The sequence below is a fragment of the Medicago truncatula genome, chromosome 5 (genome assembly GCF_003473485.1).
Source record: "Medicago truncatula cultivar Jemalong A17 chromosome 5, MtrunA17r5.0-ANR, whole genome shotgun sequence".
Taxonomy (NCBI): domain Eukaryota; kingdom Viridiplantae; phylum Streptophyta; class Magnoliopsida; order Fabales; family Fabaceae; genus Medicago; species Medicago truncatula.
In genome coordinates this window covers 17,370,663-17,442,751 of record NC_053046.1, presented here as the reverse complement: position 1 = coordinate 17,442,751, position 72,089 = coordinate 17,370,663, and the positions used below count along the sequence as shown (strand labels likewise).

Genomic DNA, 72,089 nt, shown 5'->3' with positions numbered 1-72,089 from the left:
AAATGTGAATTTCTTTTCCCACTTTCCACAGGCCCAAACTTCTAAGAGATCTCTCGTTTGTTCAAATTTTAAAATTCAAACGTGTAAAAAATGTTCTAAAAACAACCCCTTTTTACACGTTCAGATTTTAAAATTCAGACAAATTAGGGTACTTTGAGAAGTGTGGGGGTGAGAAAAAAAATTCACATAGCCGATATACATGTCAAGCCCAACTAACTTAATTTACATAGGTCTTTTAGGTTTAATTTAGATTTAATTTGTGGGTGATGTAATAAATATATTTAAGTTTTATAGGGATAAAAATATATTTAAGTCTATATTTAATCATGGACAATCTTTTTTTTGTGCGAAGCAGATATCATATAAACCAATCCCTTGAATCGTGTATGACCCTATGGGTGGAAAAACTCTTCCTCACAATCATGACCAATATTGATTAAGACTATTATAGTCCTCAATTATTAGATGCCAATCGTAATGCCTTTAATCTTGGTGAAGGTCTACTATCATAAGCCTCAATTATTTTTATTTTTTTCAACAAAGAAAAGCATAAGATGTCTATTATTTTTCATAAACCATTGAAACATTGATGCTCAAGCCCCCAAAAAATAGGCAACATGATTTTAGAAAAGCACATGGTTTCACTACCTTAACAAAGCATGGTGCATTTATTTACAACAATTTTTTTTTCATTAGAAGCTCAACTGTTCTTGGGAAAAAATGTTACAACATAGGCTTACATACTATTTTGATATTGTGATCTACAAAACTCACATTCTCTTAACATTAATCTCTTAGGCATATAGTAAAACCTATATCAACACAATTAAATTGAAAACATCTATGTGCATGTTTGGAAAACTAGCATCACTCTTTCTAATGCTTTTATAATTAAGTTTAGTGTATGTTAGTATTAATGAGTGATTTTGGTATAATCATGGTTTTCATTATGATATTGATAAAACCATACTTGCAGTTTAATAAAATCTCGGTGTCACCATGATTTCACCAAAATCACTCTTCAACTAAACATCTCACACAAGTTTCCATCATTGTCTTCAATGATTGATCCAAGCACGCGTTACGAATCGATGGATCTATAATGCTCCTCCTAGCTTCATCATCTTCTGTTATGCTTGATTGCAACTACATCAAGATCATATTTACGAAAGCGAAGTCATAAATTAGCAACAAATTTATATTGAAATAGTCTTGATTACAACAAAGTTCACTCTAATTAGAGAGTAAAATTGGAAAATATTGAATAAAAATAACCCTTTGTATTTCCAGATCCTTCAAAGTGTCCACATTTCTTGACTTTGTTGGTATGAATATGAGTGTGAAAAAGAATACTGATAAAATAAAAAATCTGATAAGAAACATACTATAAAAAAAATGGGCCAATGATTGATCCTCTATGGTAATAAAGTGAGAAAATCAAGGATGATCAGTAAATAAAATGTAAAGTAAGAAAATTAAAAGTTGTTAGTATAACAAACTCATGATTTATCATGATGTACTTACAATATCTACATCTAGTTTGTTAATTAGGAGTTGATATATTATAACAAAATCATGATTTGTTATGATATACCTACAATATACTTGAAAAGAAACTTGTAAGAATTTGCTTAGAACCCATTCGGTATAACCTTTTTTTAGAAAAGTTCTTTTTTTAAATAAAATATGTATGTCAAAAGTTATTTTGGACACAAATTTTAATAATTAAAAGTTTTTTGCACACAAATTCAAAAAAAAAAAGAATTGAAAAAAATTATAAATATAGTTTCAAACTTATTGGCAAGTACAATAACACATTTTTTATGCATCCATATTGGCAAGTACATCAACACATTTGTTAGCCTCCTGGTAGATATGAAAAAATAGAATTTCCCAGCTAGCTTCAAAAGATCTTTGATCTTCCTCAAAATATTCCAACATATGACCTTTTCCACCTTATCATTCAAAACACCCTTAACAAGGTTGGAGGAATCCACCTGCACCTCCAAGAAGGTAATGCCAAGCCGTCAAGCCAAACAAATACCTTTAAAAGAGGTCAAGATCCTCTCCATGTATTAGTCTCTCTATTTTTTTCATCGAGACAGCACCGTCTAGATTGAGGCCAAGCCAACCTTGAGGAGGAGGCAACCATCTAATTTCCACAACCTTTTATTTTTAGGAAACCTATTCGAGGAGTGTGGAACAATAAATGTGGATACTTCTCCTAGTAAAAACTCGAAATTTAGTTTGCCAAGTCGTAGAAGTCTAATTTATTACTCCGGATCCAAGTTAGGTTGTCAATGAGTTAAGATCATCGATTTAGAGCTTTTCGCAAAAATTCACGACACACTTTAGAGCTTTCGTACCACGATTCCGAGGAGCGCCAAAATGATGATTCACTACCAGAATTCCCCAATTTACTAACCAATTCAAAATTGCATTACTGAGGGATTTCTCAGTAATTACTGGTGGAATAAACTTTCAATAATATCCAAAAAAACCCTCAATAAAGTTACTGACGGAAAAATCCCTCAATAATTCAGTGAGTTACATTACTGACAGATAAATTCGTCAGTAATATCAATAAAGAACCTACGAATTATTACTGGCGGAAATATTCCGCCAATAACGTAATCGTACAAGGCATTGCATTACTGAGGGATATAAATCCGTCAGTAATAGTATAACGGATTAAATAATTCGCCGGTAATGCGAATAATCCGTCAATAATGCTGTTACTTGAGAATCCGTCAGTAAACCATATAATCCGCCAGTAATTAAAGCAAACAATCTGTCAGTAATGCGCCTTATCCGTCAGTAATGGTCGGTTGCCATTAATAATAAAATCCGTCAGTATTGAAATCAAATCCGCCAGTAATGTAATGCAATTTGATTTTTTTTCACCGATACTCCTTCTCAGTAGCTCTCATTCACAACAAACATCATCTCTCTAAAACAATTCTCTACCATCTTACTAAATTTCTTCAACATTTTCCCACACAAATTTTTTTCTCATCAAGGTAAAGACTTATATTTTTTAAATGTTAGATGTATTGAATTGATTTTCTTAATTATTTTAATATTGATAGATTTTAAATTTTTTTATAGTTGATATTCTATACATTTAGCTGTTTATTGGTGGTTTTGATGGGAGCAATTCTTAAAGTGAGATTGTAATTGACACAAAGTTAGTAGTCAAATTAAAATTGTACAATTCATTTTGTTTAATAATTGTAATTTTTTAGTATATATATTTGATTTAGGAAAAAATATTTACTGTTAATATTGTGATTTTTTAAAGAAGTGTTATCACATAACTTGACTCTAAAAATGACATTTTGTAAAATTTTATTTTATAATTTATTGACTCCTTCAATTTGTATGTGTGTGAATTTATTTTAAAAATTAAAACAATTTCGAAAATAAATTAATAAAAGTAGAAATTTAAATTTTTTTAATAATTGTAATTTTTTAGTATATATATTTAATTTAGGAAAAAATATTTTAGTGTTATTATTATGATTTTTTTAAGAAGTGTTATCACTGTAACTTGACTCTAAAAATTACATTATGTAAAATTTTATTTTATAATTTATTGACTCCTTGAATTTGTATGTGTGTGAATTTATTTTAAAAATTAAAACTTTTCAGGGGGGGTCTGTAAATGCTGGCACATCTACCTTCAGATATGAAGCACAACATGGACGACTTCCAACCTTATTGGAGACTTTTGATTATTTTCATTTTAAAGATGGATTGCCTCGTGATGATAGATCGAAAAGCATACATGTATGTATAATATTAATATTTTTTATAAAATATATCAATTAATGGCTTCATTGTTGGTGTTTTTATGGCTTCACTGTTGGCTTTTACTCAATAATTCTATTTTTGTTGTTGGTGTTTTCACTGTTGCGTTTTTATGGCTTTTGTTTTAGAGCAGTTCAGATGTTTGATTTATTTTAGACAGGATAACTTATATTTAATTTTGAGTAAATAGTCAATTTCCCCCCTGAAATTGTAAGTTTCATCAATTACCCCCCTGAAATTAACAAAACTTCAATTACCCCCCTGAAATTTCACAATGTTAGTCAATTTACCCCCTCCGTCAAATTTTTCTGTTAGTGAACATGACATTTTGCAAATACCCTCCTGAAGTTTTGCACTTATGTGCAAAATGCTCCCCAAACTTAAAAATTTATATTATTTTTTTCTTAAAAACAAACAATTAATAGTTAAATATTAAAGCTAAATATTCATTTTGGAGTTTGGAAAAACTACATACATATATACATCAAAATAGGGGAAAATGTGTATTTTTAAAGTGACAAAAATGATTATTTCTAATAGACAAATTATTATTTTTAGAGGTTTATAAACAAATTAATAATCAGATTTAAATTTATATTTTCTCCTTCACCATCTTAGTCTTTTAACTCCTCCAACTCCTTCAACAATTTGCTCAAACCATTTAAACTACACAATCCCCAATATTAATCCACAAATCATCCCATTATTGTCACTTTAAAAAATACATATTTTTCCCCATTTTGGAGCCTATTTTGATGTATATATGCATGTAGTTTTCCCAAATTCCAAAATTAATAGTTAGTTTTAATATTTAACTATTAATTGTTTGTTTTTAAGAAAAAAATAATATAAATTTTTAAGTTTGGGGGGCATTTTGCACATAAGTGCAGAACTTCAGGGGGGTATTTGCAAAACGTCATGTTCACTAACAGAAAAATTTGACGGAGGGGGTAAATTGACTAACGTTGTGAAATTTCAGGGGGGTAATTGAAGTTTTGTTAATTTCAGAGGGGTAATTGATGAAACTTACAATTTCAGGGGGAAATTGACTATTTACTCATTTAATTTTGAATATATGTGCAGAAGACCATGACAGAATTTACTGAAGCTTTTCAAAGTCAGCAGGATAGTCTTCACCCTTCTGATCGATATGATTCTATCACTGCTAGTGGAATTATAATGAACAAATTTATAGAGACTATGGGTGGGAAGAACAAGGGCCGTATTGTTGGTGCTGGTAGTAACTCTAAGTTATATCAGAAGGATTCATCTGACAAATTCATAGATACTTGCCTTAACTCTTTTGAACGCACAGGTCGGTCAACTCGTAGACATGACGATCCCATTTATACTGAGGTTGAACAATTGAGGGCTGAGAATGCAATATTGAACACACAACAAGAAGAACTTGTAAAATCACAACAAGAAATGAAAAGCCAAGTAGTTTAATTGGTGCAATTGCAAAGAACCATGCCAGAGCAACAACGGCGATCTCGTGGGGATACATCACAACTTGATCCATATGATCACGCGATAACACCGCAATATGATGATTTGGGGGTATGATCTTATATCTGATTCATTTTTTTTTTAAAGTTTATTACTTTTTTTTTGTTTTGTTTTATTACCAATTTAGTACTAAGATTTCTATGAGGCGTGCTTGCAAATTTGGACCCAATATATTTTTTTGTTGACAAAATTATAGTACAATTTAAGATTAGCCGCATTACATGTTTAAGTATATAATTATTTCTTCATTGATGATTGGTGGTATAACACAAATACTAGTGTATAGAGACTCAAGTATGTTGGTGTTGCAAATTCTAAAATAATGAGTTCAATTTCTATGAGGCATTGTCCTGGTTATATAAATATGAATTCAATATTTCATTGGAATTCTTTTATTTCCAAAATAATCATTTTCTCATTTTCTTTTCCTATTATCACAACAAACGTCGCCCATTAGGCGCATAATGCCGCAGTCAAACAAACGCCCTCGCATACAACCCCAATCTGTGCGTAGTGATCATGAAGAGTATCATATACCTCATGTTCCTGTAGGTGATCGCCAGACGTCTTCTTCGACGAGATCCGCTTTCAATGCCGCTGATTTCAACATACCAGATGGTGATTTTTTTTTAAGAAACTATAGTATTTTTAATGCTTCACAAGAAAATCTCCAAAACATGGGTAGAGGAGGAAGTGGATCATCAGGTGGGAGATCGGGATCAAATTTGCCCCAATACTATGATGATTAGTTTGGACTATTCTCTGTGATGTGGTGGTCTTGGGAAATAGGCGGTCTTGGAAAATAAGCATTGGTTTTTCTTGTTTTGTAGACTGGTTGGTTGGTTTTTATTTTACTGTTGTTAGAACTTTTAGCTTTAGCTTCCTATGTTATTCAGTTTTTTGTCTCAGCAGTGCAGAAACACGGAGTACCCAAGGACTGTTTGTGTGTGCTTCCCTTGTTATTTTGCTTTAGTTTTTTGGTGTTGTAGCTGCTGTTAAAACTTTGTATTTATTTACTTTGCTAGAGTTGGTAGTTCTTATACCTTCCTATGCTAATGAAGATTTGTTGATCCAACAAAAAAAATAATTATTTCTTTAATTTATTTGTCTAATTAATTCTATTTCATTAGGAAGTGCTCTAAAAAAACAGTGGAAATTTAATTTATCTTTTTAATTAATTTTTGAAATAAAAAAAAAAGAGTATTACTGGCGGATTTATCATTTAATATTAATTGGAAGCAATATTATTGGCGGAATAAAACGGCCAGTATCATTTATTTACATTTCCTATATTATGTTATTGGCGGATTTTTTCGGCAGTACTTACCGGCAGATTATTCCGCCAGTAAGTACTGAGGGAAAAATCCCTCAGTATTGCTTCCTCAAATCCTCCTCAACACTACTGAGGGAATATTCCGCCGGTAACATTACTGACGCCAGTATTACTGAGGGACACCAATCCCTCAGTAATATCCATTACTGACAGATTTTGTGCATTATTGAGGGTTTTTTTCCGCCAGTAATAAGCTATTTTCTTGTAGTGATTTGAAATCTAAAGACAATCGAGACACAAATTTAGTTCATGGTGGTGCGATTTTGCATTAAAGATGATGGACACATAGGAGAAGTGAATGATCATGCCATGATCAATGAGCATCATGGCGCGATTTGTGCGAACCAGATATGGTCTATAAAATCCTAATTGCAATTATGAGTAAGAGTTCAATTTTTGAAGGTATTGAAGGCACTTTGCAGCTCCAGGTATTGAAAACTGTTTGCAGCTCCAAGCAACTGGAATTCGTGGTTAAGACATCATGATTTTGAAGAGGATATTATAATGTGTAGTTTATTATTATGTTGCACTTTTAGTATTATACCTTCCTGGCCTTGTATTGTTAGGACTTTGCTTCTATTCTATTTGATATGTCCGGTTAGGAACTTATGGAGGTAATAGTAGCGGAATGTGACCCAAAATTACCCATTCGAATTGTTTTTCTTTCTCTTTTAGTTAAATAAATGATTTTTCACATATTTACAGCTTTCTTTCGTTGGTTTTGTGATTTCGTCGTCTAGTACAACTTTATTTATTTTAATTTCCTGTCTTTGTGAGGTGTGTATTTTTATTTCCCGTCTTATTGCGGTGTTTATTTGATTCAGGTCGAAAGATTAGTTTTGATCAAGTGCAAATTCAATTAATGACTTTTGCATTGTCAACGTTGCAGATCCGAAAACATGAGTATTTCGGTGGCTTGAATATAATTATATTCTTAAGCATATGTACTCTTCCGTTTGTTGCTATTATCTTGGATGTTGTGAGTTTGTTCACATATTCATCATTTTTATTTTTAGCAATTTTCTATTCGTTACTAGAAGAAATTTGAAATTTAACATACAAGTCTTTAAATAGTAGAAAACCATTCAATTAATGAATAGTCCTCCGTCGTAAATTATAAATCGCTCTGAATTTTTTTGTCTCAGATTATAAATCGTCTTACAATATCAATGGACAATCAATATTATTTTTCTTATTATACATTTACCTAATTATTACTATATTATCTTTCAATTCATTAATTTATTTTCCCATACCATTTAGGACTTATAATATCTCTCTTTCACATACAAAATTAATTATATAATGTATCAAAACGATTTATAATTTAGGACGGATGAAGTAATTAAATAAGTGATTTTTCACATATTTCCAACTTTCTTTCGTTCGTTTTGTGATTTCGTCGTCTAATACAACTTCGTTTATTTTGATTTCTCGTCTTTGTGTGGTGAATGCATTAGAAATTTTTCTCACGTCGAAACCAACAAAACATAAAATATCCACAAAGAAGGAAACCTCGTGCACTGAAAACCACTAAAGCAAGAACAAATCAATCTATTTGGTCTAGAGAAAAAGAAATCCCAAACAAAGAAAAACTAGTTAAAGAACCAAATGGGTTAGATTAATTTTGAATTAGACTTCCTTGAACATTTTCACTTTACTCCCTACTAAATAAGAGTAACCTTATTTAATTTCTTTATGCTAGATACCTATACAAATTATTGTCAATATTGTCCCTCTCCAAGTAATCTCTTTCAATAAGAGACTCAATCCTTTTCTTTATTTCTGTTGGATTAAGAAGGAACAATGACTTTAACTCCTTTGTCACCTCTGCTATAATATTCTTATGATCAAGCTGCTTCTTGAATTTCATAATCCTCACTATTGCTGCTTCAATTTGAGGTCTTCTATCCTCTTCTACATTCTTTCGAGTTTGTAATTTCTCGTGTTCAGATTCCCTTTGCGTAGCCACGGTCTCTAGCTTAATTTTATAGAACTTGCTTTTGAACATGTCATTGATAAAGAATACATCACCCTCACTAATGTTTCCATTCATTGGCACTTTCTTGATTATATTTTTTCCATTCACGAAAACCATGGAATACAAGCACTTTATCAAATTCAAAGAATTAATTTTGGTTGCAGTCTCAATGTCCTTGTAGCTTAGTTGATCAATAGCATTAAACAACATCAGGACACACATTTGATAAGTAGAGACATGTAACTCGTGCTTACGACCATTTCCAAATGTTGCTATTATCTCTGCATTTCCCATGTTTGGTTGCAATGATAGCTTCTTACCGGCATTGATTCCTAGATAATAGGACTTGTACTTCTCATGAAGTGCTGAAACTTCAACTGGAAGGTTGCATGATGAATCTGTAGTTCTCGACAATGGCCACGAACCTGTGGTCAGAACCTGAAAACTTAGTTTTGGATCATCACCTCGCTCAGCGTGGCTTCTATAAAAGCCTTGTAACATTTCTTTTGAGGTTTTTATATCCATAACCATTATCTCTAATAGTGCAAATTTGTAACCACATACTCTTTTGAGTTTAACAGCGAGATTTCTCTCTATATCTTCAGATATTGTTTTGCCAAACAAAAGCCTCTTTGCAAGGTGCTTTTTATAGTACTTATGGAACAAATCTTTATCATGCAACAATTTGATAAACATCACCACCTTGTCAAGAATAATTTCCTCACTATTTCCTTCGAAACCTTTCCTTAATTTGACATCCAAGAACGACGAAAGAAACTCTGGCAAATTGTGATTCAAGTTAATAATGTACTCAAATGATGAGTCCAGCACTCCATGGAATTCTTCATCATGATTAAATGCCAAGTTTAATATACTATCATATTTATCTTTCATGTCCAAAAGTTCTTGAACAAAAATCATAGGATCCTTTAACCTTTTTGGATCTTTTACAAACTTTTCACCTGTGTTTCTAACAGAGATTCGCTACTTTCTGTATTGTAAAGAGTCCATTAGGATATGTAGAGAAAATCTGGTACAAGTTTCTCAAATCTTCATATCTATTATTAAGAAAGAGAGTTACTAACCAAGAATTTTCTATCCGGATTAATCTAAGCATGTGGTTTTCAATAATCTCCTTGTACATTGCATTATAAATCTTCTTTTGACTTATGGAATCCAAGTAGTGGTTCACTCTAATCAATCCTTTAATCAAATGATTCTCAGCTTTCCATAGATAATCGCCACAATCACAATATTCACTTAACTTTTGGAACTCACCTCTATAAAACTCAGCCGAAACTTCGATGAAAGGAATCTCAAATAATGTCTCATAAACTGAATCACCTAAATCCTTTAGCATCATAAGTATGTTGTCTGTCAAGTCTCTATTAATAACTTCACCGATGCATTCTCGATGAACTAATTTAACGAGAGTCTTCTTCAGTTGAGATTGAACTATCTGGGTGGAGTTAACAACATTATCTCTCCACAAGTTCATTCCAAGATCATGAATTCTAGTCTTATTGTTATGTATAACATAAACCCTATCCATATACAATAGTACTTTTCGAACATCTAGTATTGCATCTTTGTAATCATTCCATTTCCTATTCAGTTCTTCCAAAAAGAAGTCTCCTTGTGTTGCATCTTCAATGGATTTCGATATTTCTTTCACATGTGATGTCATGATGGCAACCAATCCCATATACAACTTCTCGCCTTCTTTTAAAATCACCATATCATGTGTTAGACTGATCAGAGAAGAGAAACAAAACACAAATTATTGGAAATACTATCTATTAATAACATATATTCCACGGTTTTAATTCGTGGATGCGCGCGGAAGTATTGTAATTGTAGGCATTGTAGGTGTTACAATGCATAGTGTGGTGTTGCAAAGGAAATTTATATTTTCTTAGCATCAAATGTCATAATTTATTCCGTATTATTTACGCATCTATTTTCTATATCAAATCTCATATTTATTTTTAGAACAGCAACTAGTAACAGAAGATTAAAGAAATAATAAATCGCAAGACAATGAACACAATAATTTGTTTACGCACTTCGGTTAAGTGTGTCTACCTATACGCCTATATAGCAACTATAGTTTCATATATTATTTGAATATATTAGGCTTCACGGTGTTACAAGCTATATGCATAATATTTGAATATCAAGGAGAAGGAGTAACAATAAATTTTCTTTTAAAGAAAGACCAAATAGATAATTACAAAAGAGAACCTGTAAAGTCTTTCAAATTGGATGGCGTGCTCATTTTGATTGTTCAAGATTTCACTGATTCCATGCTCCAGAAACTTCCATGTAGCCTTCAATCATTTTTCTAGTTCGATGGATTCCTCCTCTGGATTTCTGCTCTGGCAAATTATGGTTAATTTCCGGTTGACACCATTGTTGATCATATTCTTCTTCTTACTTTGATAAATATTAAAATTTGCAAACCTAGGTTGCTTTGCGGCAAATAGTTGAGACCAACGGTGTGCTCTCTTTAAGACTTAGGGTTGAATATCTAGACTAGATGACAGGGATTCACGTTCGATTCCGACTTCTGAAGTCAATTGGGTTTCGCTAGTGGACGGTGTTAATGTTGATATATCTAGACTAGATGATTGGGTTTTACGTTGATATATCTTTAAATATGGGTGATTTAGGGTTAATTTTGACTTAGGGATGTATTGGATTAAGATTTTAAAAGACTATTTTAGTAAAAGAAATTTTTGATATTTTAAAAGACTTTGTAAGATTTTATTGATTCTGTGAGATTTTAAAAGATTTTTTTTAAAGATTTATTACACAGATTTTAATCGATTTATAAGAAAGATTTCAATGGATTTATAATACTACTGATTTTTTTTTTAATTTGAATAAAGAAAAAAAAGTGTTTTTCCGTAATTAAAAAAGTGATTATTGCGTAAAATTTCGCTCTACATTTTGTTTGCTAACGACTTATTGGCATCACACAATCCCCTATTTATAGCATCCACAAGGAGGTGCAACAAGCTAATAGTTTCATCCATGGTCCAAGCTGCATAACTATCTTTGTCTTTACCCTTCTCTCGATTGTTTTCTTATTCATTTGATCACTAATATGTATAAAGAACGAACTAGTTATTTTACTAAATCAATTGTTGTTTCCTAATTGTCAAAAGTATGATGTCTATATACTAAATAATATATATTCAATAAAAATAAAGAGAAAACCTACCTAATAATAAAAATAACACTCACTTATTATTTAATAATAATAATAATAATAACAACAACAACACAATATCAATAAAAAGAAAATGATTAATTAATATAACCAAATAATATCAGTGAAACAATTGTGGAAAGAAAAAGTAACAACAAATCATAAAATAATAACAATGAATTGTTGTAAAAATAAAACAAATTGGACGAAAAAAATAAAACGAGAAATTGGAATGTAAAAAACATGGTATAGAAAAAATCGGACTAAAACATAACAACAAATCAGACCAAAAAAAAAGTGTATATGTATCTTCTAAAAAAATCTTAAGGGGAGACAGAAAAGTCTTGAGGCTGGGTGTGAGATTGTTAGTAGGTACATTTTACACTAAAAAGTCTCACAAAATCCATTACTCGCAACATTCCATTAAAATCCGTAGAATTTTGAATCCCAATAAACAATTTTTAAGTTGTGCAAAATCTTAATTGAATACCACCGGGATTTTATTGGACTCTTTAAAAAATCTTGAAAATCCTAATTGAATAGCACAAGAATGTTTTACATTCCTTAAAAATCTTGATTGAATACCACAAGACTTTTTTAAAACGAAAAAGTCTTTTAAAATCCATTGAAATCTCAATCTAATACATCCCCCTTAATATCATCCATCTGGATTGTTTTTCTTTCTTTTTAAGTTGAAAAGTGATGTTCGCTTTTTTTTTTCATTCTTATTTCATTTGTTTTTATGATTTCGACGTGTTTGCACAATTTTATTTAATTTGATTTTCTGTATTTGTGCGTTGTTTTTAATTTCATGTCTTAATACGGTGTTGATTTAATTCAGATGGAAAGATTAGTTTTGAAGAAGTGCATATTTAATATGTAACTTTGACATCGTCAACGTTGCAAATATAGAAACATGAGTATTCTGAAGACTTGAATACAATCATATTTGTAGGCATAGGGTAACACCCCGTTTTCCCAACATAAAAATTCCATTTAATTAATCAGAGTAATTCATATAAACGGAATGTTACACTTCTTTTCTTAAAATTATAAACGGAATAATTAACTAATTATCCTTCAAAATGCAATAACATAATATTTAATACTTTGCAGCCTCTTCATAATTGTCTCATAAAAATTCAATCTAAAACATAGTCATAAATCTTCAAAAACAATACGTAAGGAATAGAAAAGCAATAACAAAGTTCTCATCCCGTTACGTATCAGAGCACCTAAGACACACGAGAGAGAAAGCTCACACGACATCAACTATTCTTGGTTACCTGCAAGTTACTCATACGTAGAGCAACATTTCCAAACAGAAGGGGTGAGATTTCACAAAACAATAATATTAAGCATATAATTCAACAATTATATTTAATCAACATCAAAAACATCTTAACATTCTTTATAGATAATAATATATCATTTAACACTTCAATCATAGTTTGTATAAACAATTACAACTTCACAACTTATCAACATAAACATCCTTGACTCGACAAATGCGACTCCAACTCGATTATGCAACTTAGACCTCTTATATGCATGTGGTACCAATACGGGGCATCAAGTCTCAATCGTTATTTGAGTATTATTATACTTCCGGAGCATCAAGCCTCAATCGTTATTTGAGTATTATTATACATCCGGAGCATCAAGCCCAATCGCTGAATGCTAATGCATGGACTCGACCTCTTAAACATCTTAATTCGACGACCTCTTAAATAGTCCAATAATTTGAAACATCATTATCAACATCTTAATCAACTTAGACTGACTCATGCAACTTAGTTTAATAACAATAGCAGCATAGGCAGATTACATCAACAGCAAGACATAAAAATATCAATCGCAATTCAACAACATCTTAAATATTCAATAATATCTCAAGTAATGCACATAAACAATGTATCACATCTTATTCAATCATCAACATCTTAAAACATCATACATACATATAACACTTCATCAATCATGGACAATATCGTATTCACAAACATATACATACATATACTAATTCATCAATCATATTCAATTATTCACTGTGACCTACGTGCAGTAATTTGACGATAACTCAAGTTCTATAAATCCTTTTGAAGTCAAACCAACGGCATTAGAAAGCTAACATCCATACCTACAACTTTCGTGTTTACACCTAAGACCAATTCTGTACCAATCAATACCAGTTTTCATTTCAAATTCAGACAAAGTTGTGCTGAAATTCATAAAAATTCACTGTGACCTATGTGCAGTAATTCGACGATAACTCAAGTTCTATAAATCTTTTTGACGTCAGACCAACGACATTAGAAAGCTAACATCCATACCTACAACTTTCGTGTTTACACCTAGGACCAATTCTGTGCCAATCAATACCATTTTTCATTTAAAAATCGGACAAAGTTGTGCTGAAATTCATAAAAATTCACTGTGACCTACGTGAAGTAATTTGACCATAACTCAAGTTCTATAAATCGTTTTGACATCAGACCAACGGCATTAGAAAGCTAACATCCATACCTACAACTTTCGTGTTTACACCTAAGACCAATTTTGTACCAATCAATACCGGTTTTCATTTCAAATTCGGGGCAGAGATGAAAAGAAAAATCAGGAAAAAGCAACCTATATTATTCAACTTCACTTTCATTCAAAATCATCACAATCATCACTCTTAACCCTAATTCTCAAATTCTCAAAAAATAAACCTACAACATGTTAAATACAATTTTCAGAATCATAGACTCAAGATTATTGAATGTTAGTCCCACCCTTACCTTAAGAAATCGATTGCAAGGTTCTCTTCTCGTTCCTCCTCTTCTCTAGGTTTTCTCCCTTTTTCTCCAAAAACTGGTTGTACGTGCGTAATGTTTTCTAAACCTAGGTCTCTCCTATTTATATATCTCCATCTATCTTATCTTATTTCTCTTTCTCCCCCCAAACTCTCTAAAATCTCATAACAACCCCTAAACTCAATATTATATATATATATATATATATATATATATATATATATATAATATTTCTATAACAAATAACAAATATATCTCTATAACATATATATATATATATATATATATATATATATTTCTACAACAAATAACATATATATTTCACTAATAAATATCAACATATAACTTAACAAAATAATCCACTTAATAAATCATATAATCATATAAATATATCCTAAACTTATTAAAACAATCAAATAAATCAAATAATTCAAAGAGTTACACATAGACACTATGTTTTATGCTATTAACATAAACGATGTGAATTCGTTTGCATGTTCTTCCTTTTTGTTTTTAATAACGACTTTGAATTTGTAATGTATCTATCAATTTGAAATGAATGAACATCGTTTAGTTTTGTCAACAAAAAAAAATCAAACCAATTCGATCTATTTACATAGTCGAAAAATATTCTTTTCCCATTTTTTGAAGGATTGCACTTCCGTAACATTGTGGCGGGCTATGTCACATGACATAGCAAGTAAAATTGTGCCACATGTTGCTTCTTTTAAAAAAAAAATCAAATGAAATAAAAGAAAAGAAACAAAGCAGAACACGTTCCCTTGGTAGCACACTCCTCGTTCTTCTCAAAAACAAAACCCACCACCGTCAATCATTTGTTTTTCCTCCACCACCGGTTGTCACCGACAATCGCCACCGCCGTCGTCGACCTGCCATGAACCTGCCATCATAAGGTTTTTTTCTTTATCTATATTTTTTTAATGATTGAAATGCTCATATGAATGAGAACAAACCATAATAGAAATCAAAATTTCAATGAAAGCAAAGAATAGGAACACTTGATTAGGAACTAAACAAACCTTTTTGAACTAGTTTCAATTCATTGGGATTTGATTTTAGAAAATTTAGGGTTTTTATTTTAGGATGATACAGAACCCATTACAATGTTACATAAACTCTGTTTTTTTTTTTTTAATGGCTTGACTAACGTTGTTGTTGTGAAATAGAAAAAAGGATTGATTGATCCTTGAGAATCTGTCCTTATCATTCATTCTTTATTAATGTTTTGTATGCACTGTTTGATGATCACCATGTCAAGCTAGACCCTTAGTTCAATTCATACTTCAAAATACCATGTCATGATAATTTTAGTGTTTCTTTTTCTTATTGTTACATAAACTCTAATTCTTCTTTTTTTAATAGCTTGACTAATGTTGTTGTTTTTGTTGTTCCTTGGTAGTTTGATCAAACATGGTATCTACAAATGTTGATTGGAAGTCAGAGGTTGGAATGGGATTTGATAATATGGAAGAGGCTAAACAATTTTGGCTTGCTTATGGTTTACGTGTGGACTTCGGAATTAGAGTACGTTTTACAAACAAGAAGAAAGATGGTAGTGTAACATCATGTAGGTTGTTTTGTTGTAAGGAAGGGCTAAAGAATAAAGGGAACAAAAATGCATATGAAGGAAAATATGAGAGAACCGATATTAGAACAAATTTCCTTGCAAGAATTACACTTTCACGCTGTAAGAATGGAAAGTTGGTCATACATGAGTTTAAATATGAACATTACCATGACCTACAAAATCCAGAGACTACACACATGCTTCGATCACATAGAAAGATAACTGAAGTATAAGCATATGAAATTGATATGGCCAATGACTCTGGATTAAGACAGAAGTCCACATTTCAACTTATGAACACACATGCAGGGCATAGAGCTAATGTAGGATTTACAAAGAAGGATGTAAGAAACTACATCCTTGCAAAAAGAAAAAGAAGTATGGCGTATGGTGAGATTGGATGTCTTTCACAATATTTTCAACGACAATTGTTGGAGAATCCATCCTTCTTTCACATCTTTTTCATTATGAACTATCCTTACATATAAAAGTATCATGATACTGATTATCTCTTTGTTATTATCTCTTTGTTATTAGCTATGGGCCTAAAAAAAAATTAAATCTAATACCCACCCCCACTTAAATAAAAAATATATATAAAAAAAAAAATGTTACTTCTTTACACGTTTGAGGTTTTTCTAGACTTTAGTTCTCCTATCTGGATATAAATCTGGTACTAACAAACCACCCCCAATTTGTATAATCACTTAATCAGTCAATTTGAAAAGTTATTTCACTGAAAGAATCACAACAATCATTTCTTTTTCACATAAACCATTCGTTTTTCCCTTTCCCACAACGGATAAGTGACAAATCCAAACGAGGTCGTTGGTAAATTCTACCTCTCTTTCACTTAATTTTTTTGTATTTCGTTTCATGTTTAGAAGCTCTTCTGATTCTATTTTTTTAATAAAGCTTAACTACACAAAATAATTGCATTTTTATTTTATTGGGGGCCTATTATAAATAGAGAGTCGAGCCTCCTATTACATAGGGACGGCCCTGTTATTAACGTAGGCACCCTTTGACGATACAAATATTGGAGCATATTCTTACCTTGATTGACCGGTGATCTACATTGGAAGAAATGAAGTTTTTTTGTAATTTCATGTCGACATTAAACATGTTTTGGAGATACGCTAAAAAATATACCTTGATTTTGTATTTTGAACAAGTATTTTTTTATCTTCGATTATTATATACGGAGGAAAATTGTTATGTACTATTGGTTCCGATCTTGAATTATCTGACGTGTACTGCAATATGCGTTTATGCATTTATAGTATTGTGTTTTGGCATTTATGCATTTCAGCTACCACTTTTTTGCGATTTTAGTGTTGTGTTGCTGGTAATAGTTAAAGAAACTGCGTTTATGTGTTGCAGTGTTTCAGGTTTTTTTACTTGCGTTTCTGCATTAATGTGTTGCAGCGTTTCAGGTTTTTTTTACCTGCATTTATGCATTGCGGTTTTAGCATTTTTGTTTTGTTTATGGTACTGTAACTAATAAATTGTGTCATTTTTTCTATTTTAAGTTTATTTTTGAAAGGGCAAAGAAAATTTCATTAACTATAACAACAGTGAGATTACAACACAGTAGTGATATTACAGCATATAATGTTTGTTTATTTTTGAACAATACAGTAGTGAGATTAGAATATATCATCGTGATATTTGAACTATAACAGCAGTGTTTGCATTCTGCCAAAAACCTCACTTGAACTATAACAACTTCACTTGAAATATAACACCACAGCTTCACTTGAACTATAACAGCAGTGCTTGTAGCAATTGTCTAAGCCTCACTTGAGCACACTTGAGCTCAGGCTCCATGAAAATTCTATTATGCCTCAAGGAATTTCTCAAGCCAGCCTTACTTGGGTCAAATGATCCTTTCCCTGCCTTTTCAGCCAACACAAGATGATTATGATTCATAGATGCTCCAAGCAAAGTCCTCCAAATAACAGAGTTTGGTTTCAAAGGCATTTCCACCACCATGACTACAAGCCACCAAAACACCTATAAATAACACCCCATCAGGTTTCAAACCAGACTCTTTCATCACATCAAAAACTTTCAAAGCTTCCCCACTACGTCCATGAACAGCAAGCCCATTAATCAACGCAATCCACATAACTATATTTCTTTCCGGCATTTCATCAAACACCCTAAAAGAACGATCAATCGACCCACATCTCAGATATATAGCAGTACACAATGGAACAGTAATAACAATCCTCATCCTGACAATAAAAGAATGAACCCAAATACCCAATTCAATCACACCTATGCTGAACATAATAGCCCTATCAAGTGAATTTCAAACATTAGAATGACCCACTGCATCTGTTGGAAAACAGGAAGAGCTTCAGCTGGAAGATTGTTTTTAACAAGACAAGATATTGAAGCTGAGCAAGAAACAATACCTCTACGACGCATTTCATCAATCCATCAGTTCAAGAAAATCGACGGTGGCCTGTGCATAGATGATTACGGCGACGGAGGAAGAAGGCGGCGAATGATGGAGAAGTGAAGGCGGCCTGTGCACAAATTATTGTGGGTGGGTAGCACAGGGAGAAGTGAAGCAAGGGAGAAGTGAGGGAACGCCGAACGCGTTTTAAAGGAGAAGAAGATGTGCGCGTTCTGCTTCTGCTTTGTTTCTTTTCTTTTATTTCATTTGATTTTTTTTTTTTAAAAAAGAAGCAACATGTGGCACAATTTTACTGGCTATGCCATGTGACATAGCCCGCCACAATGTTACGTAAGTGCAATATGAACTTCTTGCGAAGTCTATTTAAGATTTTAAAATTTGTTAAATGAAGGGTTTTTGAATATTTTTACACCTGAATATGTTTACACCTTTCAAACATATAATCCAAAAGAGAACTGCTATATCCAGCAATGTTTTTCAAACCGGACCGGCCGGTTCAACCGGTTCATCCAGGAACCGGGTCCAATCCGGTTTGGTCTGATGTCTAAAGTCGTTAGCCCTAAAAACCGGATTAGAAACCGTTAGAACCGGAAAGAATCGGACAGAACAGGTAACGGTTTCATAAAACCGGTCGGCCTGGAAAAATGAAGTTCAAGCGAGTTTTTCTTTCTTTCTCAGTTTTCTTCAACTCCCTTTCACTTCAGATCTGAGTACACGAAGAAGAAAGAAGATGAGTAAGAACAAGGAAAAAGAATGGAACAATAAGTAAGAAGGAAAGGCTAATGTTGACGGCGGCTATGTGCAAGCTATTTGTTTTGGTAGAAATGTTAGCAAGCTTTTTTTTTAAGGAAGAAATGTTAGCAATAGGGCTGGACAAAAAAACTGAATCCGGCCCAATCCGTCTGGTCCGATAGGCCCGCGGTCAAGCGGGCGGATCAATTCGGGTTACGCGGGTCATTCGGGTTGGCTAAAACGGTTATGTGTAGATAATTTCGGCCGGTTTCGGATGGGTTAAATCAACCCATCGAAACCCATATCCGACCGAGAGAATAGGGATTGATATAAAACCCATTTTTTTTTCTCATTTCTCAACATCCCCTCTCTCTCTAAACATCAGCCGCTTCCACCTCTCTCTACCTAAATCATCTAACTACTCCCAATCTTCTCTCTTCCTCTCTTCATCGTCTTCCTCTATTCTCTCCTACTTAGATCAAGCTTCCTTCATCTTCCTATTTCCATCTTCAACACCTAAAAGTCATAAAAAAAATCTATCACAAATCTTCAACTTCCATAACTAGATACTGTATGAATAACTAGTATTCACCCCACACCATAAAAATTGATTTTGTTTTCCATAAAATTGCCTTCTCTTTACTACTGGAAAGTTGTCACAACATGGACATTGGAAGTGATGCAATGCTACAATCTAAAGTGTTTCTTCATCTTTCTTTTATTTTATTTTTTTTCTTTTCATTCTCAACCCAGATCTAAAGTTATGGTTGTGTAAAGCTTTTTTTGGATCAATTTTGTTTAATTTAAAACCGATACAATCCACCCGATTAACCGAGAAAACCGTCAAACCGAAACCGCTGAAACCGAAATGCTCATTTGGACGGAAACGGACTATGAGATTCAAACCGTCGGTTGAGTCAGTTCCGGATTTTGAGCTCGATTTCCGACCGAAACTGTTGGAACACTAGTGTATAATGAAAAAAACTTGGAGTATACTAGTGAGTTTGTGGAGCCTTTGGAATGTAAACACAAGGATGGAGAAACTAGTGTAAAGTGTGAATTGAAAATTTTATGTCCCACATCGGGTAGATCACACACTCTAGTAGAAATCCTCCTTATAAATTGAGAGCTCGGGAATAGTATTCTTCACTCCAAAACTGAGAATCGAATACTCTTCTCTGGTTTTCTCTCCTCTCTTCTCCCTCCCGCGGTTTGTGTTGACGAACCGTTCTTTCTTTCCTCCTTCTTTGGTTTATCGAGTGGTCTACGTACCATATTAGAGTGGTTTTTCGAAATTTTTTGAAAACCATATTGAGGTGTTATTCTCGAGCGATTTCTGGCAGTGCAGCCTTTAATCGTACAGTTAGAATCTGGGCTGTTTTATCCTGGAGACGGCGCGGTTGCTAGTCTACCTTGCACAACTTAGGTAGTGCCGCGAAACGTCTTAAAGAAAGCGACCTGGTCGTGACTCACCCCGGTAATGGTTTCAAAGCTCTGTCGTAATTTTCAAATTACAAAAACAACATTTTAAAGACGTTTCGAATACGATACGATGAGTTCTGAAAAAATTACCGCGGTTTCAGCTGATGACTTTAACAAACCGTTTCTGTTTACGGGTAGCCACTTCAAACGTTGGCAGCAAAAGATGTTGTTCTTCTTGACCACTAAAAAGGTTGCCTACGTTTTGAAGGAAGCTATGCCTGTAGCACCTACGAGTTCGACTCCTGCTGGAGCGAATAATAACGGTAAGGCAGCAGACCCTACTGCTGCTGAGAAAGCTGACCCAGATAAACAGCTAGCCATAGATATTGCTCTATGGAAGGAAAATGACTACCTCTGTAAGAATTATATTCTTAATAGACTCACAGACCCTCTGTATGATTATTATAGACTCTGTGATACTGCTAAACAATTATGGGAAGCACTTTAGAAGAAGTATGATACTGAAGAGGCTGGTTTTAAGAAATAAGCCGTAAGCCGCTATCTGAATTTCAAAATGAGTGATGATAAGTCTGTTGAGGCACAATCACATGAGCTGCAACAAATTGCTCACGAGATCATAGCTGAAGGGATGGCACTTCCCGAACAGTTCCAAATAGCTGTGATTATTGATAAGCTGCCTCCTGCCTGGAAGGACTTCAAGAGTCTTCTTAGACACAAAACTAAGGAGTTCTCTCTTTAAAGTCTGATCACTCACCTTCGTATTGAAGAAGAAGCGAGAAAGCAGGACCAGAATGAAGAGGTGTTTGTTGTTTCTAACAACAACACTAAAAAGAAATTTGTAGGTGCTGTTCTGAAGCCTGCTGGCAAACCATTTAAGAATCAGAACCGCCCTATGAATAAGAATTCCAACAGGAATAAGACTGGGAACAATCCAAGACCCCAGATTCAACAGCCACCAAAGAATGATGCTGCTCCACCTTTCAACTGTTACAATTGTGGGCAAGCAGGTCATATGGCACGCAAGTGCAGAAACAGAACCAACCGACCAGCACAGGCTCACATGGCTACTGCTGCTGCACCTGATGAGCCCTATGTGGCTATGATTACTGAGATAAATATGATTGCAGGTTCTGATGGCTGGTGGGTGGACATTGGTGCTTCTCGCCATGTCTGCTATGATAGAGATATGTTTAAAACATATACTGCTTGTGATGATCAGAAGGTGTTATTGGGAGACTCCCACTCCACTGATGTTGCTGGAATCGGAGATATAGAGCTGAAGTTCACCTCTGGAAAGACTCTGATACTAAAGGATGTGCTGCACACTCCTAAAATTATGAAGAATTTAGTTTCAGGTTTTCTTTTGAATAAGGCTGGGTTTACTCAAAGCATAGGGGCTGATTTGTACACCATCACTAAGAATGGTATTTTTGTTGGGAAAGGGTACGCCACTGATGGCATGTTTAAGTTGAACATTGATATGAATAAAATTTCTTCTTCTGCTTATATGTTGTGTGATTTTAATATTTGGCATTCTAGACTCTGTCACGTTAACAAAAGAATTATTTCAAATATGAGCGGTTTAGAATTAATTCCTAAAATATCTTTAAACGATTTTGAAAAATGTCAATTTTGTAGTCAAGCAAAAATAAATAAAGAATCACATAAATCAGTAACCAGAATAACTGAACCTTTTGAATTAATTCATTCTGATTTATGCGAATTAGATGGAAACTTGAATAGAAATGGAAAAAGATATTTCATCACTTTTATAGACGACTGCTCGGATTACACACATGTGTATTTAATGAGAAATAAAAATGAAGCGCTTGAAATATTTAAACAGTATGTAAAAGAAATTGAAAATCAATTCAATATTAGAATCAAGCGTTTTAGAAGTGACAGAGGTACTGAATATGGATCACATACATTCAATGAGTATTATAAAGAACTCGGAATTATTCATGAAACAACTGCTCCTTATTCTCCTGAAATGAACGGTAAAGCGGAAAGAAAAATAGAACGTTTACCGAGTTAGTAGTTGCAACAATGCTTAATTTCGGAGCAGCGCCTCATTGGTGGGGAGAAATTTTATTGACTGTTTGCTATGTGCTAAACAGAGTACCCAAAACAAAGAACAAAATTTCTCCATATGAAATTTTGAAGAAAAGACAACCAAACTTGTCTTATTTTAGAACATGGGGCTGCCTAGCCTATGTAAGGAAACCAGACCCCAAAAGAGTCAAACTAGCAAGTAGAGCCTATGAATGTGTATTCATTGGGTATGCCTTAAATAGTAAAGCTTATAGGTTTTACGACCTGAAATCTAAAACGATCATAGAATCAAATGATGCTGACTTCTATGAAAATAAATTTCCCTTTAAGTCAGGAGACAGTGGGGGTAATAGTGGGGGCACCGATAACTCAGTTCTTGATCAACCTTCTGAAATCATAACAAGCAATGAAAACATCGAAAGAGATGTTATAGAACCTCGTAGAGGTAAGAGAGCAAGAATTGCTAAAGAATATGGCCCCGAATATGTGGCATATACAATAGAGGAGGATCCATCAAGCATCAAGGAAGCTCTGTCTTCAATTGACGCTGATTTATGGCAAGAAGCTATAAATGATGAAATGGATTCTCTAATGTCCAACGAAACCTGACACCTAACTGACTTGCCTCCTGGATGCAAGACTATAGGTTGTAAATAGATCTTGAAAAAGAAACTAAAACCTGATGGGTCAATCGACAAATACAAGGCACGCCTTGTAGCCAAAGGTTTTAGACAAAGAGAAAATGTAGATTTCTTTGACACATATTCGCCTGTAACTAGAATCACGTCCATTAGGGTACTAATCTCTTTGGCAGCCATCCACAATTTGATAGTACACCAAATGGATGTAAAAACTGCTTTTTTAAACGGTGAATTAGAAGAAGAAATCTACATGGACCAACCTGAAGGTTTCGTAATCCATGGACAAGAGAACAAAGTTTGTAAGTTAGACAAATCTTTGTATGGTCTAAAACAAGCACCGAAACAATGGCATGAGAAATTCGACAATCTTATGATTGAGAATGAGTTTAAGGTGAATGAAAACGACAAGTGTATTTATTCCAAGTACGAAAATAACACTTGCACGATCATATGTCTATACGTAGACGACTTACTCATATTTGGTTCAAACCTTAATGCCATTAAAGATGTGAAATCATTGTTGTGCCACAACTTTGATATGAAAGACCTAGGAGAAGCAGATGTAATTCTTGGAATCAAGATTACTAGAACTGATAATGGAATTTCCTTGAATCAATCTCACTATGTTGAGAAGATCTTAAGGAAATATAATTACTTCGATTGTAAACCTGCGAGCACACCTTGTGACCCAAGTGTGAAGCTAATTAAGAACACTGGAGATAGTGTTAGACAGACTGAATATGCGAGCATCATTGGCAGTCTCAGATATGCCACTGATTGTACAGACCCGACATCGGCTATGCCGTAGGACTACTATGCAAGTTTACGAGCAGACCAAGCATGGAGCATTGGCAAGCTATCGAAAGAGTCATGAGATATTTGAAGAAAACCATGACTCTAGGACTGCATTATCAGAGATATCCTGCAGTGCTTGAAGGATACAGTGACGCAGATTGGAATACCTTATTAGATGATTCCAAAGCGACCAGTGGCTATATATTTAACATTGCTGGAGGAGCTGTTTCCTGGAAATCCAAGAAACAGACCATTCTGGCTCAGTCCACAATGGAATCTGAGATGATAGCACTAGTTGCTGCTAGTGAAGAAGCAAGTTGACTAAGATGCTTGCTATCTGAAATCCCTTTATGGGAGAGACTGTTACCAGCTGTGTTAATTCATTGTGATAGTACCGCGGCTATCGCAAAAATTGAGAATCGTTATTACAATGGTAAGAGACGACAGATAAGACGAATACACAACACGATAAGAGAATATCTTTCGAACGGAACGGTAAGAGTAGATTTCGTACGAACAAATGAAAACTTAGCTGATCCTTTGACGAAAGGACTAAACAGAGAGAAAGTCGCAAATACATCCAGTAGGATGGGACTAATGCCTATTGATCATAAGTGATGGAAACCCGACCTAAATGACTGGAGATCCCAAGAACTAGGTTCAATGGGTAATAACAAATCACAAGTGATAGAACATGCTATGAGAACGCATGATCCTGCAGTGACCGAAGGTTGAGATAATAGAAACTCTTAATGAGATCTATACTTCTTATGGAGTGAAGTACATAGCTACAGGAGTACTTCTAATAGACTCACCTATACGTATGTAGAACTGAGGCCGGTTCTTATGGAATTTCGAGGCAGAATTCCTAGAGCATTTGTTAAAACTGGGATAGACGTGCAAGGCCATTAACGCACGGGCTTTTTAGAAAACACCTAAGAAAAGGTTGTGTGTGGGTCCTATGTCTGAGATAGAGTTCAATGCTGTAAGCAACTCTTGTTAATCGAAATACTACTCACTATGCAAAGGTTCAAGTTGTTGGCGACACCTTTGTTTACTAGCAATCTTTAAGAAACGTTTAAAACGTAACTTTCGAAACCAATTTTGAATTCAAGTGGGGGATTGTTGGAACACTAGTGTATAATGGAAAAAAAACTTGGAATATACTAGTGAGTTTGTGGAGCCTTTGGAATGTAAACACAAGGATGGAAAAACTATTGTAAAGTGTGAATTGAAAATTTTATGTCCCACATCGGGTAGATCACACACTCTAGTAGAAATCCTCCTTATAAATTGAGAGCTCGGGAATAGTATTCTTCACTCCAAAACTGAGAATCGAATACTCTTCTCTGGTTTTCTCTCCTCTCTTCTCCCTCCCGCGGTTTGTGTTGACGAACCGTTCTTTCTTTCCTCCTTCTTTGGTTTATCGAGTGGTCTACGTACCATATTAGAGTGGTTTTTCGAAACTTTTCGAAAACCATATTGAGGTGTTATTCTCGAGGGATTTCTGGCAGTGCAGCCTTTAATCGTACAGTTAGAATCTGGGCTGTTTTATCCTGGAGACGACGCGGTTGCTAGTCTACCTTGCACAACTTAGGTAGTGCCGCGAAACGTCTTAAAGAAAACGACCTGGTCGTGACTCACCCCGGTAATAGTTTCAAAGCTCTGTCATAATTTTCAAATTACAAAAACAACATTCCAACCGATGTACAACCCTAGTTAGCAAGCTGACAAGTGAAACAAGTCATTTAGGATTAATAATTTGATTTTGGCTTGGGCCGTGAAAGACAATCAAGTGGGCTACTATCCTTACAAATAGTTTTCATCAAAATATAAAAACTATACTATTACTTTTCCCACCCTATACCTTTCCTCGTGCTCCCTATTTTTCTTCCAATTTTATCCCTGATCTAGATTTCGTTTTCCATATTGCATTTAGAATTTTGCAGATGTTTCTGGATTTGACAATCCAGATTAGTGTTTTTCCAGAACTTTTACAATTTTAAGCTTTGCAATTCATAAGATAAAATGCGAATAAGGTAAAATATAGAATTAAAAAGACACAAACATAAAAACAACTCATTTTATTAATATATGAACAATACATTACAATAATTTTCAAGCTTTTTAAACTTATTATATAAGATCATAAATCTATTTCTAATCTCCTAAGAGCCTAACCAGAGGTATGTGATAGGACATACCAGTAGTTTGCTTATTAGAGAAAAACCGAAGGAGGAGGGAAGAGGAGGACGAGATGAAGAAAACAATACCCCTAAGGGAGGTGGGAGCGTGAACGAGCTTTAGAAATATGTAGGAACTATATTGTTGAAAATCTCCTTCCCCTACCAAACATACGCCTGGTGTTATAATCTGAATTGTACTATTCAAAAAGAGGTATATCAAAGATAAAATCCACAAGCACAATAAAACAGTTGCAATATCCCAAATTCCAGCTATTGTAGTGATGACTGATAAGAGTGCATATTGAGAAAACATAGAACTAGATGGGTGGCAGCCACAATTTTCTTAGGTTGAGAATGGAGACCTAGAAGGGAAGAGAGAAGCTTCTTGTTGAGTTGCAATATCCCGCCCAAGTTACTTCAGAGTATTGATATTTTAGATTTTTAATCTTTGTTTTGTCTTTTAATATGTGTAGTTCCGAAGTTTAAAGAGTAAAAAAACAACTCTATATTCGAACCCCAACCGGGCCGGCCAACGACATTTAATTTAGGATAATTGCTCCTCTCCCATTTATTTTTATTCATTTCTATCAATCATAAGTTCACGTAAATGTATTTTTCAGCCTCTTAATTCAGCTGTTAGCACGCAATTCACGTTTTTGGTCACAATGGGATTCATCGTGGCATCTAGTTGTTGTTTCCAACAAGAAACAAAGTTACGTGGAGCCGTTCCATGATCGGTGACTGGTGACCACGACCCTTCTTATGTTTTAATGCTTGGTCAAAATTTGCAATCTTACAAACCCATATTCTTCTTTTCCTTTCAATTTCCAAACCCAAACTCAATACTACAACGTTGTTAGTATTTGTTTGTATTTGAGAGCAACTAGTTGATTGTGGGAGTTTATAACCTAAATATTTGTCCTTATAAGTAATTTGGGATTCGAACTCCGATCATGCATAAATTATGCAATGTTCTTATCCCAATATGTTATAAGGAGTTGATCATTTATATTTTATTACATATTATTATATATATGGTACATTTGTTTTTCTTAAAAATAAATGATTGGATACTACAACTCAAATTGTACCATGTTCGATTTAAGAACCTGTAATGTGATTGGATAAAAAAAAGAAAACGACTAGACAAAAAATTAGGATTCTTATATATCACTAAACTATGACATAACTTTTCATCTTAATAAATTATCAAAAAGAAAAAAACAAGTTATCTAAAATATTAAAAAAATATTTGTTTTCCTGCTTATTGATTTTGTGTGACATCACTTTAATTTATTTCGATTCATCATATTCTTAGAGAAGAATTCTTATGCCGATATTCTTACTAAAATTGGAAGCTAAGAGTTCATATTATTTTGCTACTTTCAATGAACCTCTTCTTTGTTTAACATCTTTTTTACTAGGCAATGTCTTAGCCATGTTATTTTCAAGGATTTAGTTTATTTTTTGTTTTTTTTTTAAAAGATCCAAAATTATACTTAAAAAAACTTACAAAGAGAAAAAAATATAATTTAGAAAAGAAAAAATAATATAGTTCTTCTTATAAAAATAAACAAATAAAAAAAAACTATAGTCGTTGTATAAATTGATAATTTAATTTAATACAACACCCACCACCTTGACACTCGTGTCATTCATAAAGAGAAAAACAAGAAGAAACAGAAGAGGAAGAGGAAGAGGAAGATGAACGTGGATCTGGAATCCTTGGCAGAAGCCACTTCTGGAGCCATAGGATCATTGCTTAGCACAACAATTCTCTACCCTCTTGATACTTGCAAGACTAAGTATCAAGCTGAGGCACGTTCTAAGGGTAACAGAAAGTACAAGTATGTTTAACAACCCTTTGATTATTCATTTTATGATTTCTTGCTTTTGATCCTGTTACCCTTTGTTGTAAAGATCATGTTTTTGTTCTTGATTTTGTGTTTGATCGTTTTTTTGTTTTTTGGGTGGTTTCCTTGTTATTATCGATTGTTGAGTTGTTTTGATTGGTGGGTTTTTTATCATTTTGATTTTGATGGTGTAAAAATTGTGTTTTTTTGTTCTTGATGGAAAAAAATGTGTTGTTTGAATTGTGCTATTTTGTTCTTTGTCGTGGTGGGAAAGGACTCTTGTTTCCTCTGTTTAAGAATGTTTTCTTTATGTATCTCAAAATAAATGAGAATTCCTTTTGAATTGAGTAATTGAATTGTAGTTCTTAATTTTGCATAATTGTCATGCTTTACAAGTTTCAAATATTTGCTTTGTAGCATAAGTTTCTCTGTTTTTTATGTCAATTATCCAAGGAGTATGTAGTTTGAGCTGTATTGTCAATTTGCGTGGGCTATTCCATACATAATTTTGCTCTGGCTTTAAATAGACCCCCCAATAGTGGACGGTGGGATTGGTCCTCCGTACTGGTTTGTTTGTCCTTCGACCAGATACCAAGTTTTTTTAAAAAATACTAATATATTACTTTGAAATATATGCTTTGTTGTGTTCGAAAAGTTTTTTTTGGGGACGTTTGTCTGATTTGTCAAGCACGTGTTGTATGAGTGTCGCACAGGTGTTCGACACCGGCACCTATTGGACTAAGAGTCATGGCTAATTGTAGAAGTGTAATAGTGTATTGGTGTGGACATTGAAAGGTGGAATGCTGTTAGCTTTGGTTTATATTATACTACTTCTAGTTTTTTCAATCAAATCATTCAATGAAAGTTGAATTGCATTTCTTAACACTTAAATAAAAGAAAGAAACCTTTTACAATGTCACATGATCACTAGCATTAGATTTATTGGAAAGATTTGGAGAACTAGAGGTCCATGGTTCGAGTGAAGTTTTTTTTAATTTATACTTAAAAATAAGTTGGATCAAAGCTTGTGGAATGTGCCAACACGTCAAGTTGGATATAATCAATACATTTAACCATTCAATTGAGGAAACTGGAAGCAGAGGAACCAAATTGAGGAAAATTATATCTTATGAGGAACAATTGAATGGCTTAGGTTTCTTAATTATTGATTTTTCTTTTGATGATTTGTTAAATTTTAATGTTTGTTTGATTAAGTTAAAAATGGGAATGAAGTGTGATGCATTCAAATTTTACAAATGATAAGTATGTTCCCCGTGTGGTTCTGCCAAATTGCATAGAAAATACAGTTCTGTAGTTGTCAGAATTTGATTGGCTTAGGTTGATTGATCTTACTTCAACAAAATTAGCCACCACAATGCATCTCTTGCTGTGTTGTCAAATAGCGGCGCTATAGCATAAGGAATCTTGAACAAATAACTATTGTTCTGCAATACGCTGTTTAGTACAAAGTGCTGTCAAATAGTGACGCTATAGCATTGTAGCATAGCAGAATTTGAACTACTATTTTCCAATATCCTCGATAGACATCACCAAGCTCTTTGGTTTATGTACTTAATTACATTGTACTTGTTTTACCTTTGCAGGAATCTCTCTGATGTGTTATGGGAGGCAATATCTAACCGTCAGATTCTTTCCCTTTACCAGGGACTTGGAACAAAAAATCTTCAATCCTTCTTTTCACAATTTGTCTACTTTTATGGTTATAGTTACTTTAAAAGACTGTATCTAGAAAAAAGTGGATATAAGTCCATTGGAACAAGAGCAAATTTGTTAATTGCTGCTGCTGCTGGGGCTGTCACTGCCATCACAACTCAGGTGAGGTAGCATTACCTTTTTTTTTTTGTTTATAAAAGAGGTAGCATTACCTATTTGTAGTTTTAGTTTTAGGCGTGCATTTAAAATATATCTTCTACGATGTTTTGACCATATCTAATAATCGTTATAAATTGGCATTGTTGTTCTGGATAGCTCAAAATTGTGATCTAAATCTTATGGTTATGCTTTATGGTATGCTTATTTTGTTGGTATTTCACTGTTGGAATGTTGAACCTCTTCCAACATTACGTTTGTCTGAGTGGAGTTGATCTCGGATCACTTAAGCAAGGTCTCGGGTCCGAACCTTGTGGATGGAAAAAACGTTGTTGGGAGGGGAAATGCCACTATAAAGGTGGCCAGTCAGGTTCCCCGATGGAGGTGAATATTTCGCACCAATAACCATACATGATGTTTCACAAGTAGATATAATAAATCATGGTTGCAATTATCTGTTACTATCTACGAACATATTATTTTAAATTTGGTCTTTGTTATCTTGTGTATGAAAGATAATGTAATTTAATGAAATTATGTAATTTTAATACAAGAGTATCTTATTGATGACTGTGTAGCCCCTGGATACAGCCTCTTCAAGGATGCAGACAAGTCCCTTTGGAAAGGCTAAAGGGCTACTGAGAACCCTTACAGAAGGCACATGGAGTGATGCATTTGATGGCCTTAGCATTTCCTTGATGCTCACCTCTAACCCTGCAATTCAGGTAGCTCAAGCTAGTTTGTCTCAACTGGAACGGTCATTTGTTATTTCTTTTAAGTTGCATTTTATTTAAAAGGCTTTTTTCAAGACCAATATAGCTTATCTTTGAAATATCATGTGCTACAGTATACAGTGTTTGATCAGCTGAAAAACCGAGTACTGACAAACAATCAAACCATAGCTGAGAAAGGAGTATCTCCAGCATCGCTGTCTGCGTTTATGGCCTTTCTTTTAGGTGCAGTTTCAAAGAGTATTGCTACCTGTCTAACATATCCTGCTATCAGGTATATAATTATTCCTTCCAACTTGTTTTGATCTGCGAACTTAGTTTCTACTGCACTACTGATATCTTTTTCTTTTTTATCTTCGTATAGGTGCAAAGTCATAATTCAAGCTGAAGACACGGATGAAGAATCTTCCAAAAAACTGATAAAATCACCGAAAACTGTGTCCAGTGTTGTCATCGGAATATGGAAACAGGAGGGCTTATTGGGCTATTTTAAAGGATTGCATGCTCAGATATTGAAAACTGTTTTGAGCTCAGCATTGCTCTTGATGATCAAGGAAAAGATCTCAGCCACTACTTGGGTCCTTATACTTGCAATTAAAAGGTATCTATTACTCCCAAAGGGTAGGGTTAAAAACGTGTAATATAGTCGTTATTGGAGGAAGAAGCTTCGATGCAATGTGTGCATTTTGACAAATACATCCATTTCGTTTGAGCTGAGACGGAGTTCTTTTTCTGGCTTCTCTTTGGTCCTATGCCCTTCGCTTGTTGATGTAGAACAACTAGTCCAAGAATTTACGCAAATGCGCAATAGACCATAGCAAGGCTGAAAGTCTTAATAAAATGCATTCGAGTTTTGATTTGTTATATTTCATATAATAAATAATAATGTTACGTCTTAGTTTTTGTTTATAGTTGATTTTTTGGTATGTTGTGGAAGTCCTACATCAGAAGGATATAAGTTAAGAATAGTTTAGGTGCTTCATAAATAAAATAAGCACCCTCTTCATGTAGTAACTTCAGTTTCAGGTTAATAAAGTTTGTTATTTTTCTTATTTTCTGGTTGATATTTTTAGAACATTTAATTTTGTGTCTTCTACCCTTCTATTCAAGTGAGTTTCTCTTCTAGGGGTCTGTTTGAATCGGACTTATTTGAGCTTATCTAATGACTTAAGTACTTTTGAGATTGTTTTGAAGAGCTTATGAAGATAGCTCGTGACATGTTCATAAGCTGCGTAAGATAACTTGTGGAAACAGCTTATAGCTTATATATAAACCATGTTGATTTATTTTATCTTTTGTTACATAAATAACTTATACCTAAGCACTTATGATGTGATCCTGGATTACAGAACCAACAATTAGAAGAAAATAGATTTACAATGAAAGCAAACAACAATAGAATGGCATTCTATCCTATTGTCCAAGTGCTAAGCTCCTCTCTGCCTCTAACAAATAGAATGATCCCAGTTGATACCTTTCTGTCTCTATCCAACCTCCTTTTAGCAAAATCCACTGACACAATTCATTTCCAACTTCTTTCCTCTCATTTTGTCCCTCTAAATTTCTCTAAACATAAACTCTCGATACTATTGGCCTAGACAACTTATGTGTTAAATGTGAGTTAACTTTCTCATCCCAGGTCCTATCAACTTATAGTTATATGATAAATGTTCATGCTATCAACGTTTAATTAAGTTGTTTGTCGAAACAGAGTCAAGATACAGAAAAGGGTTAACAAGATATTTTTGTACTATTGAGTTGTTTCAGAAAATTTTATGCACAATCAGTAGGATAACTTCTCTTGATCAGAGAGGATCGTAGGGAATGGCGTTGTTACTAACATCTCCATTTCTGCCGAGTTATCTGTATAACTTATAAGTTTGTGTTCAGTTTATTAAGATAAGTTTCTGAAGAAAAAAAAATTATGTGCAAAAGTTGATTTTTTTAGTTTATAAGAGAATCTTATAGTTAGAATAATACTCATAATTATTACAATATCATTTCAACTTTTTCTTTACTACAAGTTCTTGTGGAAATATTTATCAAAATTGGTTCATTCTCTCTAATTGATCACCTTTTTTATTTGATTTTTCATTGCAATGTGCTGAAGAAAAACTAACAAACTGTACTAATCAACTGCTTTATTTTCTTCAAGTAAATGGTTAACCGGTAATTCCATGTTTTTATCAACTTCTGTTAGTTTTGAATTCTATTTTCTGCATGCCAAAACAAGGAAACAGGCTCCTTCCATGATTTGTGTTGCATAGGAACCGATCTCGACTGTCCGATCTAAATCCATGCTAGAGATTATTTAAAATTCATTTTGTAAATGTGTAATATAAACCGCCTGATCTCAAATCAATAGCCGATATTGTTTTAGTGCATTTAATTGTGTGTTTCTCTTACAACAGGGAATCTGGATTCATAAAAATAAACCATGATCCATGATTACGTAGGATATGAAGGTGTTGTGAATAGTTTTGTTGAAGTTTACAAGTTATCTCAGTTGCATTTAGCATTTGAAAAAAAGTTTATGGCAAATTCAGTAGCATAACCTATCTAGATCAGAGGGAATGGCGCGGTTATTAAACATCCCGATTTTTTCATACATATTTTTGAAGCTTATGTTTTTTTTTTTTGTATAATGACAAAAAAAAAAAAAAAAAAAAAAAGAAACCTACCCAGGGCATAAAGCTTGTACAGTCTAGCTCTGATGCGGAATGAGTCACTTTAGTCCGTGAATGAGAAATGAGTAGTCATTTTAGTCCCTGAATGCAGAGAAATTGCAAAATAGTCCCTGAATGTAGACTTTGTTGGTCAATTTCAGGGACTAAAGTGACCGACGGAGTCTACATTCAGGGACTAAATTAACTAACAGAATCTGCATTCAAGGACTAAATTGACTAACAGAGACTACATTCACGGACTATTTTGCAATTTATCACATTCATGGACTAAAATGACTAATCTTCGATATATTTTTCATACATATTTATTCGTTTGAAGACTTCCGAACAATTTTTGTGAGATGGAATTGGTATTTACAAAATTAGAAGGCAAATGTCAAGGGAATCACAAGTTTCATGAACCACTAATTAAAATAATAATACCCCTATTAATCATAATAATAGAATATTTTTCGTCTCTGCAAAGTGGTTAAGCTTGAACGAAAAAATTGGGGGTGATAAGACGAAGATAAAAAGTTTAAGTTGCACATTTACTAAAGGAAAATTTAAAAAAGGGTTAATTGTTGAAGTCTCTCTAACATACGTGAAATCAAATATTCTCTAAAATAAAAGCACAAATTTTACCACTATAATTTAAGATTTTTCCTATTTAGGTTCTCCAACAACCCAATCACACATGAGGTGTGCTGACCTGGTAGAGAATCTTGTCACAAAAAATCTTCTCAGAAAAATTTCTCACAATTTTTTTTCTAACATGAATTGAAAACTTGAGGTTGAATTTGTTAATGATGTTTTGCAGTCATGCTTAGGATGTTAAAATAAGGTCTCTCCAACATAAAATAAGAATTTTCCGACAATGAAAGAATGAATTATGAATTTTTAAATCGTCAACAATAAAAAATCAAAACAATGGAAACCATAATCTAGAAATCAATTTTTTAGATGATTCTTTCCGTAGTGCTCTATAAAACTAGAGTGAAATGATTTGAAATGTTTCATAAAATTTTGAAGACATTTCAATTCATTTTGATTTTTCGAACAAAACATGCAAATTTCGTTGAGTAAGCATATATTCATTGATCAAATTTCATTATAAAACCTATACGATAAAATTTTGCTGCTTTTAAAAGACGGACAAATTAATCATGAATTTTTGTTCCACATAATTATGATTTTTATAAAAAAAAATACAACACAAGATAATATTACCAACTACTTTATCAAAATTGACCAATCCTTAGTCCCAATAAAAAACAAAATTTTCTTTTTGTTGATATGTAAAAAGTAAACAATTTAAGTCCTTCTAAAAAACAAGTCATCGTGACATTTAATTTTTTTTTTAATTGATTATCAACTTGTTTGAATCAGTTAACAAAGATAATCATTTTAAAAATCTACTGAACCTTGATAAACGCATGTTGTAATAATTAAAGAAAAAATAAAAACAAAATTAATGTAACAATGATTTTTATTTAAAAAATTAATTTTGAATATTAGATAAATTACACACATTTGATTTTGTGCAATTCTCATGAATTAAACACGACTCTTATAGTCATTCATTACAATTGCAAAATATACATATCACCATCATGTTTCATATATTACGGGTGATTCTTGGAGTCATGCATTTCAATCATGAGCAACACCATCAACCACTTGCCTAACCACCAATATATCTTCCAAAAAATATACATCATCCTCATTCTTCAACGATCAAATATGGCCATTTGAATCATGTATTTCACATGAAAAAAAGTATATATATGTTAGAAATATAAAATAATTTTAAATTTCAAACTTTGTTATATCTATGTATTATGTATCTATTACTAATCGAATAACTGATTCATATTTTATAAACAATCACATAAAAATTTATAATGTGTTGTTATTTTATGGAATAATTACAAATTACATCATTTACCATATCGAAATTAGATGAGGAACATCCACAACATTTATTATGCACTTGATCTCTTGTTAGTTTTTTTCTTCTATTCTTTTGTATTTTCTTATTTTTCTTTCTTGTTTTTGTACAAATACGTAAATAAAAAATACTTTTGCAAATACACAATAAAAAATTGTTACCCCCATAATTATTAACGTATATTATTATAAAAATTAGTCATGTATATTATGTATTACTAAAAGATGTTGGTTTCCGCAATGTTTGGAGTCGTGAAAGGTCTCCTATCCAAACCACACTTAGGGCCACCATTATACAAATAAAAAGCAACTCTAATTTAGACTCCACCAATATGCATCACATATCATGTAACATCCCAAATTTTGATCTAAGATATTACTTAAAAAACTTTATTTGTTTAAAAAAAAGGACTAAATTTAAAAATAAAAAAAATAAAAAAAGCTTTACTAACGTTAATTGATTCTATTATAGAAAATTACTTATAAGTTAATAATATTTTATAATAAAAGTTAAATAATTTCTTGAGCAAAAGAATTTCTAATTCAAGAATTTTTAAAAGTTAAAGAATTTCTAATCAAGAAAAGAGTTGTATTTCTTGCACTCATATTCTTATAAGAATAATAACAAATAAACAATTACGGGAGTTCTCCAACATAAAAAAAATCTACTTTTGTAGTTCTAAGCGAATTGAAATTACCCATTTTTGTTTTTAGATATTCTTCTAACACACATCATACTTCATATTTTATCTTCAACAACAATATTTATTTAATGCTCAATTTCCTTATCTAAATTGAATCATATCAGACATAAGGTAAATTTAATAAAATAAATAATAGAATCTTTTTTAGATTGATGTTCACATTGAATACACAAAACAACTTAGTATGTCAAATCTAAATTATAGAAAACATGGATCAAATAGCTGCATTCACTATAGTTACTTAAACATGCAATATTAAAAGACAACATGACTAAAGTTGAAAGAAAGATGGATAATGTAATTGATTTTCCTCCAACAAAGCTTCTAAGGTATATTGCAATTGAACATCTCAAGATAATCCCATAACTGATTATGTCTGAAATCAAACATGACTTTTATCTTCATAAAAAAAAACATCAAAGCTTCATCCCACTTATTTCACAAATGTGTCACAACGTTGCTGAGAGATATCTTTTAAATAAGAGATCTTAAAAACATATGAAGTTAAATAAAAATTGATTATTTAGGAGAAGATAATGTAGTCATTTCCTACTTAAATAGAAGGATAAAAAAGTCATTTCCATCACTAATTTTAATTGTATAATTGTGTAAGTTGATGTAAACAAACACCTTGATTGAATCGGAAAAATTGCATATTTCATAATATCTCTTTTGCTCTCATGTACTCTTTTCCACGAGTTTTTTTTATCGAAAATCTTATTAATCTTGAAATTACATGCAATTCTATTTCTAACTTCAACAAATGCCACCTATTTAAAGATATGAGTTGAACTAAAATAGAAAAATTACAAATTCTCTCTTCTTGTCCATCTCTTGGTTGAAGCGAACCTCTCCCCTTAACCAAATATTCACTTGATATTTCCTTTCCCAAATATTAAACCTTTCATGTAATCACCATGTCATTCCATCTCAATTGAAGCATAAAGAATCAAGGTAAGCTCAATTTTTCCTCGTTTTTTTCCCTCTCTAGCCGAACCAAAACCCTTACTTTATTTTTTTACCAAATTCCATTTCTATCATTTGGTTGAATTGTGTTGTTGATCTATGTACTGAAGTTAATTGTTTTAGTTAATTGGAATCAAAATTTAAGGATCAGTATAGGACAAGAAGCTTTAAAAAAGACAGAAAAGTTTGGATTTGGTGTGAAGAGGACTTCCCTACTAAAGAAGACCTCTAACTAATACTAAAACCTTGAGGAGAAGCACACTCCAGATACCACTAGGTCAACCTAAGTGGGTTTAGATTGGAAATTCTTGTTAAATAATTATACGATACATCATATATTTATCATTTATAAAAGTGTGTATGTTTTCGGGTGTATGATCGTATTTGACAACATGAAATGGTAAATTCTCAAATTTAAGTTTGACTTGGGATATTTAGGATTTGAGTTGTATGTAGTGCAAGCGTGAACTCTTAGAATGTGTTTGGACGAGGTAATATTATGAGAAAATTTAATGTTTGGAGGAAATTCAAATATATCTAGATGAATTCCATTGTTTGGATGATAATTTGGAGAATTTTCAAAATGATGGAAATTTATAAAGTATTTTTTTAAAGTTAAATTTAAAGAATTTCAAATGACACCGAAAAGCTAAGAATTTCAAATATCTTCATTCTTATAATTTATTAAATTTTTAATTTTGGTCCTCAAATTTTCCAGAATTTTAAAATTAACCCAATAAATTTCCAAAAATTGCAAATTGACCCATATTTTTTTGGAAATTACAAATTAACCCCTCAATTTTTTTGAAATTTTCACATCAACTCCTAATTTCAATTTTCAAATTTGGCCTAAAAAATTAAAATTTATTAAAGTTGTCCAAAAATGATAACAATGAAATTTTTTATTACTCCAGCCAAACAAAAATATTTAGAAATGAAGACAATGTAATTTAATAATTTGAATTGCTTATATTCTAAAATTTTTTAAAATTTTCTAATTACCTCATCCAAACACACTTGAATGAGGTGATGTTTTGAGGGAATTCAAATAATTTGAGGTGAATTCCATTGTTTGGATGATAATTTGAAGAATTTTCAAAATGATGAAAATTTAAGAAGTATTTTGTAGTTGGAATTCAACTCAATGATCTAAAATTTAAGAAGTATTTTCATAGTTGGACTGATCTAAATGATCTTATTCATTTACCTACAAGGGGTGCAACATTCACCTGAGACAATGGAAGATCTAACAAATGTCATACTAAAAGAAGATTAAACATATCAATAGCTTACCTAAAAGATGATTGATATATATGCTCATTTATTTCATGCTTTACCCAAACCAAAACTAGACCTGATCACTACCCTTTACTATTCGACTTTAAGACTAATATCCACACATTTGCTTCTTCTTTCAAGTTTTTAAAGATGTGGACTCTCCAGAAAGACCGCAAACAGCTCATCTCAAATTGTTGGAATGTTAATATTAGAGGAACTTGTTTTCTACTAACTTTGTTATGCATGATTTCTTGCTTGCGGAGGAAGTCATCCCAACCCTTATTGAAGATCATACTAACAATCTGCTCACTATGGTTTCTTCTAGTGAAGAAGAGATCAAGGTTGTAGTGTTTAGCTTGAATAGTGATGGATCCCCTGACCCTGATGGATTTGGTGCCTGCTTCTTTCATACCTATTGGGAGATTGTTCAAAAAGAGGTCATTGATGTTGTGCTTAAATTCTTTCATACTAGCTGGTTACTTCCAAACTACAATGCCAATTCTCTTATTTTGATTCCAATTTGGATATTGTTGAACAGTATAAACCCATAGCCCTTTCCAACTTTAAATTCAAAATCATTTCTAAGGTTCTTACTGAAGGACTTGCAAACATTTCACCTAACATCATATACGTGGTCACAGGGCTGGACCTTGGGGTGTGCAAGGAGCTCAACGGAATCGGACCTCCCCAAAGTATGTGTTTTGTTGTTATTAATGTAGTAGAATCAAATGTTTTGTAAAAAGAAAGAAAATGCATATGATCTTATGAACTCATCTTATTGTTATATAGAAAATATGCTTTGGTTGACTTGATGGTTTTTGGTCTTCTTGATGTTATCTTAATCTTAGTTTTTATTCATTTTTTTTAGCTTAGCCTACAAGTTTATTTCACAACACGCGTATAGGCATATGTATATGGTCGGCAGTGGTACTTACTTGGTAATTACAGTTAGTTCTAACAGTCTAATGAATATTTCTTTAAGAAATATTAGCAAGCAAAAAAATTCAAAATGTGAACCTGACGTGAATCGAACACGCAACCTTCTGATCTGGAGTCAGACGCGCTACCATTGCGCCACAGATCCACTTGTTATAACAATCTATACTCAACTAACATAATCTCCATTCTCTGGAAAAAATTACAAACCAAACAACTACGGCAACTAGAAATTTTACCTGCAGCTTCCGATGATCAATGTAATTGTTCTTGACTCTGATTTCCTCATATAAACAAATAACCTTTTTACAAAACCGGGGCGCTGGCGCCTGACAGTAGTGGTGTTGCGTCGCGGCGTCGACGTCGACGGAAGTTACCGAAGTGAAGCTCTCTCCGTTGTTCAACTGAAATTCTGTTTCAAATTTTATTCAATAAAAAAGAAAATTAATTAACTATCAACGTTTGTAATAAAAATATTATTTCAAAAAATTGTCACTTTTACTTTTTGACAAACTTTTTTATTTCTTTTTTCAATCAAACTTTCTAATTTATATTCCAAATACTAACATTGAAATATGTATTATCTTGATTGTCTTTCTGCTTTTTAATTACACTTAACTGTATATTTATTTTATGAAATCCAATCATAAATATTTTGGAATACAACACAATTAAATAAAAATTTAATTATTCATGTGAACTTATCCGAGTTAGTAGAAATAATGTATACAAATAGACTATGCACACGTTGACTTTGTGGTGACTGAAGCCAACTGTCATAACCTCCTTGGATCCAAGGGTCATGCATCACACTAAGTTGTTGTCCACTCCCGGTTGTCCACCTACAACAATATAAGAGGGACTGCCACAAATTCCATATACTTCGCCAAACAAAGCTTAGATGATATCTAAGTTTAGCATCCAAAAAAGAAAAATGGCGGAAGTACATGGACTTGAAAATTCTAGCAACCATTAGACAGAAAATTCCATCCCTACTTAGCTACCATATCAAGGTTAAAAGCTTTGAAGTTCCGAAACCCCATTCCACCAAACTGCTTAGGGAATGCCACTCATTTCCAAGCCAATGAGCCACCCATTTGATCCCTAGATCATTACCGTGACCTCCCCACCAAAACACATTAGTCATCTTCTCAATGTCATCTATAACGGAATTACACATATGTAAATACTCATAATACATGAAGGAATAACTTCGAGTACAAATTTGATCATAACTTCCTTACCCGCCTTCAATAACGCGCACCCCCTCCATGCATCAAAGGTAATCCTAAGTACTTGCATGTGCCCACAACAAACCGGGACACCAATAATACGCGCCAAGTCCTCTTGCGCTGCCCCACTCATAATACACACATTTTTAGGGTACACGCTATTAAAATTCGGAGTATCGATCACATCAACATATTAGAATGAGTCAACACGTTGAAATTATCACAATTGCAGTAGAAAAAGTTACTTGCCAGCGTTAAAAGTTAAAATTACTGGTGTACACACACTTCACCAATCACCACCAAAACAAAGCCCTACCTCGAAAAAAAACATCATGTGACATTCGCCGACACAACACACAGTCATGGATTTGGATTCACTGCATCTGGGTTGTTTGGATGGGCGGCTGCAAATCACGTTTTATTAGAAATTACAGCAAAAAACCACTAAGCTATAATTCTCAACTTCTTAAAATCACAGCAAATTTACATTGAATAGTATGTATATGTGATTTTGCTTCACCAAACGCCACTCGAAACCTGCACTCCATCAATAACAATTTATTCAATAGAACTTGAGTTTAATTTTTGGGTGAAACAATTCTTGACAACCTTCTCTTAAAAACCGGAGTATTAACACAAGAAAATGTAACTTTACTCAAATATATTATTCAATTGTTTAATCCAAATGATTATAAATTAAATTAACTTTAATTAAAAGCAATTTAGCCAAAGAGTAGTGATATTTGTACATCCAATTGATGACAACTTTGGTGACAATCTTGTTTTTCTCTCTTCTTATTGGTCAAAAACAATGGAGAGAGAAAAATTAAGAGAGATAATAAGAATGTCATGTGAGTATGAGAGAGAAAATTGTGTAAAAATTATCAAAAAATAGTTGTACAAATATCATTTATGTTAGCCAAAATCAGTTTTGATCACCGTTTATGAAATAAAAACATTGTGTTTGTTGTAGGACACCTCCATCCATGAACATAAATAATAATATTATTTTGATTGAATTCAGCAAAATTAATTAAAAAATACAAGTAGAATTGGGGTGAAACCGTAATTTTGTGAGTGTTAAAAACCCTTTCGCCGAGTCATCTTCTTCATAGAAACAAACAGAGAAGAAATAGAGACATTCATCAATAACGATTTGGGTTGGTTACTATACTCTCACTCATGTTGATAACGCTATTTCTTCATTCAACAGTTTTTCCATCGAATTTGAATCTCGATTCTGATTAACACTACCTAACCAGAAGCAATGTTGAAGAAAGCTTTCGGAACCCCTCGCTTTTTCGGGTTCCGCCGCAACCACAACAATTCTCTCACAACCTCTTCCGTTAGTTCCGACCAACGAGGTATTCGTTTCTGCATCTGGGTAGCTCTCAAATTTGAGAATCTTAGCTACGAACCTTATTGCTTGGTTAACCGTATCCTTTTCCATAGAAATTGGTATTCCATTTACTGGGAAGCTCTTGAGCTTCTCAAGAAAAATGGTGTTTTAGTAACTTCAGATTCCGTTAGAGCTTTGGTTAGATCTTATTCTCATATGGGTTATACCGAAAAAGCTATAGAATCATTCAGTAGAATGCGTGAATTTGGTATTGAACCTGATGCTCATATGTATAACACAATTTTGAGAGATGTGTTGAATGAAAAGTTACTTGAGCTTGCTCTTGCATTGTATACTACCATGCTTAAATCCAATGTTGAGCCTAATTTTTATACTTATAATATGTTGATTGATGGCTTTTGTAAAAGGGGTGAAGTTAAGGGTGCACAGGAGATGCTCGATGAAATGAAGAGAGTTGGTATTGTTCCTTGTGTCCTATCGACGACTTCGATTCTTTATGGGTGTTGTCAGGCGAATAATGTGGATGAGGCGCATAAGTTGTTTAATGATATGAAAGAAACAAGCTACCCGCCGGATATGATTTCTTGTAATGTTGTTCTTAATGGGTTTTGCAAGATGGGGAGGCTAGAGGAAGCACTTTCTTTTGTATGGATGATAAAGAACGATGGTTTCTCCCTTAATCGAAATAGCTATTCTTCTCTTATTAATGCATTTTTTAAGGCAAGGAGATATAGGGAAGCACATGCGTGGTATACAAAGATGTTTAAGCAGGGGATTGTGCCTGATGTTGTTTTGTACGCTATTATGATACGTGGTTTGTCGAAGGAGGGCAGGGTTGGTGAAGCTGCTAAGATGTTAGAGGAGATGACTCAGATAGGTTTAACTCCTGATGCTTATTGCTACAATGCTGTAATTCAAGGTTTATGTGATGTAGGTCTTTTGAATCGAGCACAGTCTCTTCGTCTTGAAATTTCCGAGCACAATGTTTGCACGCACACAATTCTCATATGTGAAATGTGTAAGCGAGGAATGGTTGCTGAGGCACAAGAATTATTTAATCAAATGGAGAAGCTTGGATGTGAACCTTCGGTTGTGACCTTCAATACGCTTATAAATGGACTGTGCAAAGCTAATAATCTTGAGAAAGCAAAAAATTTATTTTGCAAGTTGGAGGTCGGGAGAAGACATTCGTTACACCTCAGTCTTTCTCAGGGTTCTGGTCAGGTTTCTGATAGTGCCAGGCTCCTGAAAAAGGCGAAGGAAATGTGTGAGGCGGGACAAATTTTGAGGGCTTACAAGTTAATCACTGATCTTGCTGGCGAGGTTAAGCCTGACATCATTACATACAACATTCTACTCAATGCCCTTTGCATGGATCGTGAAGTTAACGCTGCTTATAATTTTTTTGAGTTCCTGCAAAAGAAGGGTTATCCCTCACCCGATAATGTTACGTATGGGACAATTATCAAAGGGCTGTTCATGGTTGACAGAGAAGATGAGGCATTTAAGGTTTTTCAACGTATGCAGAAGACTGGCTCTGAACCTACCCTTTCAGTTTATAGAACACTTATGACTTGTTTGTGTAGAAAGAGCAAGGTCTCACGTGCATTCACTCTTTATTTCGAACATTTGAAGAGCCTTCCTAGTCGGGACAACGACTCAATCAGTGCTCTAGAAAAATATTTATTCGGAGAAAAATTGGAACAAGTGATTCGAGGTTTACTTGAACTGGACTTCAAGGCCAGAGATTTTAAATTAGCTCCATATACAATTCTACTTATTGGGTTCTGTCAAGCAGGAAAAGTATCTGAAGCATTAATTATATTATCTGTTCTTGATGAGTTCAATATCAAAATCAACGCTACAAGTTGTGTACATTTGATCAGAGGCCTTTGTAAGGAACAAAGGCTACATGACGCAGTAAAAATATTTCTTTACAGTCTTGAGAAGGGTTTCATGTTGAAGCCAATGATTTGTAATCACCTCCTCACGTGTCTTCTTTATTCCCGAGATTATAAGGAGTGTGTTGTTGATCTTATTGGTAGGATGGAATCTTTTGGATACCGTTTAAATTCAGAAGAATTTGCAACGACATTGGCACTTTTACAACACCACCAAAAAGGAAAGAAAAGAAAAATAACCATCAGAAAAGATTAAATTACACTGATTGATTTAGATGAATGAGTTTCTTTATGTGGCTCTTCAGTGAATATCGCCAGTTACGAAAATGGTCGTGAATCAAGAGACCACTACACTTGAACCAAAGGTGCCCTTTATCCCTTCTGTATATGTTTTTTCTTGAAGCAGTCCTTATGTGTATGTTAAATTTCAAATAATGTGTTTCCAGAGTTGTTATAGAATAGTACAAGGATCAATTGAGAGGTATATCCTTGCATGCTTCCTTTTAGAATTTTACTTTAAACCAAGAAATCGCATGTCTATAACTAATTTGGAATCTAAACACTTAAAATATTTCGGAATTTTCTTTATTGCCTTAGGATTTTAAAGAGTGATTATCGGAGTTTTTTGTACAAAGAAACTGGCACATCCAATATCACTTGGATTTTTGGTCTCTTTGACATGAGATACCCACAAAGTTTCTTTCTTTCTTAAGCCTGCATTCGGTTATTTGCATGCGTTCCTATGTGTGGAAATGTATGGACATGTCTCTTGGTGATTACGGAGAAATTATCGTTTGGGCTTTCTGCTCCAATGGAAAAGAAAAGATGCACTATTTTTTTTTTGTGGGATCATTTTCTATTAAATTCATTAATGTTTAAAATGTTCCTATGATGTTGGAACATTGTTGATGCCATTATTCTTTACAACTTCCCTAACTTCTTGCAGGGCTGATGTCGTCAAGCCAATTTTTTTGCTCTATTGTCCCTCATCCTGTAGACCTTTGATTTGAGGTGTTTTAGGGGTGTTTCAGTTTGTTGTATGCTTCAGTATATTTCTTTGTATACACCTCAGAGACTCAAGCAAATATCGGCAAAGAAGATTCGAAGACTGCTATTTCCCATGTACACATTAATTGTGGAGATATCTCATATATAATATACTTGTAGGTAAGAGTATCTTCCTTTAAGGTAGTCACTGTTTGATTCTGAACGCACAATTGCCCTTGCTAATTGTATATTTGACGGGGTTTCTATTTGATGCCACACCCTTTTGTCATTGAAACATGCAAGGATCAAAACTTCGTAAAGTTTAAACATTATTGATGCTTATTTTGTTTTGCACCTAGAATTTAGGCCAGCCAAGTGATTTAGCTCACGTAATTAGAGGTCTCATTCAACGCATAAGCAAAAATAATACACATGTACACATAAAAAATAAAAAATACACATGTATACATTTTCTTTTTAGCTATATCTATCTTTAGCATGAATCACCAATGTTAGTTTGCTGAAATTGTAGTGATTGATCGATGAAATTGTCAAAATTCTAAAGTAGTAGTTGAAACTTAGAATCCTCAATCACAGTAGTCTGTCTATTTGAGACAATTTTTAATACAAAATTTGTTGATCTAAAAGAGCTAATAAGGTAATAGGAAAAGTGTCATATTTGAATTACATATTTGAGCTAAGGTAACATGGTTTCCACGATATCTATGGCCTTGATCTAGTAATGTTGGGGAAGCAAGTTTGGAAATTGTTAACCAACCCAAATCTATAGTTTCTAGAGTCTTCGAAGTAAAATATTTTTCACATTGGAACTTCTTGGTGTGGTTATTGGCCACAATCCAAGTTATATTTGGTGTAGTGTCTAGACTTTACGGATGGTTTTAGAAGAAGGACATCACTGGAAAATAGGTGATGGTTCGTCAATTAATATTTGGACCGATCATTGGCTTAGTGGTATGTACATCCCATGTGTACAAACACCTTATCTTTTTTCACTATATCACAAATAGTTGATAACTTGATAGATAAGAGTACAAGATCTTGGATTGGTACATAAGCAAATATACTTTTGGAGGTTCTGATGTGAGTGCAATTTTGAAGATTACTTTGTTGAGATTGAATAAACCTGATGAGAGGATATGGATATTTGATGGTAGAGGAACTAATGCAGTTAAAAATGCTTACATAGTTTGTGCAGAACACTTGGTCAATATAAAGGAGCTTAAAATTCAAGGAGAAATTTTTTATGTGGAGATTTGGGAGTAATTGTCTCCCAAACTGAGCAAACTTGCAGACTAGAGGGGTTGTAACATGCCCCACAGTCCGTGTCTGTTGTGAGTAAGCAACATAGAATTCTTGATACTTGTACCTTGAATGTACTGAGTCAGCAAAATGTGTCTCTTTAGCCAATATTGAATATGCTAATACCCGGTTGAGAGATTTGATGATTTTTCTGTGTGCAGGTTTCACATCATATGATTGATAGTCATATGTCCATCAATTTCCAGACACTAAATGGGATGAAACCCCATGACAAAGTTTTTGCGCTTATGGCTACATATACTCATCTTTTGCATGATCTAAGTAGTTCTTCCACAACACCATCTGTCAGATCTACTCCAAACAAAGATGATGGACAACAAGAAAAACCAGATTGTCAAGTGAAAAGATGTCAGCAACAACCTCACCTAATTATTGACGTCCTCCATGTGGTACGAAAGGACGACATATAGATAGATAGACACTGATTATTTTAAACAACTATTTGCAACTTTTTCTATAATTTTTCATTAATCATTAATATTATTAGTTTTTTTTATTTATTTTTAACCTTTTACAAAATTTTAAAATCTAAAATAAAAACACTAACAAAACCTCACCATTTGGTTTGGTAAAGGGCACACAATAGCTTTTAACTCATCCTCTCCGTTCCAAATGGTGTGATCGGGGGGTGACTTTGAGCATGGACGGCGACTCAGGGCACCTTTTTTTTTTGGCATCAAATTTATTATTTTTACTTCTTAGTTAGTATTATGTACATTTTTATTTTAAACAATTATTTAATTTAATTATTGTTAGAGGGTGTCTAACTGGAAATTAAGATGTTTAACAAGTAGAAATCTTCAACTTTTGGGACCAACGATTTAATTTAATTTTGTTTAATGATTTTGACCTTTTTTTTTAAAGTTAGACTAACCCACCAAAACTGACCATATAAAAAGATTCAAACTCAAAAATTTGAGTAGAACATTATAAGGTTTTAAGACGTCAACACCACCAAAGGCAACTAAAGAATTTAACATATCATATTACAAGGTTCTAAGTCGCCAACACCACCAACGGCAACTCAAACGAGTTATTTTTTTTATTTTTTTTAAATAAACCAAATAGTATAGGTAAAAAAAAACATAACATTTTTTATTTAATTGCAATTTTGACCCTCTATGTATCACAATCTTGCGATTTCGACCTCATATAAAAAATAATACCAAATTAGCCCCCTAAGTTTACCTCATTTTGCACTTTTGGCCTTCAAACCAATTTTGACCAAGTTAATATATGCGTGACACCCACATCACTTAAAGTGAGGAGCCACGTGTGATACTTAAGGGGCCAAAATCGTAAGATTGTGATACTTAAGGGTACAAAACTGCAATTAAATCTAATAAATAAATTGATTTGGGTGCCACGTATGCATTTACCCAATCAAAATTAGTCGGGGGCCAAAAGTACAAAAGGGAGTAAACTTAGGGGACTGATTTGTTATTGTTTTTTTATAGAGGGCCAAAATCACAAGATTGTGATACATAGAGGACCAAAACTAGAATTAAGCTCATTTTTTCAAAACTGCAATTAAGCCCCTTTTTTTAAAATATATATAAAAAGACCTTATATTTATTTTTGTTTCACACGGAAACAGGAAATTTATTTATTTTCACACGGAAACAAGAAATAAAGCTTAAATTTGAAGCAGAGTAGTTTAGCGTAAATTTAAAGCAGATTAACGAGAGCTTAAAATTTAAAGCAGTTAAATACTATATATTCAGCAGTGACCGAAAATATTCCAACGTTCTTCGTCCTCCTTCATCACTCTCACTCTCACTCTCATAATCACACTCTCGCGCAATTCGGTTCATATAATTTACCAGGTACTGTTACTCCCATTTGGGTCTTCAATTTCGTTTTTTTTTTTTCTTCACTTTTATAATTTTTGGTTGCTGCTGATATCGTTTTAATTTTATTTTTTTTACTAGTGCAAAAATGTCACAAGATGTTGTTTATCAACGCCCTTTGTTTGGTGGAAAAATATCAAGCACGTTCCCCAACAGGTTCCAGGTAAAACATCATTGTCTTTTATGTTGAAAAAGGTTTTTTTTGGCTATGTAGTAGCACCGACACTTCTGATCAAACGTGTCTGACCTATGAAGCATGGACACATACGCTACACTTACACAGACAAGTTGACACTGATATTTGAGAAAATGACATGATTTAATGTAATTATGTGTGTCGGTGTCGGACACTGATGCACCTTTGTGACAAGAAGTGTCAGTGCTATGGAGTGTTTGAGACACTATACACTGACATAGCATTGTCAGACGTGGTTAGATTCAATTGTTCTTATTTACTCAAATTAGTATGAGTGTCTATGTGACGGTGTCCTGTTGGTGTTGGTGCTTCATAGAATTTTGTTGATAGATTTCGGTGTTATTTGGTTGGTTTCATAGAATTTTGTTGGTCGTTTTTCTTGAAACACTATTTTTGAAATTTTGTTTGTGTAGCACCACTTCCGAGTGAAGGTGTTTATAATTTCCAACATGTATTGTGTCCGATACTTTTGTTGATTTTTTTTTTTTTTGTTCTTTGCACAAACTCTTGGAGGACACTTTAATTTTTAGTTTTCTTGAAGTTAAGGTTCTTGTCATTTCTTGTAGGATGTCAGTGATATACGACAAGTTCCTGATCATCAGGTTTGTTGGGCATTCTCTTTGAATTTGGATATATTGTATTGTTGTGTTTGATCTTGTTTACGAAGTTAATTTTTGTGTGTTGGTTATTTATATAGGAGGTGTTTGCGGATCCTAGCCGTGATGAAAGCTTGATTGTTGAGCTTTTAGAGTTTAAGCCTGATATTGCTGACGATGGAAGTGCTGCATGGTTTCTTCAAGACCTTGCTAGGGAGCAGGATGCAGAAGGAACTGTGGTATGTTATTGTTTCAATTTCAATTTGGTTTCTTCAAATTATTACAATGAAATTTGACTTTGTAATTGGTATAGAAACTGGATTATGTTGTGTTTGTTTATCATATGTGGCGGCAATGAATGATTAGGGAATGTGTGGCTGATACAATGAGTAAAGGCGTGTTTTTTGAACTATTGGGCCACTAATGAATGAATTGTACTGACGGGTTTTTTGTTGGTTTGGTTCAGTTGAAGTGTGCTTTCATTTTTACTCTATTTGATTCATCAAATCGTCGTAGGAAATTAGTGAAGGGATGCCTGCCGTAGAAGGCAATGGCATGGTTGTATGGCGGATTTTTGGCATTCTGCCATCCACCATGGTCAACACTGTTTGTATTTATATCTAGAGATTTAACTGTCAGCAATTTTTGGTAGACTCCATTTCGTCTTTCAGTTCACTACAATATTGCATGTAAAGTTTGCCCCTTTTTTTGATGAACCAACTATTTCAAATACTCAAGTTGTTAAGTGAAGATACATTCATGTAACAGTCCTGAGGCTTGAAACTTAGAGACTTAGACTATGCATAGATCCCATATACCTTTTGCGGATATTTAACATCTTGTACTAGAAGAATACAGACTGTGATATAAGAAAGCTCTAATACCATGTCATGAACCAAATTATTTCAAAAGTTCTCGCAGCTATGATATAAGTATTATGTCTATGATACTTCTGATGCTTGAATTATTTGACACAACGTAGCTAAAAAACTACGATTTCTCAATGTGTGCATGCATTCGCATATGTATTGCATCTCAATACAAAGGGACAATACTTTCTATAAGAGAGGATAAATTTCCTTCTGCTCAGTTCCTTTGCTGTTCCATGATCATCTATGCCCTTTAAATTATTTCAGGTTATTGAGCAATCAGGAGTTCTTGAAGCACCTGGTTTGATGTATAATAATATACCGGCTGTTGTAACAACTGCAGTAGGCCAAATGGTAAAGTTTTTATACTCTTTGACTTTTATAAGATGTGACTGCATCATTTTGTAGATGAGTAATCTCAGGACTAATGTGCATACATTTTTCTTATACTTCTTTGGATTGCCAATTAGATATTGAAATCCACTTGCATGCCTTTTTGTCCATCATGTTTAGCATTGGCAAATTGATGATTTTTAGAACTTCTGTTTCACTAAATGTTTGCATTGATGCTTTCTATAGTCTAAGTAATGCCGTGATTCTCTAATCCTTTTTAAGGCTTCCCATTTTTCTATTACAAACTACAAGCCAACTTTCAATTAGTCTGTTCTTAGTCCAGTGAGTTTGTGCCTAAGCTATGAATTCTTGTCTTGTGAACATAAAATACTTTTGAATTTTGTGACTTCGAGAAACCAGAAACTGGCATTTTATAGTGGTTTACTTTAGAACTGTCATTTGGATTATTTAGATTTTCAATCAGTTATTCTTCTTGAAGCTGCTCAAACAGAAAAACAACTACGTGTTTACTTCTACTGTAGGTCTGTTGAGTGTTGACCTAACAACGGGTTTGTTGTGCTAGTTAACTGCTATGTTCTTTGGCAGTTTGTGTTTCAGATGTTATTCTTTTTACCCTTCACTAACTCTGTTTCTATCAAATATTGCCAGGCGATTTCTAAGGGACGACAAGGACGGGAAGCACAAAATATTGTGAAAGTATGTTCTGTTTTGCTGGGCATTTTTTGAAATTTTGCATTTGCTAATTTGTCATTTTTTTTTCTTCATAATAATTAGTTGGTCTTGTGAATTTGTCATTGTTTCCTTTAATCAGGTTTATTTGGCTAATTTGCGTGTTAAAGGAGTTGACACTGATGTACTAATCACTGCATATGAGCCCATTGTTATCAAGTAAGTTTCTGAAATATCTTTTTCTTGACATAAGACCTTTGGATAAATGTCTTATAATTTGGCTGTTTAAACTGTTTACTCATTGGGTGAGTTGAGTTGAATTTTATACGGGCATTTCATTTGATTCAGACTCCATTTTTTTTATAAAATCTGATCTTTTGTGTACACGTTAAATTTGATAGTTTCAAGGGTGTGTCTGAATCAAGAGTTTAATTGAAAGTTTATTCAATAAACTATTCTAGTCAGCTTAATTAAACATCTATCCATGTACTATTCTGGCGTGTCTATAATTAGTCTGTGTTTTGATAAACTGACAACAGTTGTATAATCATGTTTTAATTTAGTTTTTTCAGTTTATTCAAATCTTAATACAAGAGCATGCTATGATGAGTTTAAATCAATTTTAAATAAGCTTTTCTAAACCTTCTCTAAACCGAACAACGTTAGAGCTTTGCATTAGAGGTAAATCAGAAAAAAGAAACGAAATGTTGGCTGCATTACATAATTGGGCCGACTTTGTGGAAGCTAGGTTACAAGTCATTTAAGCATGTGTTTGGTTGATCGGTGGGTAATCGCCATCGTGAATTTTGATCTCTCACTGAATTTTAGAAGCTCCAATATGTAGTTTGTTGTCGACCATGATTTTCCATTGTGATTCTGGTGTTTTCCAAAACACACACTAATTCGATTTTATTTTATGATTGCAGCCCTTTTAGCGAAAGTGCGGACACAGTTGGTGCGGGCATGGCTGTGCCTGCGTCACAAGCTGGATGTATGTCAATGGACGAGGTCTTTAAACTTGCTGCTACAAGCTTCAAGGTTTATGATTGGAGTCTTTTTGATGCATCAAGACCCTAAGTGTGTGTGCTAAGCAATGTTAAAGTATATGGAGTTGGGAAATTTTAGAATTATCATCATTTGGGTGAAATTTTGAACATAGGTGCCATTCCCATTTTCTGTTTTGGTCTTCCTCATGGAATTTTCTTTGGACAGAACTTTTTGTTTTCTTCTTCGTATTTATTAGTCGGTAGGATTGTCAGCGAGAATTATCATCATTTGGGTGAAATTTTGAACATAGGTGCCATTCCCATTTTCTGTTTTGGTCTTCCTCATGGAATTTTCTTTGGGCAGAACTTTTTGTTTTCTTCTTCGTATTTATTAGTCGGTAGGATTGTCAGCGAGAATATGTTCAATTATTTAGAAAAATTGGTAAAATTTTTCCTTTGAGGAGATGCAGGATTAGAGTTTGTTCTAAGTCTCTTAGACATGGTATGGTTCATGCATTATTGAGTTATTGGAAATATATACATTTTGCAGTCAATTTTTATTGAAATCTTTGTCGTAAAAATATCAAAATCACGTGATTTTACTATCGTGATCATGAACAGACTCGGTTGGATTGAGTTTGCCGCTCATGAAGGAAAAAATTATAGTTTTTCAATAAAAAATCATTAACTAAATGAGATACTTCCAATACTTTTAACTTCAAAAATACGAAAGTGGATTCATCAACAAAAGCACGCAGCCGAGCCGTGCATTCAGGACAATCGGATGGTTTCTGATGTCCGACTGCATGAATGCGAGTTCCTGTTGACCGCAAGAACCCAGATCTAAGACTTCAAATATATCTAAAAAACACAACCAACTACAACAAATTTATAACCAGTCAATAATCAAGTTAAAATAGTAATAAAAGTGGACATATTTTTTACACAATGGAGTGTCTCTATGGGATGTAGACATTTTGTTTTAGTGCAATTAGTCATTTTAGTCATTGAATAGGTAAAGAATAGATACAATAGTTTTTCAATGTACCAGTTTTAAAATAGTTCATGATTATGTATTCCGTTAGTCAAGATAATCTCTTTTTTTATATGATTGAAATGACAGTAAATAAATACTTGTAAGGACCAGTACGATAACAAGTAAGTACATTGAGAGACCAATATGACAAAATTAACGGAACATTTTAACGTAATGAACGATTTTGACTAACAATAGTGCATAGTTAAAGACTATTTTAAAATTTTGATGTATGGTATATATTGTAGCTATTTGTTACATATTTAAGGACCAAAATATCTATTTGCCCTTTGTTTTACGCAAAGTTGGTCTTGGATCTGGAGAAGATTCGGCAACTTTTTTTTCCACCTTTTAATGATTTTTAAAAATCACTTTTTGTCTGTGAAAAAAATTATGTTTTATCTAAATGTGATTTTTAAGAGAATTATCAGGAGTTAAGATAGTTCTCAAATCTAAAAAAAAAAAAATTAGTTCTCAAAAAAATTTAAAAAATTAATCCATACATTATGGGATTGGATTAATGGATCCAAATGTTGAACCTGCTATCCGAAGCAATTATAACCGAATTTACACGGGTTGGAATTTTTTAAGAAAATGTATACTTTACGATCATTTTAATAGTAGTCAAGGTCGACAACAATTATGAAATATTTTGTGCAAAATAAAAATAAAAATGCAATATAGCAAGATTAAGGTAAAGATAGTTTATGTTTGCAAGATCACAACGCAAGGGTCCATAGCTCAGTGGTAGAGCATTTGACTGCAGATCAAGAGGTCACCGGTTCGAACCCGGTTGGGCCCTTTTTATTGTTAATTTTTACATTATTTTTTATAAACACGGGATACATATTGATAAAAATTAAGACAAAATTTGATTGCAATTTCTTTGATGCTATTTTTTTCCAAGTCCAAAGGTATGTACAAACTATTTAGTTTTTGCCAAACTAATTTGACAAATCAAATTAAATATAGTAAATTAAATGCAAAAATTAATATTTTTTTCACTCTTAAATACATGTCGGAGTCAATCACTGCACACATAATACATAATTTTAACTATTAATATATTTAATTAGCTATCATTAAGAATTTGATATTTTGAAAATATTTTATAAGACAAATCAAACATCTTATATACTAACATTTGTATTTATATATTAGTTAAAAAAATATGGTTAAAGTAAAATTACGACATGTATTTATGAACCGAAGAAACATTGTATAATTGATAAACAACCTAGACAACACCTACAAAATAATACCTAAATTTTGTCCACGAATGTATAAGTTTAACCTCTCCAAAAACACTACGACGATTGCTTTTTCTACCCTATAACTTTCTCACATGTCCTTTTTTTGCTTCACAAAATAGATTGTGTTCGGTGGTGTTACATCAAAGGTTTGAACAGTTTGTGATATGTTTAATGTTGTTTTTGGTCGATTTATGCATGGTAAATGTTTCCTTTGATTGTAGTTACGGTCTATGATAAGTTTATGGCTATAAATAATTTTGCATGCTTCAACATATTTATTCCTTCCTTCTCATTTATTCTTACATTTTATTTCTCATTTTTTTTAGTTAGGGGTGTTTTATGATATCATGGTCACTGCTGACCGCTCATACAATCCTTAAAATTGCAAAGCAATTTTTTAGCGGGGATCGTACGGTGATCAGGAGAAACCTTTGACATCGATCACAACACTTATTTTTTTGTTTTTGCTAAAATTCAAATTTCAGAATCTGAAAATCCCTCCAATTTGATTCAGATTTCATATCCTGAATAAATAGTATTTTGATAAAAAAAAAAAATAGGACGTGCGGGAGGATTATGAAACGGAAAAAAAATAAGAAAATTGTTCTTCTCCCAACAAAAAACGTTCGCTCTCATACAAACTGACCAAAATACCTCCACGTGAGTTAACTCGCGTTCGGTAAGCTAAAGTATAACCTACATGAATTAACTCACGTTGAGGTTATAACCTACATGAGTTAACTCACGCTGGATTATAACCTACGTGAGTTAACTCATGTGAGCGTGAGTTAACTCATGTGGGATGTACCAATATAGCGAATGTAACTTAAATCACGTTGAATTTAACACCTGCGTGACTTAACTACTTGGGAGATATTTTCGTGAGTTTGTATAGAAATGAGCGTTTTTTTGTTAGGAGAACAACAATTTTCAAATAATAATAATCAAACACTAAACCCATAAATCCCAATTGGAACCCAGCATGTTTTCTGCCATCATTTTCCCTGCAAGCTCTACCTTTATTAGGCATACAGTGAGAGTTGGAAGTCCATTTCATATGTACTGAGGTTTTAATTAAGCAATTTCACAACTGATCATGATGTAAAATTGTAAGTTAGGAAGTGTGACAATTCAATTCCATTAGAGGTGGCACTCTTAGGACTTCAAAAGTTACGACTATGATATTTTGGATGAGTCAATCACGTGTCATTGAGGTAGTTTGAAAATAATGTATCATATTGGCCGACATAAATAATAATAATATAATAAATACATGGATTTTCATAAGATTGCAGTCTTCTTATGCCAGATGGTTTCACACATTGTGAATGGAAAAAAGAATACCCCTGAAAATTATAGGTGAGCAATCAACTTCAAATCATTTTCAAATCTCTCAAGATCAGCTTCTACTACACTGACAAAAGTTTAAGTACTATGTTAGTGCAGAAATCAAGACTAAATTTCCATGAAATTCTATATCAAGAATTTTAAGAAAGTTTTTTCGTTAAAGAATATAAATATAGAATTTTAAGAGAAGTTGGAAAGAAAGAAGTAGATTTGACGGAGTGTGGGAAGAGAGAAACAAATAAAAAATAGAGTATATTTGATGTGTTATTTAGTTGTGTTTTTATATCTTTAATATGTTGTATTTTGGATATTTTAAAATTTGAAAAAGAATTTTTTAATACCGAAGCTACTACTGAGTTGAGTAACAACCATGTCGTTTTCTTTAAAATGTTTTGTAGCATTGTTTAAATTTTTTGCAAGCAAGTTATCAACCACGTCGTCTCTAAAATAAAACAGCTCAACTACAACTATCTTGAAGTCCTACCGCACTGCAGGGTCCATTCTAAAATCACACCTCTAATATGGTATAAAGATCACTCGATTATGGTACTATGACCACTCTATTATAGTATTGCGACAAGAGGAATGCTAACAACATACATTTTAACACACACTTTTCAACACACACTCTTTGATTGATTAAAATTCACATGGGTGGTGGGTTCCATGTGAATTTTAACAAATCAAATAAAGTGTGTGTTAAAATGTGTGTCGCTAGCATTTCTTATTGCGACAACTCAAATATGGTGTTACCACCATTCTTGTTGGTCTATATGATGGTAACGTAACAAATCTAGACGGGGAGTGAATAGATTTCCTAAAAAAAATATAGACGGTTTTTGAAAAACTTTTTTGCAGATGCGTTTGTCTTTTTGAACAATAAAATAATAAAACAGTTGAGGGTTAAGAGATTTGCAATTTTTTTCTGTTTGCAACATAATAGGTTATCTGTTTTGGTTGCAAAAATGTTAGCAGCGGTTAGGATTCTTATAATCCCCCAATTCATTTGTTGGAATTAAATAACAGCCAAGTCGCGTTCAGTTATTCTAAGTAGATTATCTAAGTGATGAGTCCGTCGGGACGTGATAACCTAATCGATTTGTCAAGTTGCACCTGCTGATCGTACGGTGATCCTTATGTGCAGGGTCTTACTCTCTCAGTTGATTTCGGTCTATCCCTCCGCCTGTTGAGTTGTGTAACGCCCTACTTCTATTAAAGCAATTAAACATGCGAATAATACATTTATTCAAGAAATAGAGTCTACGCCACATTCAAAATTCAAAACGGATAAACATGTATATAAACCTCAACAGTCGCAGCAGAATATAAACTAGAGTAAATTCAAATATACATGTTATGAATAAATAAATTACATCAACATAGATGCATCTCAAAAATCCCAACAAACGGGTAATCTCCAAACATAACAAAATCCAAAATAAACTAATCTAGACCGACACAACGAAGCCTAGATCAGAGCCGACTAATTCTAAACACCGATATCGGAGAAAGCTCCCGATATCCACCAAGCACAAGAACTCACCAAGCAACTAAACCTGCACAACGTCTACCCATCCATACAGATAGGCAGGCGGTCCATAACAGATCCAATGGGGGTAAGTATTACATTATCATAATCCAAATAACAGTTAACATGAATATTTCAATTTAAACATCATGCATTTGATCAATAAAAATACTCACATCAATACTTACATCAAACCCCAATAGCTCACATCAATAATCACCAATCACATATGTCATGAACAAATATCAATTCACAGTTATTCATACACAATCACCAATCATATATACTTCATGAACAATCACAAATCATAAGCCATGAACAATCATTATCATATTTCATGAACAATCACCAATCACATATATCAATAAGACTCATGCCATGATATGCACCTATCGACACATATATGCATGTGGTACCAAATCTCCAAAAAGGGTCGTCACCCAAATCCAGATCTCAAAAGATCTCTGCCAGGCCGAAGCCCTATAACGAATAAAACATCGTATCCAGATCTCAAAAGATCTCTGCCATGCTGAAGCCCTAAAACTAGACCTCAAAAGATCTCTGCTAGGCCGGAGCCCAATAATGAATAAAACATCATTTCATCTCGACTATGATGCATGGACATGTATAAGGACTCGATAATGCGACAACAATCCACAATTTCAACCTCAATATATAGGACGACACCCAATTATATTGATTATCTCCACAACATTTGCATTATCAAGAAAACATGCTTATACACAATTAAATCATAGTATTCACCATCACACTCCAACATGATTATCAATAATCAACAACATCATTCAACATTAACTATATCATATAGTTTCACCATTCCAAACAATTCTCATATTCCAAATAAGAGAACATACAACATCTCATGACAAATATCATATTCAACATCTACGATTCATCATACATCAACATGATTATCAATAATCAACAATGTCATTCAACATCAACTATCACATATAGTTTCACCAATACAAGCATTTCTTACATCCTAAGTAAGATAGCATACTCATCTCATGATAAACATCATATTCAATACAATCATTCATTCATACAACTTCACTTAGTCATATAAGAATGGTCACAATAACTCACAAGACAATTGGCTCAAGAAACACTTCCGACAAAAATCCAAATCATGTGGCAAACGGCCAACATTGATAATTTTCAAAGCTAGGCAACTTATTCAAGTTTAAAATCCTACAATTCAATCTTAATTAATCATATAAATATGAGCATAGGCCACTTACGAACTATCAATCATTAGTTCAAAGATTAGCCTAAGTTCGTATGAGAAAATCCCAAGTTCACATTTTTCACATTCCCACCCGAAATCCAAGTTTAACATGATTAAGACATTGTACCAACTTTACAAGCATTGCCTAAGCCCATATGAACTGTAGACCAAGCTTGCAACCCTTTTGTTCACAAAAATTCCAAGTTTCGACAATTTCCGAAAAACCGAAAACGATACAAACTCAAGTTTCAAACCATTTGGAAAATTAAAGTTTCAACAAAGCCAAATGTATTCCAGTAGAAAAGTAGGTGAAAACAGCAAAATAACACTTCAAAACGATCGCCTAGGACCCTCACACGACCACCCCCAAGCACCCGGACACGGAGCAACAAGCATGTTGCCCTGTCTGAAGCGCCTAGCGCTAGCAGTAGGGCGCCCAGCGCTGGCTCCCTGACTTGTGGGCGCCTAGCGCCCTTGTTCAGGCGCAGCGCTCCGTAAACGCGCGTTTTCGCGTGTTTCGGCCGCGGGTTTTCGCCAATTTCGACCAAAAATCGAATGTTTAAAGTCCTCAATCATCAAAAGTGATCCGAGGCATAACCCGAGGCTCTAACACATCAAACTCGCTCGTTTCGTGGCATTTGTACAAGTTATGAAATTGTTAAAATGATTTTTCTCAAAACAATAAGTCTTCAATAACAACAACAATTCATTTCTTCCAATTCAACACAATTCACAACAACATCTCAACATAATTCATACCCAAGTCATGTAATGAGATTATCATCAACAATTAACCACAACCACAACTTATGATCATGCATTCCATCATGTTTCAACAACAACATGTCATAATTCACCAATTTCACCAAAACACCAACAACAATTCAAATTCTCATCATCAATTCATGAATATGCGTACCCAAGCAATGATTCATTCACAATAACATCAGTTAACAATAACAACATCAATGGAATATGAATTACATCTTATTTCAATCAAAACATATCAAATTTCATCAATTAAGTATAATTTCATTACTTAACATTTATACATACTTTGAAACATGTAATTTCACCCACAAACATACCATAATCATCAATTCATGCACAAGAAAATAGCATCACAGCAAGAGCACGAATTTATCAACAATTGTTCATCAACCCATTTTCATACAACATGAGAAAATACAAAATTTGTACATGATTATGATAATAACTAACCCCCTTACCTTTGAAGATGATTAACTCAAACTCTTGCTTCAATTCAGCTCCTAGCTTACCCCAATTGATTCCTCAAGCTATTCCCTTCAAATCCTTGTTCTTCTCTTCACCTCTTTCTCTCTCTACCTCTCTCTCTCTAGGAAAATATTTTGTGAAGTGAATGAATGATATTTTCTATGAGAACCCTAATGTTATCTCCCTTAATGGGCTCAATTCTAAATTCTAATGGGCCTAACCCATTCTAACATAACTCTAAAAAGTTTCTATACACTCAACGGTAATTACTAACAACGGTAAAATATAACCAACGGTCACTAACGGTAAAAACTAATCACTACACTAGTAACTTAGTAAAATAAGGGTTCTCACTAAATATTAAAATAATTCTCACCAAAATTACCATTTTACCCTTACCCGCCAAATGACCAAAATACCCTTCTAATACGGTAATCCATGTAAATGCACCCAATGACAATTAAATACACACAAGCACAATTAGTCACACACAAACACATAATAAAAGTAATTAAAATAAATCTAGCTAAAAATCGGGTTGTTACAAGTTGCACCTGTTGGTCACATGGTGATCCTTACATGTGGGGTTTTGCTCCCTCAAGGGTAATTGAAACATAAACTTAAGTTGGCATTCTTAAATTTCCAAAGGTATGGTGGCCAATGTTCCTAAAGGTTTTCCCATCTATGAATCTTAGGAGTACATAACAAACTCTCCCTCTCAGTAGTTCTACAAACGGGAATCCCTATCAGTGTCTACCTTACCAAGGTGCGAGGAGAATGAAGTTATTGGACTAATTTAAGACATGAAGTCACTTGTTTCCTTAATTAATAATTAGTTACATCCTAGATTCAACATATTTTACTCAATATTAATAATGCAACCTCCTAAGCACTTACTACCAGGGTCAACTCGCTATAGTATCTTTCGCTAGTTACTAAATAATTACTTCCTAGATAGACATATATAAATATCAAGATATAAATATCAATATTAGGCTCTGTCACTACCTAAGGGCCTAAACTAGGGTTGAGCTCCAGAGGAGACAAATCTTACACACTATAGTAAAACGAAATATCGTACAGAAAATAACTGAATAAACGACTATAAATTAAATAATTATCCAACAAATAAAACATAGGTTCATCTTAGAACCTTAGCCTAAAAAGATTTAGTTATCCATGGTAACTAAAAAGTAATTACAAAAGAAATAAAACTTACCCTAAAAACATGGAGAAAGGAGAGAGAAACTCCTCCTGAAAGCTCCTAGAATATGTCTTTCTCTTGAACTGCTCCAGTAATGAACGAGAAATAGAGAATGAGGAATGCGGTATTTATAGAGAGTTTTCACTTGAACTTGGGCTAAAATCGCGGGCTTTCTTCACAAAAAGTCACATAACAGTGACTTGACTTGCTAAAATCGCGGGCTTTCTTCACAAAAACTCCAGGTGCATGTGACTTGCATGTCAGGCGCTAGGCACCCTAAACCATGCGTCTGAGCGCTATCCTACCGACTCTGGGCACATGGGCACCCCGTTCTGTGCGCCTGGGCGCTTGTGAGTGCGTTCTATGTTGAAATCCCTGTTTTCTTCGCCTTTTTAGGTGTTTGTTTTTCTGCAAGATGTCTTGGACTTGGGAACATAATTCCTCCCTTTGTAAAGTCTTATGAGGCCTCTTGAATCTTCATTTTTCATCTTCTCAAGGACCACATAATTCTTCGGATGCCTTGCTTTGCCTATTTGCATGATTTCTTCGTGAATTACTTCAAAAACATCCTAAAATTGCTATGTTTTGGGAAGAACATAATTACATACTCAAATATAGAAAACATTACAACTGTTCCAAAATCATAGGCAATTGCTCTAATACTCCTCTGTTTTGCTGGTAAAACCTGCTGAAAATGATTGAAAAACATGCTAAGAATAACGTAAGATGGTCTGTCATCAGTTTCCTGACAACCTGGTGGATTTCCTGACAACCTGGTGGTCACTAGGAGGAGTTTCACTCAACCTTCATGTTAAGAACGTGAAGACGTCATCTCGGAATACACGCACATAATCTTAACACACAACATTTCTTGGTTAAGTCATTAATATTTCCCACTGAAGTAGTATTATATTCAGCCTTTTTCCTATGAAAAGAGTCCTAGTTAGATCTTAGTGCTTCCAAGCTCTCCCAAGATCTAGTACTCATGCAAAACAATATATCTTGTCGTCGTCACATTTGAGCACATATGGACGTAATTCATATCAAACAAACACTCATTCTCTTTCGGTTTAGGGAACAATAACATCAAAAGTAAAGAGATAACGTTTCACTTTTAAAGATTTTGAGTTAAACCAATTTGTTTGAAAGAAGCGAAAAGCTATAACTTTAAAAAACTTAAGCAAAGAATATTATAACGACATCATGTCTAAACCACAAGAAGGGGTTTAGTTCATGACGAACTTAACCACGAAGATGGGGGTAAAATGCAACATAAATGAAAACATGAAAAACTAAATTAATATATAAAATAGAGCTAGTAATAGATTACAATCCAAGAAGGAAATAGGTGAGCTTGAAGAATAACCAAAATAATACTAACTTTAAATCACTAAGAATAGCACCCATGACCATCTATGGAGAAGAAGGGATGGAGCGAGAACTCTAGTGCTACTAACCCTGACTAGACTTAGTCGTTCAATTCATAAGTATACAATTTTGGACCCATAGAACCATTATATGAGTTGTCCTTGTCTTATCCCATCATCGTCAGACATAGTCCTTTATTCCTTGTACTGCTAATCATTGGTGCCAACTCGTAGAACTTGCTCATTAAGCAATGGTAAGAAGGCTCCCATCAGTTTGTACAATAGTACGACTCGGTTGGCGATCTCGTGCGCTACATCCTTCCATATTTTCAGCAATGAATCTCTGATTCCAAGCTTTAGCTCCCTAGATCTCTAGTATCATTCTTCACTCAGTTCCATTAAACATCCAAAACAAGCATTGCTAGTTCAAAATGATTAAACTACACTAAAAATAATTAAAACTGTAAATTCCTAAATAGTCACTGATTAGATGCTTTATGCCACGCATTCACTCAATTTCTTATTCATTATGGGGGATAAGTGTAACATGATAAACTACAGTTTTTTCCTGTTATAAAAAAAACCCTATTTAAGTAAATAGGTTAGACTTAGACTATTAAAAAAGCCTACGAAACCTAATAGACCGACATGTTTATGCACATTATTACAACTTTTTTATTTATTTATACTAAACATAAAAATAAGGAAACAACATAAATAATGGACTATTTAAATAGGTTTTAAGGCCTTATAGTGAAATAGACTTTAATGGACTATGTTTAGCCTAATTAGAAGTAGATAAAATGGAATATTAAACGGCTTTAATACGAAATAGGCCTATAAATAGGCTTTCAAGCCAGAATAGACTTTTAAATAGGTCAAACCAAGCCAAATTAAAAAGGCCTAAGTAGGGCCATAAGCCAAACTCAGGTTTGTAAAATTTTCATAGGCCAAGCTTAGGCCTACCGAAGTCTCACTTGACCTATTTTCACCCTATGTGTTAGATTGAGTACCAAAATATATCATATTGCGGACAAGAATATCTTAGATTGAGTACCAGGATATTTTAGATTGATTACCAAAATATTTTAGATTAGCATCTTTGTTTTGTATGAAGAAATTATGCAGTTCGAATCTTGATGTTTGCATTCTGAGACTATATTTACATACAGTGTTTTGGAAGTACTGATTGAAATTTTAACTATTAACTATAGATCATATAAGTGGCTATCAAGCCATTGCCTCTTGGAAAACCAATTCTAATCAGGCTCCTACAACCAGTAATCAAGACACTACTATCTGGAAAAAACTTTGGGCCTTAAAGACCATTCCTAGACACAAAAATTTCCTATGGAGAGTCATAAATAACTCCTTACCCCTTAGGAGCGAATTAGGAAAGAGAGGGATTCAATGTTCTCCCTTATGCCCTCACTGTAATTCTAAGATTGAAGACATCAATCATGCCTTTATGACTTGTTCCTACATAACCAGAGTCTGGTTTGGGAGTCAGCTCAACATCAACATTGATAAATCTCCTATTACCAATTTTTCTGATTGGATATCTTATGCTATTGAACACAACGAACCAGATATCACCATTCAGATAGCAGATTTAACTTATCATATTTGGTTTGATAGAAATCAAAGGGTTTTTGAAGACAAAAGAATACCTGAAGAGGACATCATCCATCGAGCAGCTAATAGTATTCACGATTTCCACGAAGCTCATCTCCCCCAAAACGCTAAAGCTACGCTGGCTTGTTACTCTGGGTATTCCTCAAAACCTAAGAGAGTGACGACTTGGAAAAAACCAACAGACAATCTGGTCAAAATGAACTCTGATGCCAACCTCCAGGTCGACGGTTGGTGGGGATTAGGTACCATTGCTCGTGACAACAAAGGTTTGGTTCTAGCAGCAGCAACTTGGTGTGCACCACGATTCAAAGATGTTTTAATTGCAGAAGTTTTGCTTTAATGATGTCTCTTAGGTTTGCGCTGGATTGTGGTTTCAGACGAACTCTCTTTGAAGGAGATAATGAGAAGATTTTCAAACGAATCCAAAATGTTGAAAATGAAGATAGATTGTATTTTGGATTCCTCATAAAGGAAATCCAGATCCTCCAATCTAGATTCAACACGTGTCAATGTAATTTTATCCATAGAGAGGCAAATTCTACAACCCATAGTATGGCCCGGTTAGCTCATTCAAGCCTAAATAGGGTTTGGATTAAGGAGGTGCCATCAGAAATTTTGGATGTATACTGTAAAGATCTTTTGAATTAATAATATACAGTCTTTTATTTATAAAAAAAAATATACAAGTTGTATAATATATACAAAAGTTGGGCCGGATTTAAACTCTAGATTTTCCCTTTATTTATCATAAAGGGCGATTCTTATTTTTAGTAAAATAAACAGTGAATTTTTAACAACTAAACTACTTTAAAAAAAAAAAATACCTTTTATGGTAAAAAAAGAGACCTTCTACTTTTATGGTAAAATACCTTTTTTTCAACGCTTTGAAAAAAATCAACAAAATTCTTCCACTTCTTCTATCTTTTTTATTTTTTTATTTTAAGGATTTTCCTTTTTTGAGGATTTTTTTTTTAAGGATTTTCTATCGGCTAGAATTATAGAACAGCGACCAATTATTAATTATTGACGAATAACATAAAGCATATTTCTCTCTTCCAAAAAAAATAAAATAAAGCATATTTCTCCAAAAAAGAAACATAAGCATATTATTTTTGCACCAAATATCCCAGTAGCTCAAGAACAGTGACCAACATCATTTTTTAATATGAAGATTGAAGATACAAGGACCACATTATTCTTTACTGTCACATTCATGTATCGTAATTTTTCCATCACTTCTATTACGATATTTAGCATCTCCAAGAGTCCAGGTTTTCCAAGAACTTCTGCTTTGCTTCTCTTGTTTATGCTTTTTTTAATCGGTTAATTCATACTTGACACAACCCCATATAAAATAAGTAGAAGAGAAATAATTAAATGAAGTGATTAAATTGTCTCACTTTTAACTTTGATTGTGTCCCCAAATAAATTTTATATAGGGTTGTGTGTGATTAGACTTGCTCTCTTTAATCATATATGCATTATAGATATCCAGGACAAAATAAAAAGGCTGCAAACTATACGCATTTAAGGATGTTCAATTTGCATTCGTGTTCAATTGGTATAGACAATGCATAATATATATATGGTTCAGTTGGCACATATGGTCTTTGGATTAATAGTAAGTTATAAAAAAAAAAAATTATCGTTTACTATTATAATAACTAATTTTTTTGACCAAAAGTGTTGACAAAATAAATTTTATTTATTTATTTTTATTACTCATATTGGTGAATATATTTTTTTTTTACGATAAAATGTAAAAATTATAGTATGATTTTTATAAACAATGAAATGATGATTTTTTTTTTTTTATGAAATGATATTTTCTTTGTCCACGTGAGCTTAACTCAGCTGGTATGGACTATGCATAATATATGCAAGGTCTGGGGTTCGAACCTCGACCACTACAAAAAAAAATGATATTTTCTAAAATATAAAATTCGATAAATAGCTATTTATTCCATGAAAATGATCGTTAAATTATTATTTTAAGAAGGAAGTGTACCACTACACCTCAATTTGCAAGTGTATCATAGAAGCTCACTATTTTGTAACATGTAGTAGATTTTTTTTTTTTTTTTTTTTTTGTCTTAGATGAAGTGGTAATCCACTGAAATTAAACTTACAAAATTGTGAGGTCCCGGGTCATGACGTCCAGCCTTGCAATTTCGGCATTTGCTAGCTGAGCTAGGACTTTTAGACCATGTAGTAGAAATTTTACTTTTATTTTTAACAAACAAATAAAATTTATTTATTATTTATCCATTAAAATTAAAAGGTCAATCTTTAATTACCACTGAACTATTACTGGATTTGTCTACACTCAAGTAAACACTAATTAAGTGATACACTATGTAAGTTACTCAAAGTTTGTGAGATGATAACTCCATGCTAAGAGTTTAGTTATGTCATTCTAAAGGATGAAGTGAAGTTCAAGTTCTCTTACGATGGACGGTTGCAATTATTTCAGTTATCGAAATTGAGAAATTGATTAATTGTATAAAGTTCTCCTTTTAAAAGTGTTTATTCTTGGGTAAGTCTTCTTATACTTTCTACGAATAGATTTCAGATGGATTCCCTTGTTATCACTTTATAATGGATTGAGTACTCCTTGCATCCATTTTACACACAAACATATATATGGCTCAAAATTGATGTTGAAGTTTTTGCAAAATTGTAGGTCGTTTCGGAAAAATCGTGATGTGGTTTTGGTTGAACAATTTGGAGGAAGCTAATGGAAATATCATGGCGCGATTGGTAGAAATTATGGTGCAATATTGGATCAGGATTAGGACTATAATGTCGTACGAACTTCAAAATGTGGCACAATCCAGGAAAATCGTGGCACGATTTTGGTTGGATCTGAACACTATATATTAGGTTTCATTCTTCAATTTATTCACAAGAGAGATAAAAGATTCAAGCGAGAGAATTTCGTTAAACCAAAAGAGTTAACTTTCAGATTGAGGGTCTTTGGTGAGAGGTTCTTGGGCTGGGAAACACTTCACAAACACATTCGGTAGTAAGATCTCATTAGATGAAAGATCAAAAAGCTTTCTTTATTGTTTTGTCTTAAAATTCATTATGGGTTTGAGTGACTTGAAAAATAGATTGAAGTTAGGGTTTATTCTTTGTAATCTTGTGTAAGGTAATTTTCGTAACCTCTCTGTATCATTTTTATCATAGTTGGTTGGAGAGCTGTTTACTCGAGTTTGAGACCGAAAAGCAACGAAAATATAAAGGTCACTCTTTTATATGTATTGCTGCTCCATCATTTCAATATTTTCATAATAAAGTTAATTTTTTTTAGGGGGTACATAAAGTTAATATTGAATATTAATTCTTTTCATAAAATATCTATCATTTCTGGTGGCACATCCGTAATCATGTTAAATTTTGAGAACTATTACTAAAGCTTCATTATATTATGTCCAAAAACCATCTTTTGTTTTTAAAAAACAAAACCATATTAGTGTATGATGTTATGATGGCATATATATAGATAATCTAATCTATACGTGCTACAAAAGGGACATCAACTCTATCTCTCAATGAAAATGAAGGTGAGGGGATTGATATTGGCACCTTGTGCTATTATTATTACCCACTAACTAATCATTCAAAACAAGATGTTGCGTTTGTCACATTACCACACCTACTTTGTCTCAAGCCGAAAGAGACTTAACAAGGACACCGAGACCCTTATGGCATATAAAATTCAAAGATAATTTAACTAATTGATAGTAATCATTAACCAACGTTTAATCAAAACAATCAAAAAGCTTCTTCTTTAATTTTCATAATCCTGCCTCTCCTACAATCAGGACCGTTCCTATGAAATAGGATATTCGGCTCCCATAGTAAACTAGATAGGCCGGCCTTCCTGCTTAAATAAAGATGTTATCTTTTAAAAACTTTCTAATCATGGGAGGCAATTTAGAGGACATAGAGGAAGACCGGAGAAAAATAATGTAAAACCTAAAATTTAGGAGGCATATATTAGCAATATATACCAAAATTTGTCAACATTCAACACCCAACATATAACAAAATTAGCAATTATATTTTTCAACATTCAACATATAAATTTTATTTTGACATTCAACATATATTAGAATAATATATTTGCAACATTCAACAAAATTAGCAATGATACACTGAAATTTTAAAAAGTAATTACTAATAAGCATTAAGCAATGTATAACAAAATTCGTGTAGTTAAGCTTCATTAAAAAACTAGAATTAGAAGAACTTCTAAACATGAAACGAAATAAATAAAAAAATTAAGCGAAAGAGAGGTGTTGATTGAGAAGAAAAAAATTCGGACGTGTATTGATGAAAGAAAAAGAAAGAACATGTCTTTTTATTTGAATGCAGGATGGATTTAGGCTGTAATTTATTTTAAGGCCCATGATATTTGGAGGCCCGCCTTCGTTGAGTTGTTTGCACTCCTCCAAGACTGGGTCTGCCTACAGTCCTACATCCTTGTAAATAAAGGGAGAATACATATTTATACTTAATTTCTTTAGAAAAATTATACATAATTATTTTTTTATAAGGCCAGAGCATAATAACATCAAGAAAGAGAAAGATGATTTCTCAACTATACTCTAATCTTGTGTTAAGTGCTCATAAATATTATTAAAAAAAAGGAAAAAAAAAAATACAGAAAAAGCAGGGGGGACATAAACCTAATCCAGTAAAAAAAAACACAAATGTGCTAGATAACCCAAATGGGCATTACAAACATTTTAAGCCACACATATGATCCAACCTCCAATGATGAATCCTAATTAAGCCAAGGTCAGCTATCTGGTGTATGAACCAACCATCAGCACATAATAGTCCAAGAACCAACAACTCCCTGCAGGCTGCAGCGAGGCAACAAGCAATAGTAACTCTTTTGAGTCCAATTAGTCCAATGTCAATCATACAAATGATTAAGATTCCAAGCAGTCTGAAGTTAGCCACAAGGACTGCAACAAATATTCAAACAACATCAACGCGTCACCATATCTTGGAAACCTGCAGAACTCAACAACTCTGGATAATGATCAGAGAAATTAAAGGTATGACCACACGACAACTACCAATAAGCAAAATTAACAAAAACAACCATAAATCCTTAAAAGGTTAAAATCTAAAACATCAGAGAATGGGCAGTCTGCCAACACGAAAATACCCATGCACCATAGCTTTCTGCTTCTAACACGGAAACAGTTAGCTCGTGACCCTTTTGAGTCTTTCCGTCCGAAAAACCGAGTCAATGGTCAGGGCTCAAAACTACAAAAACAAGGCAGAGAACCAAACCAGCCCGTACGGATTTAAGATCAATATAAGTAACAACACACAAACGCGAATGTTCGCGTTTTTGAAACCCAGAGCACCACCAATAGCCACTGCCGCCGTGAAAAAGGTGGTGCTATATCAATAACAACAAGGCACAATCAATCTCCAAGAAACCGACCCGCAAACCTTCGAACATACCATGAATCTGAACAAACAACTATCCATGATAGGATCTGAATCACCTGGATCGAGCAGCAAAGAGATGAACAAACCATATCATAAAACATAAACCAAATTTGAATCCAAAGCAGATTCAGATCGTGGAAACTAAAAGAGCAAGAACACAACCACTTCAGAGGCGATGCCGTCGACAAAAACCAGACCCTCAATGTGTGAAAGGACCCCAATTGTGGTTTGACGGTGGTGTGGCCGTGAGAGGAAAGTGCACCACCGAAACCGGATGAATACATTTTGATTGTGACGATTAGATTTGAGGGAGATGAGGGAGATGAGGGAGAGTCGTGGTGGAAGGCAACATAGGAAAGGTGTTGCATTTTTAGGTTAGAGAGAGGGAGAGTGGCTCTCCAAATGTATGCATAATAATTTCATTTTGAGTCTATTTGGATTGGAGTATATGAGATTTTAGTCTTTCATAATTATATTTTTATGTCAATAACATCTATTTCTGCCTGTAAAAAAACGAATACTTCGGATTTACCAAAATTGTTCTTCTACATGTTTTCAATAAAATAAAAAATTTAATTCAATTTTTATTTAAAAATACGAAATAAGTTTAAAACATCTACGGTATACTTAGTACAATTTATAAATTTTATAAGTAAACACTAAACATTGTAAAATTTAAAAGATTTTCTATGATATGTTCTAGTCTAGAACACAAGCCTAGGGTTTCGTTTATGAGAAGTTGTTGCCTAGGGTTTTCAAGTGTGTAGAAAATGTGTGATCTTTTACCCTAGAAACTAAGCTCCCTTTTTTTAATGGACGCTATAGGGTTTTTGTGAATAAGATTTCATTCTTTAGACTTAGCTAAGTTTTGATGATAACAAACAAAAATCACAATAAAAAGATTATCATGGAGGCACAAGATGAAGATAAAGACTTTTAGATTGTATAGTGTGAATCATTGTAAGTATCGTCTTTATATTGATTTATCACTTTCAACATCTATATAACTTAGAATGCTCAGAAATTCATTTGAACTTAATCATAATTCATTTTCTAAGTTAAATATAAGAGTCTATGAGAAGCAATCTTTTAAAATGTTGGAAAACTGGCTTTTCATTTGAACTTAATCATAATTCATTTTCTAAGTAAATTGGTGCAATTCAAATGATTAGTAATTGGTCATGGAACCCCTTGAAATTGGTGTCTTGCTTCAGAAATGTTTTCTACAACCTATATAAATACCTTTGACATCTGAACAACATTAACCAACTTTCATATTAAAAAAATTCTAAGATTAAATATTACTTTCTCACTTAAACTTTAAAACATTCATTTTTGTGAAACCTTGATTATATTTTCATATCCAGAAAGATTTATGAGCATTAAGTTATATTCATTAGAAATTAATATTGATTTGATACAACCATACAAAAGTTCTTCAACACTTGTTAGTAAGAATTTCATCATAGTGTTAGGTGAAGAATCTTGCTTAAAGGTTGTAAAAATTTCAACATAGAGTTTGATGAAGATTGTTGTTCAAAGGTTGTGTGAATTTTATCATAAGGTTTGGTGAAGATTCTTGTTGTAAAGATACTTGAGTTCTATCTTGGTTAAGTAGGAAGATTGTTAGAGGAGTCTTGGGGTGAGACTTGCTTGTAACAAAATTCTTACATAGCGAAATCCTTTACGGGGTGTGAAGGGACTGGACTACCCTTAGGTTAGAACGGGAACCATTATGACATCTTTGTGTCCTTTTCTCTTCCCTACTCTCTTTATTTTTCAGCATATCGTTCATACATTCATCATAGCCCCCCCCCCGGTTTTAAGGAAAAATAACTTATAAAAAGAGCCTTAAACATGTTGGGATGAAGATGATCACAAAAATAGTTCTCACATTCCACTGCAGTTGTAAATGGCGTAAGTTCACCAAAACCAAAAACATGTTGGGATGAAGATGATCACAAAAAGGTTCTATACTCATCGCTAAATTTATCCTTTACATTAATTAACTATTATTTCCATCTTTATTAGTTCGTGAATTAATCTCTTGCAACTCTCTCTACTTTACCTTCAACTTTTTCGTAAGCAACAATTATTATGTCATTCACCATCGTCATATAACATTTATACTATCATCATACCTCATCATATTACAACTTTAACATCTCATACATCGATTAACATCATATCTACATATCATATATATAGTTTACGTCTTCGTTATTTGAACATCATGTTTAGAACACACCACCATCATTAGTTATATCTCCATTTTTCTACATTTTTTGCCCTAGTGACAGGTTTTACCCTTCGCTCTCAATCTTAAGATATTTTTTCACTCCATTCGTCATTCCTCATAATGTATTCCCCTTATTCTTTTAGGCTCATTAAATTTAGGGTCATATCTTCATATATAGTTTCAACGTTAGTATCTTCTAATGTCTTACGCCACTAACATCAGTTCATGTTTTAGACTCGCCATTTCCTTAAGGTAATCGTTTCTATTTATGCCTAAACACACTTCCTCATTTAGGTATATAATTTAAGGACTCTTACTTTTAATCTATATGAAGAGCGAGAACGTAAGAAAGTTGTTAGGTTAAAGATAAGAAGAGTCAAGGTAAATGGTAATGATAAAGATACGATGAGGTGTAGGTAACCGATGATAAAGAGGAGTAGGTCGAATAAAGGGATATGGTGATGGATGCCAGATGCGGTAAGGATGAATCTTGAGTTACTCATGAATAATTGGACAAGATCATAACGGTGTAAATAGTGAGATCGAATTAGGAATTAACGAAGAAAATGAGATTATATTTGGAATAGTTCATAGAAAGAAGATGTAGGTAATAAAAGAACCTAGGAATAAAGGTTAACTCTAATAACATAATCTAAAATTAAAGAGTACAAAAACCAAGTAAAACAAGAATATGATGTTAGTGGCCAAAGGCATTAGACGGTGAAGAAGATGAGTCAAAATATGAA

At 33.3% G+C, this 72,089-nt stretch overlaps 4 protein-coding genes, 2 non-coding genes and 1 pseudogene across 8 annotated transcripts; 4 read left to right on the top strand and 3 right to left on the bottom strand.

The window, feature by feature from the left end:
* Positions 1-8,348: 8,348 nt before the first annotated feature.
* Positions 8,349-10,371, bottom strand: LOC11427746 (cullin-3B-like; annotated as a pseudogene).
* A 7,626-nt stretch (positions 10,372-17,997) lies between these two features.
* LOC11416057 (pentatricopeptide repeat-containing protein At1g09410, mitochondrial) lies at positions 17,998-18,669 on the bottom strand. The gene is made up of 3 exons (XM_024784776.1): positions 18,557-18,669; positions 18,280-18,473; positions 17,998-18,230 (listed from the first exon to the last, which is right to left on the bottom strand). Exons 1-3 carry the CDS (start codon positions 18,667-18,669, stop codon positions 17,998-18,000), a joined length of 540 nt encoding a protein of 179 aa, XP_024640544.1.
* Positions 18,670-28,158: 9,489 nt separating this feature from the next.
* Positions 28,159-31,979, top strand: LOC11420513 (peroxisomal adenine nucleotide carrier 1). The gene is made up of 5 exons (XM_003613651.4): positions 28,159-28,360; positions 29,971-30,202; positions 30,775-30,921; positions 31,044-31,201; positions 31,292-31,979. Exons 1-5 carry the CDS (start codon positions 28,218-28,220, stop codon positions 31,566-31,568), a joined length of 957 nt encoding a protein of 318 aa, XP_003613699.1. The 5' UTR covers positions 28,159-28,217; the 3' UTR covers positions 31,569-31,979.
* A 7,524-nt stretch (positions 31,980-39,503) lies between these two features.
* TRNAW-CCA (transfer RNA tryptophan (anticodon CCA)) lies at positions 39,504-39,575 on the bottom strand. The gene has a single exon. It is a non-coding gene; the product is annotated as a tRNA-Trp (tRNA).
* A 2,186-nt stretch (positions 39,576-41,761) lies between these two features.
* On the top strand, positions 41,762-46,525 carry LOC11419088 (pentatricopeptide repeat-containing protein At1g79540). 2 transcript variants are annotated; one of them, XM_003613650.4, is made up of 3 exons: positions 41,762-44,285; positions 44,867-45,087; positions 46,389-46,525. In XM_003613650.4, exon 1 carries the CDS (start codon positions 41,927-41,929, stop codon positions 44,174-44,176), a length of 2,250 nt encoding a protein of 749 aa, XP_003613698.1. In that variant the 5' UTR covers positions 41,762-41,926; the 3' UTR covers positions 44,177-44,285; positions 44,867-45,087; positions 46,389-46,525. The 2 variants fall into 2 exon arrangements, with proteins under 2 accessions (XP_003613698.1, XP_039690170.1); XM_039834236.1 differs by lacking the exon at positions 46,389-46,525 and having other exon boundaries at positions 44,867-45,249.
* LOC11423767 (ran guanine nucleotide release factor) lies at positions 45,383-52,330 on the top strand. Of its 2 annotated transcripts, none has more exons than XM_039834237.1 (8): positions 45,383-46,637; positions 48,180-48,261; positions 48,861-48,896; positions 48,992-49,129; positions 50,027-50,113; positions 50,762-50,809; positions 50,925-51,001; positions 51,709-52,328. In XM_039834237.1, the coding sequence occupies exons 1-8, from the start codon at positions 46,633-46,635 to the stop codon at positions 51,857-51,859; spliced, it is 624 nt and encodes a 207-aa protein (XP_039690171.1). In that variant the 5' UTR covers positions 45,383-46,632; the 3' UTR covers positions 51,860-52,328. The 2 variants fall into 2 exon arrangements, with proteins under 2 accessions (XP_039690171.1, XP_024639895.1); XM_024784127.2 differs by lacking the exon at positions 45,383-46,637 and adding an exon at positions 47,903-48,074 and having other exon boundaries at positions 51,709-52,330.
* Positions 52,331-53,534: 1,204 nt separating this feature from the next.
* TRNAC-GCA (transfer RNA cysteine (anticodon GCA)) lies at positions 53,535-53,606 on the top strand. The gene has a single exon. It is a non-coding gene; the product is annotated as a tRNA-Cys (tRNA).
* Positions 53,607-72,089: the final 18,483 nt, after the last annotated feature.

What these genes read in the sequence shown, in the direction of transcription:
- LOC11416057 (XM_024784776.1), bottom strand. Translation starts at nt 18,669, where the DNA reads ATGCGTCGTAGAGGTATTGTTTCTTGCTCAGCTTCAATATCTTGTCTT. An exon ending in ATGCAGTGGGTCATTCTAAT is followed by an intron (nt 18,474 to 18,556) that starts GTTTGAAATTCA and finishes TTTTATTGTCAG; the next exon opens with GATGAGGATTGTTATTACTG. An exon ending in TGATGTGATGAAAGAGTCTG is followed by an intron (nt 18,231 to 18,279) that starts GTTTGAAACCTG and finishes GGTGGCTTGTAG; the next exon opens with TCATGGTGGTGGAAATGCCT.
- LOC11420513 (XM_003613651.4), top strand. Translation starts at nt 28,218, where the DNA reads ATGAACGTGGATCTGGAATCCTTGGCAGAAGCCACTTCTGGAGCCATA. An exon ending in AAGGGTAACAGAAAGTACAA is followed by an intron (nt 28,361 to 29,970) that starts GTATGTTTAACA and finishes TTACCTTTGCAG; the next exon opens with GAATCTCTCTGATGTGTTAT. An exon ending in CTAACATATCCTGCTATCAG is followed by an intron (nt 31,202 to 31,291) that starts GTATATAATTAT and finishes ATCTTCGTATAG; the next exon opens with GTGCAAAGTCATAATTCAAG.
- LOC11419088 (XM_003613650.4), top strand. Translation starts at nt 41,927, where the DNA reads ATGTTGAAGAAAGCTTTCGGAACCCCTCGCTTTTTCGGGTTCCGCCGC.
- LOC11423767 (XM_039834237.1), top strand. An exon ending in GACAAGTTCCTGATCATCAG is followed by an intron (nt 48,897 to 48,991) that starts GTTTGTTGGGCA and finishes TTATTTATATAG; the next exon opens with GAGGTGTTTGCGGATCCTAG. An exon ending in AAGCACAAAATATTGTGAAA is followed by an intron (nt 50,810 to 50,924) that starts GTATGTTCTGTT and finishes TCCTTTAATCAG; the next exon opens with GTTTATTTGGCTAATTTGCG.